The 59508-nt window shown below is 46.5% G+C and overlaps 1 long non-coding RNA gene across 1 annotated transcript; it reads left to right on the forward strand.

Annotated features, from left to right (window-relative positions):
• On the forward strand, positions 47698 to 55954 carry LOC110257469. Its single transcript, XR_002340092.1, has 3 exons — positions 47698 to 47910; positions 53259 to 53355; positions 54560 to 55954. It is a non-coding gene; the product is annotated as an uncharacterized LOC110257469 (long non-coding RNA).

Genomic DNA, 59508 nt, shown 5'->3' on the forward strand with positions numbered 1-59508 from the left:
TGTTATTCTATTTCAGGTATTTTTTGCAGCATAATAAGTCATTCCACATGAGTCACTAAAACCAATTTATTGTCAGTTCTGCTTCATGTGACCGAGGCATTGAGACCGCTAAAGGGTCCAAAAAAGCCTCACGACATGACTAGCAATTTGTGTTGGTTGTTAGCTGAGAGCTTGATTGAGGCTGTTGGTTGGGTGCTTTGGTTCTTTTCTACAGGTCCTTTCCATATTGTTGCTTGAACTTCCTCACAGTATGGAGGTTGGATGTCAACAGGAATATTCCAATAAAGCTATAGATGTCTTAAGGTCCAGCCTTGGAGGTTACCAGTATCACCTCTGCATTCTTTTGAACAAAACATCATAAAGCCAGCCCAGATTCAAGGGGTGGGAAAACAGACTGCATCTTGCCTGGTAGGAGTTCAAAAGAATTTGGGGTCATCTTTATTTTTGGTTAATCTAAAAACTGTTTTATGTTAAAGGCTACACTTGAATTTCATACTTGTATTTAACATTTCAGATTTCTAAAAAATCCAAAACTGGTGGAAAAAAAAAAATCTCAGAATGCATTACTTTCCTTCTGAATGTCCTCTTCCTAGCTCCTTTGTTATTGTTATTTAGTACTCTAGTTCCATCTTATTTATAAAATCTGAGTTTTTGGAGTTCCCGTTGTGGTGCAGCGGAAACAAATCCAACTAAGACCCATGAGGTTGCGAGTTTAATTCCTGACCTCGATCACTGGGTTTAGGATCTGGCATTGCCGTGAGCTGTCGTGTAGGTCACAGATGTGGCTCAGATCCTGCATGCTGTGGCTGTGGTGTAAGCCAGCACTGTAGCTCTGATTTGAGCCCTAGCCTGGGAACCTCCATATGCCACAGGAGCAGGCCTAAAAAGCAAAATAAATAAATAAATAAATAAAATCTGAGTTTTTAAGTATAATTTTTTTTTTTATAATAAAAACTTATTTAGGAGTTCCCTGGGCACCTAGTGGTAAAGGATCTAGCACTGTTACTGTTTTGGCTTGGGCCGTTGTGGCGTGGGTTTAATCATTGGCCTAGGAACTTCTGCAAGAACAAAAAACCAAAAGATAAAAAACAACTTATTTAGCTTTACCATAATGTTTTGTTTTGTTTTTTTTAGGGCTGCACCCGCAGCATATGGAGATTCCCAGGCTACACATAGCAGCGCAAGATCCGAGCAGCATCTGTGACCCACACCACTGCTCACAGCAATGCCAGATCCTTAGCCCACTGAGTGAGGCCAGGGATTGAACCTGTGTCCTCATGGATGCTAGTCAGATTTGTTAACTGCTGAGCCACAATGGGAAATCCAAGATTTGCCATCATGTTTTACCAAAAGCCTTGCTGACCATTGCTCCTTGCATCCCATTTCTCCCTATGGGTTCGTCTTCCTTCTTGCTGAAGTGCACCCTTTAATAACTTCCAGTGAGAGCCTGTGCGTGGTAAACTCTATTAATCTTGCGGGTCTGGAAACAGCTTTACTTTTGTCTCACTCTGTAAAGACAGTTTGAATAGGTATAAAATCTAGGTCAAGTATTTTCTCGCTGTATTCCTCTCTTTTCCTGTTCCTGTGGTTACTGATGATAATTCTACCTGTTCAATCATTTAATTGTTGTTTCTTGAGGGAATCTGTCTTTTCCCCTTTTCTGGAAGCTCTAAAGTTTTCCTTTTTATTTTTTGTCTTTTTAGGGCCACACCTGCAGCACATGGAGGTTCCCAGGCTAGGGGTCTAATCAGAGCTATAGCTGCTGCCCTACACCACAGCCACAGCAATGCCAGATCTGAGCTGTGTCTGAGACCTACACCACATCTCACGGCAACGCTGGATACTTAACCCACTGAGAGGGGCCAGAGGTCGAACCCGAAACCTCATGGTTCCTAGTCAGATTCGTTTCTGCTGCACCATGACGGGAACTCCTCCTTTTTATTCTTAATATTGTTCACTGCAATAAAGAGTGGATTTGTTTTTAATCAACCCACTTTGAATTCTATGAAGATTTTTTCCAGTTATGGAAAAAATTTTTTTTCTTCTTTTTTGGTCATACCTGTGGCATATGTAAATTGAGCTGCATCTACAACTTACACCACAGCTGGGGCAACAACGGATCCTTAACCCACTGTGCTGGGCATCAACACCATAGAGATAAGCTGGATCATTAATCTACTGTGCCACTGTGGGAACTCCTGGAAAATCCTTATGTGTTTTCTTATATTGCCCTTCCCATGTTCTCATTATTGTCTCTTAATGGAGTTCCTATTAGGTGCGTGATGGATTGTCTCATTTCATCCTCCATCTTAACTTATCATCACATCTCTTTATATCTCTGTGTTATATTCTGGGCAATGGCCTCAGAACACCTAAGTCTTCTAGGTAACAGCTATGCCCAGATTACTATCAAATCCATCTATTGAGTTTATTTTTATTTCAATTTACCTTAGATTGACTTTTCACCTTCCCTGCTCTAGGGTAGGAGATTTACTTCCCAGTTGTAGCGCAGGGTTATTGGGGAGTTTTTACTCCAGTCACCATTCAAGGGATAAATAGCTTGTTTTCAACTTCTACTTTATGGAGGGAGCCTAGTTCCAGGTCCTGGCCTCTCTCAGAGTCTAGAGCCTCATCTTCCATCCTCACAGAGGCATTAAATCCCCAACTCTTTCCAACCAAAGTCCAGATACGGCAGCCCTGGGCTGGTGCGGTGGCTCCATGAAGCTGCCAGGGACTCATCCACCTTCGATGTTTCTACTCCGCCACCCTCAGAGGATGGCATTCACCCGCTTGTTGCACTTTCAGGCAGCCCATCTTTGAAATGCCCCTTCGTCACCCTCAGAGGATGGCATTCACCCGCTTGTTGCACTTTCAGGCAGCCCATCTTTGAAATGCCCCCATGGCTTCTGTCTCCCCTCATTGTCCAGAATGGGGTCACAGGGGGGCCCCTACCTGCAAGGGATGCTCAGGGAATGAGTGTTTTGGTGGTGTCTTTCCTTCCCATCATGAAACAATTGCAGTTCTCTTGGGAAGGTAGTAGAGCTAGAGGGTATGGAGCTGCTAACTTGTAACGTCTGCCACATAGAATGTTATCCTTATTTAGGTGAGGAGATCACGGCTCAGAGAGGTATGGTGATTCACACAGCCCAGATTCACCTGCTCCGAGCTTGTGTTCTTTCTGCTGGCCCCTCTCCACTCTCAGCCTGCTCTGACCGAGGGATCCTGGCCTGGGTCTTAGCTGCTGGGCTTTCCCTGGTCACAGCGCACTTGTCGTGCATGAGGGATGCCTGGGCAGCCTCATGAAATGCAGGATTTTGTTTTGCTTTGTTTTGCTTTTGGTTCCCAAAGCCCACTGGAGCAGCAGGGCCTGGGGATCTGGGAGCAGGGAAGCTGAACGGGACCCCATCTGTCCTGTTCCCTCCTCCCCCGTTCTTTCTCAGGTAGGCATTTGTCACATGCAAGAGGGCAGCCTCAGTCGCTTCCTCTCTCAGCAATTAGGGAGCTGCACACAGGAAGAATAATGACTGGCTACGGGAGAGGCAGGGTGGGCTTATCAGGGGCCAGCATGGCTGGGTGAAGCTCAGGGTTTGACATTCCCGTCTCTTCTAAGAGGGCAGGAGCTAGCTGATACCTCCAGCCCCACAGTGGAGGCCTCAGCTCCACCTTCTGGTTTTTCTATCACCTATTCTTCCTCCACCCCCACCTCCCCGGGCCATCCCTCTCTGATTGTCCCTCCCGCTCCAGACTCCCCCCAGCTTCCTGGATCAGACTCTGCCCTGGAGCGGTGGCACTTTGCTTGGATAATCACATCTGCTTCATCAGCGCTGCTCTCCCAGCTCCGGTCTTGACCCATAAACCACCCACCCTCTGCTCGGGCCCTTACAAGTCTGGTCAAATCACGCTCTTTTATACCTCCCCTCTTTTACTCTGTTCTGTGGCTCCTTCCTCCCTGCGTAAAGCAGCTAACTCGGCCCTGCCTTACCTCTCTTTTCTCATCCTCTGTACCCTTGCTGGGTTTGCTATTCAAGTTTTTAGAATGGATTATTGTGATACTGTGACGTACACTAAGAAATACCTGTTGGGGGAGATCCCGTTGTGGCTCAGTGGAAATGAATCTGATTAGGAACCATGAGGTTGCGGGTTGGATCCCTGGCCTCGCTCAGTGAGTTAAGGATCCGGCGTTGCCGAGAGCAGTGAGGTAGTTCGAAGACACAGCTCAGAGCTGGCATTGCTGTGGCTCTGGCGTAGGCCAACAGCAATAGCTCTGATTAGACTCCTAGGCTGGGAATCTCCATATGCCATGGGTGCGGCCCTCAAAAGACAAAAGACAAAAAGAAAAAAAAAAAAAAAAAAAAGAAAAGAAATACCTATTGGGGAGTTCCCCAGTGGCACAGTGGGTTAAAGGTCCAGCAATGTCACTGCTGTGGCTCAGAATTTTCTAAGGGATAAGAGAAATAAAGATGTCTTATTAATCATGGAGAATTGCTGGGTGGTGTAGGATAAACATTCCAGAGTTATACAATTCTTTCCTTTTTTTTCTTTTTAGAAACCTAGTCGGGTTCGTTAACCACTGCACCACGACGGGAACTCCTGGGTATTGTTGATACTATGGTTCTTTTCAGTGCACTACAGACTGCAGATTCCTCTAGCATTGCTTTGTGTTTAGGGTGGGAGGGTTTTTCCCCCAGTGATCCTGCTCCACTCTCAGCTTTATTATTTTTATTTTTAAATTTCTTTTTTGCTTTTTATGGCCACACTTTCAGCATATGGAAGTTCCCAGCCTAGGGGTTGAATTGGAGCTACAGCTGCCAGCCTACATCACAGCCACAGCAAAGCAGGATCCAAGCTGCATCTGTGACCTACACCCGACCTACACCACAGCTCACGGTAACGCTGGATCCTTAACCGGCGTTAAGATTCGTTAACTGCTGGGCCATGAAGGGAACTCCCTATTTTTTAATTAAAAAAAAAAAAAATGGGGGGGGAGTTCCATTGTGGCTCAGTGGGTTAAGAACCTGACTAGTATCCATGAAGATGCAGTTTCGATCCCTGGCCTCATCAGTGGGTTAAGTATCCAGCATTGCCACAAGCTTTGGCATAGGTTGAAGATGCAGCTGGGATCTGGTGTTTCTGTGGCTGTGATGTAGGCCGGCAGCTATAGCTCCAATTCAGCCCCTAGCCTGGGAGCCTCCATATGCCACAGGTTCGGCCCTAAAAAAAAAAAAAAAAGTTTTGTTTTGGCTGTACCTGTGGCATGAGGAAGTTCCAGGCCAGGAGCAAACCTGCATCACAGCATTAACCAGAGCCACAGCAGTGACAATGCCAGGTCCTTAACCCACTGAGCCACCAGGGAACTCCACACCCTCAGCTTTAGATTTGCCTACAACCCTGCACCTCAAAGAGGTGCTCTTGGAGTTCCTGTCGTGGTGCAGCAGAAACGAATCCGATTAGGAACCATGAGGTTTCAGGTTTGATCCCTGGCCTCCCTCAGTGGGTTAAGCACCTTGCGTTGTGGTGAGCTGTGGTGTAGGTTGCAGACAAGGCTCGGATCCTGCGTTGCTGTGGCTGTGGTGCAGGGTGGCAGCTGTAGCTCCGACTTGACCCCTAGCCTGGGAACCTCCATATGCTTCGGGTGGGGCCCTAAAAAGCAAAAAAAAAAAAAAAAAACAAAAGAGGTGCTCTTGCCCCTCCTCCAGTTGAAGCCCACTGTTATGTTACTGGGTAATTGCTAGCCTTAGGGTAGAAGGTGTGTGTGGGAGATTGTCTTGGTACTGCTTCTGTTTTAGGCAGGCACTGTGTCCCTGGGTTTCTGGGTGGGGTCTTCTTAGTGATCCAGCCCATTCCTCAAATAGGAGTCTTTCTCTTCTTGCCCCAGCTGCAGTGGGCAATGAGGGAGACAGATCCTTCTTTCCCCAGTGGCTTAGGGCTTTTCTGCCAGCAGTGGCTGCTGTTCCCTCCTCTAAGCCTGTACCACCAGGCAGGCTCTGCCCTCTGCCCCTCCCCCCTACTCTTCCTCATAGCACCCAGTGCAGTCTGTAGAGAAGAGCCTGCGAATGGGGGCAAATGTCCCGTGTGCCTGCTGCTCCCAGGGATCCACACCCCCACGGTAGCCCACACTCAGCCTCGGCAGCTTTGTTTAGAATTTTATTTGAATTCTCACCAGTTTGTAAGACACCTGGTGTCTGCCCCAGGGAGGGGAGGGCTCACATCCCATCTTCCTTGGAGGTACCTTTGTTTCTTTAGATTTCAAGGCCGGTTGGTTGCCCTGTAATCTCAGCTCTCAAATAGGTTCAAGAAAAGTTATAGAATGTAGACTATCTGGCTTTTTTTTTTTTTTCTTCTGTAAAAATAGAAGTGATACTCCTTCCAGCTGTTTTTTGTTTGTTTGTTCTGTTTTGTTTTGTTGTCCCACGTCATGTGGAAATTCCCTGGCCAGGGATTGAACCTGCAGTGCCACAGCAGTGACCTGAGCCCCAGCAGTGAAAATGCCAGATCCTTAACCTGCTCTACAGCAAAGGAACTCCCTCTTTCCAGCTTTCTATATCCTAAGTGGAAACTAGAAGAAAAGTGGGGACAGGGAGTTCCCGTTGTGGCTCAGTGGTTAACGAATCTGACTAGGAACCAGGAGGTTGTGAGTTCGATCCCTGGCCTTGCTCAGTGGGTTAACGATCCGGTGTTGCCATGAGCTGTGGTGTAGGTCACAGATGCGGTTTGGATCCTGCGTTGCTGTGGCTCTCACGTAGGCCGGCGGCTTCAGCTTTGATTCAACCCTTAGCCTGGGAACCTCCATATGCTGCGGGAGTGGCCCAAGAAATGGCAAAAAAAAAAAAAAAAAAAAAGACAAAAAGAAAAGTGGGGGCAGTTTTAAACCATGTCGGTACATTCTTTGAAGGCAGTGGGACTGACTCTGCATTGGCTCCTGAGACTGTCTTAAAGGGAAGCTCACTTCACTCTGCTCACCCAAGGGCTTGCCCTGGAGTCCTGAACTGCCACGAGGAGATGGAGGTGCTGTGGGGAATCCTCAGCGCATAGGCATGGGGCTGCTTGTGAGGGGTCTCATTGAAGGTCCCAGGTAAGGGTTCGACCAGCTGCCAACAAGAACCTCCAGAGCCGTAAGTGATGACACCTCCTGTCTTCGCAGCTGAGCCATGGACATCATGGAACAAAGAAAAACCATGCCCACCATGCCCTACCTGAATTCCTGACTGACAGAATCTATGAGCCTAAACAAATAATTATAGGCCAGTAAGTTTGGGAGTAGTTTGCCACCCCGCAATAGTAAACAGAACAGCAACTCATCCTCACCAGCTTCTTTTTCCTTTTTTGACGGCCACACCTGTGGCATATGGAAGTTCCCAGGCTAGGGGCTGAATCAGAGCTGCAGCTGCAGGCCTATGCCACACCCACAGCATTACCAGATCCAAGCCACATCTGCGCCAACGGACGCCTCAGCTTGCATCAACACCGGATCCTTAACCCACTGAGCAAGGCCAGGGATCAAACTTGCATCCTCAAGGACAACCTGCTGAGCCGCAATGGGAACTCCTGTCACAGACTTCTTTATTTGTTGAAGAATGAGTGCCTGCTCCGGGCCTGATGCTGAGGATGCCGAGACAAAGGGGACACCAAGCCTCTTCCCTTCCAGGACTCATTGTCCACAGTCCACAGAGGTGAGGGTTGTGATGGGAGCATAGGGGGCTGCAGGGTCCAGCACCAAGGCCCTTGACTCAGCCGCACTGGGAGGAGAGAAGGCAAAGAAAAGCTTCCTGGACGAGGTGACTCCTAAGCTGAGACATGAATGATGAAGAAGAAAGGGCAGGAAAGAGAGTTCAGCCATGGGAATAGCTTGGGCTGGAAGGCCATAGGGCAAGGGATATAGCACTTTGGAGGGACCTGCCAGAAGCTCAATAAGGCTAAAGAAGAGGGTGAGTGTTTGAGAGGCAGAAGATGAGGCAGGGTTTCTGCCACGGCAAGCTAAAGAGGTGCTGAAAGGATGAAAATGCAACCTAACCCTCCCAGAACCCAGGAAGTTAATAAAAAGCTCTAAATGCCCCCGAATTCCAGACCCTGTTCCCTGCCAGTAAATAGGTAGAAGGTCACACTTCTTGCTGTTCCAGGGCCTGCTATCCTGGCCTAAGTAAGATAACAGGAAATGAGTTGACTAATCGCTTATCTGGATTCTGTAAAACTGACTAGCGCCATAGAAGAATTGATTACACATTGAAAGCCCTAGTGACGTATCTCAACTGCAATCTGTCACTCTGCCCAGGAGCCCGCGCAAATTCGGACCTCCGGAGCTGTTTTAAAATGATTGGTCCACGGAGCGCGGGCTCTCGATATTTTAAAATGATTGGTCCACGGAGCGCGGGCTCTCGATATTTTAAAATGATTGGTTTGCGAAGCGCGGGCTTTGTTGTGAACCCCATAAAAGCTGTCCCGATTCCGCACTCGGGGCCGCAGTCCTCTACCCCTGCGTGGCGTACGACTGTGGGCCCCAGCGCGCTTGGAATAAAAATCCTCTTGCTGTTTGCATCAAGACCACTTCTCGTGAGTGATTTGGGGTGTCACCTCTTCCGAGTCGGGACGAGGGGGATTTTACCTTCTACTGGCCTTTCAGTGCCAATTGAACACACTCATTTCACAGATGGAGGAATTGAGGCTGAGAGCAGTGACTTTCCCAAGGCCCCGAGAGGTGCAGCCGAGCTCGAATGTGAACCCAAGTTGTTCTGACTCTCATGCAGGCATGAGCCACCTCGTCACATGTCTAAGAGAGGCTGGGGGGATGGAGGCTCACATATGGAGATGTGCAATGGCTAAGCCTTGGCAGTGCCTTGCGTTTGCTACTTTATGACCCCCTATCTGAGTTGGGGGGGCGGTGGTCAGCAGAGAAGTGATGGAGGCAGATAACAGCTGGAAGGGACACCTAAAGGGCAAGGTGGGCCTTGCTACCACTCTGAATGTGCTCGATCAACTCTAACTAAATTGGTGCCTGCATGATTCTCATCTGTTGTATTGACACGTCTTGCCTTGGAGCCCAAATCAGCCCCTAATCAAATTGGATGCCTTATTTCTGGCCGTAAAGAAATCCAGGGAGATCAATAATAATAAGAGGGACATTTGGAGAAGTGCATTGCCTCTTTGGAAACATGGAGAGAGTTTCTTCTACCTCTGCCAGGGCTCAGCCAAGGACGGGCAGGTGAGCAAATGGACATAATGGCTTTGTTTGTTTAAGTGTCTTGGCACATCACACAGCCATTCAGATTCCCCAGTGCTTGGCTAAGGAACGGAGAACAGAAATACACTCAGATTGCTCTGCGGGGTCCAACTGCCATCGTTAGGGACAGCAGCCATCTAGTGTATTAAGTTGGCTCTTAACTAGTCGTTGACAGAGGATATTTGATGGGTACGATTTTTGTGGGCTGGAAGAAAAACTAGGGACTTGGCGAAATCCTGGAATCTTTGTCACAAATCATTTGGCCATCTGTTTACAAGGTCTTTGTAAAATATTGGTTCTTTTGGTGGATGCTAAGCAGATTGGGGAGTTCCTGTTGTGGCTCAGCAGGTTAAGAACCTGACATAAAGTCTATGGGGATGTGGGATTTATCCCTGGCCTCGGTCAGTGGGTTAACAATCTGGTGTTGCTGCCGGCGTAGTTCAAAGATGCAGCTCAGATCTGGTGTTTCTGTGGCTGTAGCTCTGATTAGACTCCTAGCCTGAAAAATAATGAAATAACAAAGTAGATTGGAACTAGAGGATCCCTCCCTATGATCTGTTGATTTAGGGTTTAAAGTTTATAATAATGGTTTTATTTCATGTAATAAATCTTATCCCATGGTAGTGTTGTGTTGAGAAGGATTCTGAGGTTCTTTCCAGGCTTAGGAGGAAAGAACATTATCACTGACAGAAGTGGCTGGGGTGGTACCTAAGAGCTGTGAGCCCAGGGCCCTAAGTTTGTAACTAGCAGGAGGCTTGGGCACAGGGAACCCTAATTCAAAGATCTTTAGGACAGAAATGCCAGAGTTCCTGCTGTGGTACAGTGGGTTAAGGATCTGGCGTTGCTGCAGCTGTGACTCAGATTCAATCCCAGGCCTGGGACCTTCCATATGTCGTGGTTGCAGATTAAAAAAAAAAAAAAACACAACACAACACATGGGAGTTCCTGCTGTGGCTCAGTGGTAACAAACCTGACTAGTATCTATTGGGATGAGGGTTCAATCCCTGGCCTTCCTCAGTGGGTCAAGGATCCTGCGTTGCTGTGGCTGTGGTGTAGGTCAGCATTTGTAGCTCCGATTTGACCCCTAGCCTGGGAACTTCCATATGCCATGAGTGCAGCTCTAAAAAAGACAAAAAACAAAACAAAACAAAACAGAAACCCCAAACCCCACAACACAGAAGAGCCAAGCACTCAGTTTTAAAATGCTTTTTGTTTTAGATGTTAACATCTCCACTATCGCAGAAACCCCGTCAGTAAAGGCTGGTTGCACGTCACTCTCTGTGTTTCAGGCGTTTTGGGGGAATGCGGGTGGCTGTGTTTGGTCATGGAGTAACACTGAGAAGAGGAAAATTTACCGCCAGGAGGAGGTGTGGTCCCTCTGGATGCCCTTGCAGTGTCCAGGCCACATTTTCAGGATTCCTATTAAAAAGCCCCACTTGAGAGTTCCCATTGTGGCTCATCTTAAACAAATCCAACTAGTATCCATAATGATTTGGGTTTGATCCCTGCCCTCACTCAGTGGGTCAGGGATCCTGCATTGCCTTGAGCTGTGGTGTAGGTCATGGACGCAGCTCGGATCTGATGTTGCTGTGACCGTGGTGTAGGCCGGCAGCTGTAACTTTGATGTGACCCCTAGCCTGGGAACCTCCATACTCGGAGAGTGCGGCTCAAAACAAAACAAAACAAAAAGGCCCACTTGACCCTGAAGAAAGTCTTTTATTTACTTATTTATTTTAGGGCCACACCCTCAGCATATGGAAGTTCCCAGGCAAGGGGTCATTTCCAGGCTGTAGCCGCAGGTCTACACCACAGCCATAGCAACTTGGGATCCGAGCCGTGTCCACGACCTATGCCACAGCTCACAGCAACGTTGGATCCTTAACCCACTTAGCAGGGCCAGGGATCAAACCTGCGTCCTCATGGTTACTAGTCAGGTTCGTTTCCACTGAGCCACATCGGGAAGATCCAAGGAGGTCTTTTAACAAGATGCATTTCCCTCTCATTTTTTTGTTGTTGTTTTTTTTCTGCCTGATCCTGTGGCATGTGGAAGTTCCTGGGCCAGGGATCAAACCCAAGCCACAACAGTGACCTGAGCCACAGCAGAGACAATACTGGATCCTTAACTGCTAGACCACCAGGGATCCCAGTTCTAGAATAAGAGAATGTCTTGCTTTCAAATGTTAAATCATTCTCAGGTGAACTATTGGAACCCATTAGTGATTCAAAGGTTTCAGCTCTGGGTAAAGGTGATGCTGGAAGTTACTCCAGCAGAAATCACCAGAGGGATGCATGTTTTACTATTTGAACTTTGCCCTGGGGCAGAGGTGGAGAGGAGAGGAAGGAAGGAAGCTGACACCTACTAAACACCTACTGTGTGCACCTACTGTGCTTTTATGCCAAGAGCTTTAGAATTCTACTCATCCTTACACCTACATGGCAGCTCTTAGTAATGCTGGATCCTCAATCCAGAGGGAGGTCAGGAATCAAACCCACATCTTTGCAGGGACTATGCTGGGCTCTTAACCCACTGCGCCACAATGGGAACTCCAAATTTCTATTTCTATTGTTTAAATCATTCAGTTTATGATATTTTGTTATGCTGGCCCAAGCTGAATAATATATGTATATATTTTACCATAAACTAAAAGGAAAAAAGACAGGAAAGAAGGAATGTCCCTAGTTTAAGAAGTAGGTGGCAGTGGAGTTCCCATTGTGGCTCATTGGCTTAAGAACCCAACTAGTGTCTGTGAGGATGCGAGTTTGATTCCTGACCTTGCTCAGCGGGTTAAGGATCAGGCATTGCCATGACCTGTGGTGTAGGTCTCAGCTGCAGCTCAGATCTGGTGTTGCTGTGGCTATGGCTGGCAGCTGCAGCTCTGATTTGACTCCTAGCCTGGGAACTTCCACATGCCACAAGTGCATCGCCCCCCCACCCCCACCCCCGCCGAAAATGATAGTAGCTCCAGATTTACAGCTCTGAGTTCTGTGGTTAACTGATTGTGTGACCTCAGAAAAATGGCCCAACTGCTCTGTTTCCTGTTATGGATGGGAGGCATGCTTACCTGTACTGGACACTGACTGTATGTTCAGTATTCCTACTTCTTTCTGGAATCTGCCCTCTTATTTTTCCAGGCAGCAGCTTGAGTTTCTGCTATGGCTCGGGTTCATTCCCTGGCCCTAGAACTTCTGTATGCCACGGGCACAGCCAAAAAAAAAAAAAAAAAAAAAAAAAAAAATAGGGATACTGTAGGATAATCAAATAGTTCAGAAATCCCACTAGGAGTGAAATGGAGTTTTAACTAAAGAACAACCCCCCCTTGGCTAGGAAGGCAGCTGCAAGCCTTTCCAGCTATGCTCATCACTATACCACCCTTCTTGTAATAATCTAACAACTGTGTGCCCCTCTGTCCAAGCCAGCAGCCCTGCTAATCAGGTACCCAGCATTGCTTATCAGTTCTGCTTCTGTAACCTTGCTTGCTCAGTCTCTTAGGGAGGAACACTGCTTGGGGATGGGGAGGTCCGGGATGCTTACATGGGAAAATCAAGACCTTGTGGTGTGTAAAAGTTACTGAGAACAAAGACCTGGTGCTCAGACTCTGGAGGTGACTCCTCTGAGCCCGCACCGGTGCTGAATAAACCTTGCTTTTCCATATCTCCGAGTGCTGTTTGTCTCCTTCCGTTGCCATGGTTTTTGCAGTTTCCGCAACAGGAGGAGACCTCAGTGTGGTGAGATGGGATTGGTGATGTCTCTCGTGCTTTGGGATGCAGGTTCAAGCCCTGGCCCAGAAGTGGGTTAAGGATCTGGCATTGCCTCAACTGCAGCAGAGGTCGCAACTGCTCCTCAGATCTGATCCCTGGCCCGGGAACCCTTTGTGCCACAGGGCAGCCAAAAGAGAAAAGAGAAAAAAAAGAAAAGAAATCCCACAAGGGGATTGTAGACAGGGAGGGAATTTTTTTAGAGGGCTTTGGGGGACCACAGTAAGTTAATGATCACTCAAGAGCACAATGGGAAAATCCTGAGACAATGTCGGCTGGCTTGACTTGTAAAGCAGAGCAAGTTGCTTGCTTAATGGCAAAGCCAGACAGGCTTGCCTAACAACCAAAGCTTAGCAACACAATCATGCAATGGAGGCACGAGTCATGCCTCAAGACAATAAAACAATAGTGAAAAATAAGGTCTACATCCTGCCCAGTGATGTGAACAAGTTAATGACCCCAGGACATGCTCTCTGCACACATGACAAACAATGATTCAGGGAAAGGTGATAAAGTGAAAGACCTTCATTACACTAAAGCCTGAAATAATTTTTCCATAGTTCCATGATCGTCCTGGATGGGCCACATAGGGTCAAAACTCCCCCACCTGACATACAGGAGGCACTGGACGTTAATGATGGAGTTGATGAAGGTAGAACAAGGAAAAAGGTGGTCTTTCCCCCTCCCCTCTTTCCCTTTGTTTATAAAAACAAACAAACTTAACCTACTAAGTACAGCACAGTGCCTGCCTGCCCTCGTGTAAGCCTCACAAGCATCCTATTCTAATAAATCGCTTATCTATCACTCAGCCTCTCTCTGCATTCTTTCTGAGCTGAGACATAAGGAAACGGGGCTCCTCAGAGTCCCTCCTAGATGCCACCAAGTTTCATAGCTTTGTGGATCTAGCTGGAGCCTCATGTTTTTATATAGTTTATCCCCTTGGCCACAGCTGAGTGACCCGATCACTGGGGGCATCGGATCCAAGTTGGACCAGTCAGAGTCCTTTAACCAGTATTGGAATGAGATGGCTTCTCTCTTTGGTGTGAGAAGAGAGGGGATGTTTGGGACCATGGTGGTGTCTGAAGTGAGAAGCAATCCTGGTGGCCTTCAGTTCCAGGTACCAGGTACTGGGACTGGTATGTCCCGCCTCAGTCTAAGGTCTGATTAGTCACTCACTCTGGCGTTGCATTCCATGAGCCGATCAGTCCCCCCCACCTCTTTTTTCAAGTTTCTCCCCTACCTTTCTCTTTGGTAGCCATAATTCTGTTTTCTTAGTTCCTCTGAAACTGCCAGCACTTATGACTTGAACCCAGCTTAGACCCAGACTGGGAGCTGAACCCATGGTTTTCAAATTGGAATCACTCACCTGGTGTCTGGAATTACTGAGGTTCAGGTTCTTTGTGCCTTAGCGCAGAAGGAATTCAGTGAGATACAAAGTGATAGGCAAGAAATAGATTTATTGGGAGTTCCCATGTGGAGCAGCAGAAATGAATGGACTAGTATCCATGAGGATGTGGATTCCACCCCTGGCCTCACTGATTGGGCTAAAGATCCAGTGTTACCATGAGCTGCGTGTGGTGTAGATCACAGACTTGGTTTGGATCCTGTGTTGCTGTGGATGTGGTGTAGGCCAGTAGCTCTAGCTCCAATTCGACTCCTAGCCTGGGAACTTCCATATGTCGCAGGTGAGGCCCTAAAAAGCAAAAATAATTAATTAATTATGATAGGATGCTTGTGTGAGATGCGAGCAGGCAGACAAGAAGGCTTTGCCCCAAGATTAGGTGGGCTACAGTTTTATATTCCAAGGGGAGTGGGGGTGGGAAAAGACTGCCTCTTCCTCTTTCTCTGGGTAGAAGCTCCTCCTTGGTATTTGGGAGGAGAGTATTTGACACTGTAAGGTCAAACTAGGACTGTCAAGGAGTTTATTCAAATCAGCAGAGGGGTGGTCCTTAAACTCCTGCCCTGGGTCTGAACCTGGATGCAGGCCTCACGTCCTTCCCCCACCCAACGACCTGAGGCATATATCTAATGCCTCCACTAGTCTAGCAAGTCTGCCTCGTTTTGGTGGCCCTCTTGAGACATTATTAATTTATAGTGGTCTCCCAAAGTCCCCTAGGTTTCCCTCTCTATCGTCCCTTATTGGGACTTCTACAGTTGTCTGTGTAACTAGCCTATTCTATCCCTCTCACCTCTTTTCTTTTTTTTAAATTTTGTGGCTGTACCCGTGGCATATGTAAGTTCCCCGGGCCAGGGATTGAATCTGAGCCACAGCTGTGACCTACACCACACCTGGGGCAACTCCAGAGCCTTTAGCCCACTGTGCTGAGCAGGGATCAAACCCACACCTCTGCAGGGACTCAAGTCGCTGCAGTCGGATTTGTTGTAGTCTCTGCATGTGGGTGGAAAAAGAATTTTCCAGATTTAAACCAAGATGTAGAAAAAAAGTTTATTGAGGCAAGAGACACTGTTAACACAGTGGGCAGACATCCTGATAATCTGGGAGAGCCGACGACTCTGGGCGCATGGTCGTGTCTGTTTTTATAGCCCAAAGACAAAGGGGCGCGAGGAGTGGCCCTGCCATACACCTACCCGACCTGCTGATTGGATGGAGAAGAATGGGGGTCTTTGGATACGCTTGCTGGTTGGATGAGGAAGGCTGGGTTCTTTGGATACACTTGCTGGTTGGTTGGGGGCATATGTTGCCCATATAGGGGCAGGGTGAGGAGTGGGCCACACACTTTCCTAGTAGGGGGTGGGAAGGAGTAGGCCAAGTTGCTGGGTCCTTAGGAACATTGTAACAATTACAGTGAGGCAGGTGGGATGATAAGGGTCTGGCAATTCTTGTGTCAGCCCAAGGCTCTTTGAGTTTTATTTCCTTGGAGAAGCCTTGCAGTCCCACAGGATTCTTCCTTTCTTTTTTTTCTAATTTTTTAATTTTTTTCCTTCTAGTCCACAGGATTTTTAACCCACAGCACCATGGGGCAACTCCTCAGTCCCTCTTTCTCCTAAGGTGGTAGGGTTCTTCAGATCTATAGAATAAATAGAATATCTATAAATAGATATTGGGAGGAATTGGGAGAGCTGGTGTTGCATTTCAGTCTGAATCAGACGCCCTGAGAACTGAGGGGTGGGTGAATGCCTGAGAACCAGGGGAGGGGATGTGTGAGGGCAGGTCTCAGCTCCAGCAGAGAAAGGGTAAATTTAGCCCCCCTCTCCCTTTAGTTCTATCCTGGCCCTCCACAGGCTGGGTGTCCCCCACCACGCTGGAAGGGGCCATTGCTTTACTCAGTTCACTAATTCAAATGCTAATCACTCCCTGAAACACCCTTCCTGACACACCCAGAAACAGTTTTATCAGCTATCTGGGCTTCCCCTAATCCAGCAAAGTTGACACCTAAAACTGACTGTCAAAGCCAGTGTGGCCTGGGCTTCCGTGGCTTATTTTGGATGATATACTTACAGTTCCTTGAAAAACTGGGTTTGCCTCTTGGTGGGTGTCGAGCCAAAAGACACAGCAAAGGCAAAGAGAGGCAGAAGGAAGGACTTATTACTTGCTGCAAGAAAAGAGAACACTGGGGATCTTTCCCAAAGGAGTGTCTTCCTGAAAAGCAAAATTAGGGAAGGTTTTTTGTTTTGTTTTGTTTTGTTTTGTTTTGTTTTTGTCTTCTGAGGTTCCCAGGCTAGGGGTCGAATCAGAGCTGCAGCTACTGGCCTATGCCTCAGCCATAGCAACACCAGATCCAAGCCTCGTCTGCAGTTTTCATCACTGCTCATAGTAAGGATGGATCCTTAACCCACTGAGTGAGGCGTGGGGTCAAACCCTCATCCTCATGGATACTAGTTGGATTTGTTTCCAATGAGCCGAGATGAGGAACTCCCCAGTTTGGGAGAGTTTTAGGTTAAGGGTACATGCATATTCACGAAGGGGCTTGCGCAGAGGGGGATTATGCATAGAATTGTGGTCAAGGTCGAGAGTCCAAGCTTTAGCTGACTGAAGTCGAGGGTCTGCACCATCCTTACTTCCTCCACCTGCACAGGGGGCCTTCGTGTCTGCAGAACTCAGAGACTGTATCGGACTGTTAGGTATATCCCTGAGGAGGAGCTAGGACTGTTTTATCCCTGAACTATTGTTTCTTGACTGTTTTTCCTTTGTTCCTGCATTCCCTCATTTCCCTTAAGATCATTAACTACTGAGGCCTGTTCAAGGGCATGTGGTGTGGCCAGGCTTAACTCACAAAATGGCTTAGGCCAAAATGGCTTCCTATATGTCTTTTTGTCACTTCTTGGGCCGCCCTTGGCATATGGAGGTTCTCAGGCTAGGGGTCTAATTGGAGCTGTAGCCGCCAGCCTACGCCAGAGCCACAGCAACGTGGGATCTGAGCCGTGTCTGCGACCTACACCACAGCTCACGGCAACTCCGGATCCCTAACCCACTGAGCAAGGCCAGGGATTGAACCCACAACTTCATGGTTCCTAGTCGGATTCGTTAACCTCTGATGGCTTCTCTTATATTAACAAAGTCAAGCCCTGGAGTTCATGCTGTGGTGCAGTGGGTTAAGAATCCCGACTGCAGGGGCTCAGGTTGCTGTGGGGGCGTGGGTTCGATCCCTGGCCCGGGAACTTCCATATGTTGCAGGTGTGGCCGTTAAAAAAAAAAAAAGAAGAAAGGCCTACCTGGTTCTCTTTCTCCAGGGACCCTCTACCCTATTTGCTTTCATTACTGGCTATGGGTGAGGGAAAATATCAAGTCCCAGGGCGGGAATGATGGGGAAGGGCTGGGTAAACTGTAGGGTGCTATGACTGTTTGCTGCAAACTTCTTTGCTCCTTTGGAGCTCAGACACATAGCTGTACTGATAGGGATGGAGTAGGCACAGGGAGCTGTAGAAGTCCCAATAAGGGACCATAGATAGGGAAACCCAGGGGACTTTGGGTAATCACTGTAAGTTAATAACTGCTCAAGAAAGCCATCAGAGGTAGGCTTGCTCATGGGGGCATGAGATATGCCTCAGGTCATTGGGTGGGGAATGCAGTGAGGCCTGCACTTGGGTTCAGACCAAGGGCAGGAGTTTAATCTACAGATTTGAATAAGCACCTTAACCAGATACCAAGGAGGAGCTACCACTCAAAGAAAGAGGAAGAGGCAGTTTTTTTCCGACCCCCACTCCCCTTGGATTCTAAAACCATAGTCCAGCTGATCCTCAGCAGAGCCTCCTTGCCTGCCCTCTTGCATCTCTCACAAGTATCCTATCTTAATAAATCTATTTCTTGCCTATCACTTTGTCTCTGGCTGAATTCCTTCTGTGAGGAGGCATAAAGAACATGAACCTCAGTAACTCCAGACTCCAGGTGAGTGAACCTATTTTTTTCTTTCTTTCTTTTTCTTTTTTGTCTTTTTAGGGCTGCACCTGAGGCATATGGAGGTTCCCAGGCTAGGGGTCGAATCAGAGCTGCAGCTGCCAGCCTACACCACAGCCACAGCAAGGCCGGATCCTTAACCCACTGAGCAAGGCCACGTATCGAACTTGTGTCCTCATGGATGCCAGTCAGATTCATTTCTGCTGAACCATGACGGGAATTCCTGGACCCATGTTTTAAATTAGAATCACAGAGTTTCCATTGTGGCTCAGTGTGTTAAAGATCTGGCTTTGCTGTGGCTGTGGTGTGGGCCTGCGGCTATAGTTCTGTTTTGACTCCAGCCTGGGAACCTCCATATGCCGTGGGTGCGGTCCTAAAAAGACCAAAAAAAAAAGTGGGTTCAAGTCCCAATCTGGGTTCTGGCTAGGTTCAGGCCATTAAAGCTTCCAGTTTCAGCACCCACCCTGTCCCAAGGCCCCGGCTTCAGATGAACCCTCTGCACAGGGGGAGGTTGAAGCAGAGTCATGCCGCTCACCCTCAGAAATACCTGCTGTGAAAACTGCCCAGCCAAGCAGCCTTTGAGGTGGAGGTTTTGGAATGATGAAGAGTGGAAGGAGTAACAAGAAATAAATTCCATCAGCCTCTTTCCCAAACCTGGTAGACCTCCAGGATATGCTTGTGGTGTGAAACAGAATGTCATTCCCAGAGACCGTCCTCTCCAGGGACTAAGGTCATTTGTTTGGACAAGTATCCATTTCTTACACTTGATAAAACTGATCCAATGGCACTGAGAGAAATAAAATGAAGAAAAACACCAGGATGGTTCATGGCAGGGCTGCAAACCCAGGTAAGCAGTGGAGGAACCGGATGTCTGAGCTCTGCTAGACTGCCGGGAGATTCCCCAGAAGCAGGAGCAGCAGTGGATGAAGTCTTGGTTTTAGAGCAGGGTGAGTCTTGAGGAGTCTACTTTGTCATTTAGTGTCAGGTGGTCTATTTTTCAAGGCCACTTCATCTTTTGGCACATATCTCTTTGGGTTTCCCAATGTACATCCTCTGTCAGGCTGATATTGCTTATTCCCGCCAAGGACTTTGATTTGTGGTACATTCCCAACCCTCTTGGAATGCTCTTCATCATTCTGACCCAGCCATCTTAGCTGGGCTCAGCGGAACATGTATAAGACCACCAATCACAGCTGCTCAGGATGGGCACTGCACAACCCCCAGGGCATCTTTCATAGTCCAGTGTTCAGTTTGTGCAGTAACACTCGGCAGATTATCCTGCCAGAGATTTAGAGCCAGGCTTTGAATTTAGATGGACCCAGGTTGGTCCATCATTCTGCCTTTTTTTTTTTTTTTTTTTTTTTTTAGGGCTGCACCTATGGCATATGAAATTTCCCAGGCTAGGGGTTGAATTGGAGCTGCAGCTGGTGGCCTATGCCACAGCCACAGCAATGCCAAATCCAAGCTGCATCTGTGACCTACACCACAGGTCATGTCAGTGCCAGATCCTTAACCCACTGAGCAGGGCCAGGGATCAAACCCACATCTTCAAGACACTAGTCAGTTTCATTACCACTGAGCCACAATGGGAACTCCTCTCATTCTTCTTCTTCTTCTTCTTTTTTTTTTTTTTGGTCTTTTTGTTATTTCTTTGGGCCGCTCCCGCGGCATATGGAGGTTCCCAGGCTAGGGGTCGAATCAGAGCTGTAGCTGCCAGCCTATGCCAGAGCCACAGCAACGCGGGATCCGAGCCGCGTCTGCAACCTACACCACAGCTCACAGCAACGCCGGATCCTTAACCCACTGAGCAAGGGCAGGGACCGAACCTGCAACCTCATGGTTCCTAGTTGGATTCGTTAACCACTGCGCCACTACGGGAACTCCTCGTTCTTCTTCTTACTAGCTACGTATAGGGGCAAAGTGTTAACTCTTGTTACCTTGGTGTTTTCATTTGCAAAATGTGAATATATCATATTTTATTGATTCTAAGATGCACAGTGTTTCACATTTCCCATCTCTGAAATTAGACTCTATTTCACAGCTGATGGTATGCCATATTTTTAAACAATAGAATTTTTTTTCTTTCTTGGTGATAACAAAATAATGGTATATGATATGATTCATGCCATTGTAGACTTGTTGAAATACAGAAATAGTATCTATCTCATAGGAAGATGAATAAGGTTTAACATGTCAAGTACAGGATCTAGTTTGGATCCGTGTCTTGCCCATATCCCCTCAGCCCACCCCGATGGTTCCTTGAAGCTTCAGAGAACAATGCCTGGACACTGTATAAATGGGGCAAGTCATTTCTCCCCTCTTTCCCCTGTTTCCTTGTCTGTAAAATGGGTAAATAATAGCACTACCTCCTAGAATTTTATAAGGGCAAAATGAGCTTGGACATTGGAGTGTATTTGTTCCCGTGGCAAGTGTTAGAGCCTGGGCTAAGCGCGGAAATGGCAGCATGGTCACTGTCGTCTGCTTGGCTTTGAGCTGCCTCTGGCTGTTGGAAGACTCGGGTAAGGTGGGAGTTGTCTCATCATCCTAGATAGGCAGGCAAACCTGGATCAGAGTCCTTGATCCATTGCCACCTTTTTGAGCTCCCTTGTCTTCCTCACCTGTAATACTGGTCCTTTGGGGGGTTTTGGGGACTGAAAAGAGATAATGATGGTAAAGTGCTTGGCACACGATAAAAACTTAATTTTTGTCCTTTTTTAGGGTTGCACCTGCGGCATATAGAAGTTCCTAGTCTAGGGGTCAAATCGGAGCTGCATCTACTGGCCTATGCTACTGCCATAGCCACAGCCACGAAGATCTCTGACCTATGCCACAACTTGCAGCAATGTGGGATCCTTAACCCACTGACTGAGGCCAAGGATTGAACCCACGTCCTCATGGATACTAGTTGGGTTCTTTTTTTGTGTGTGGATGTGTCTTTTTAGGGCCGCATCCGCAGCATATGGAAGTTCCCAGGCTAGGGGTCGAATCGGAGTTGAAGCTGCCAGCTTCCACCACAGCTCACAGCAGTTCCGGATCCTTAACCCACTGAGCAAGGCCAGGGATTGAACCTGCCTCTTCATGGATGCTAGTCAGATTCGTTTCCTCTGAGCCACGCTGGGAACTCCACTAGTTGGGTTCTTAACCCACTGAGCCACAACAGGAACTCCAGTTGAAGCTACTTTATTATTATTATTTTTTTTAGAAGCTTAATTTTAAAAGAGAACTGCTTGGCCAGGGGGAAGAGGGCAGGACGTAGCACTTAAAGAATGACATAGTCCTTGAGGATACAATAGAAACTGATCAGAACCAACTAGGTCCAAGATGGCAGATGATTTGACTTCTGTAGACTCTGAGCCTCACTGTGCTCTTACTATAACACAGTAGCTTGCTGAATGACACGGGCCCGCAGGTGCCATGACAGTTCCGAGGCCAACCATAAAGGCCCCAAACTGGCCCAATTCCTGGAAACACCTGTCCGAAATATTTGGAGTAATCCTCCCACTCATTAGCCTATGAAATTACCTAGTCCCAGTCTGGGTCTTGGCCAGGTTAGAGTCCCAGCCTGTGGGTTCAAGTCCCAATCTGAGCTGTGTCAAAAGAACAAGGCAGGTGGGGGGCTGACCTGGAGGATTATTTCGCCAGGGCTCCGGCAGCACCTCCACTTTCAAAGGTGGTGAAGGTAGCATAAGTTTAAGAGTTCACACTCAGAGCCTCTCCCGAGCCAGCTGAGGTTCCAGGACAGAAAGCCTAAAGCACCCTGGGCATCCCAGGTCATTCCTGCTCCCATGATGGAAGGACCCTGATTCTCCAATCAAGTTTCCTTCTCTGGGCAAAAACATCTCGGCTACCTTGCACCACTGACCAAGATTCTACCTGTCACTTAGATTTGCCCAGCTTCTCAGGCTGGAATGTTCCTCATCTGTTCTAATCCTCCTTAAACCTCTTCTATGACACCTCTGAAAAGGAATTGTCCAGTCTCTGCTCGAATACCCCTAGCCACGAGGGGCTCCCTCCCTCCTGGAACAGCCTGCTCCCCCAGAGGACAACTCTTCCTCTCTGAGGTTCCCCTTTACATTCACTCAGCTGTCATCTGCCCACCCTCAGTCCTGGGTCTGTCCCCTGGGTTATCCAGAGATGATCTGCTCCTCCCACGACTCCACTCCCACAGGGATAAATTGCTCATTTCTTTTTTTTTTTTTTTTTTTAATTCTCTTTTTGGAGTTCCCATTGTGGCCCAGTGGAAACAAATCCATGAGGACACAAGTTCTTTCCCCGGCCTCACTCAGTGGGTTAAGGATCCTGTGTTGCCAGGAGTTGTGGTGTAGATCACAGACGCTGCTCAGATCCCGAATTGCTGTGGTTGTGGCGTAGGCCAGCATCTACAGCTCCGATTCGACCCCTAGCCTGGGAACCACCATGTGCCGGGTACAGCCCTAAAAAAGATGAAAAGAAAATTAAATTATTTTTTATTTTTTGGTCGTCCCCCAGGCATATGGAGCTCCTCAGCCAGGGATCAGATCTGAGCTGTAGTCACGACATAAACTGCAGGTGCAGCAATGTCAGATCCTTAGCCCACTGTGCTGGGCTGGGGATTGAACCTATGTCCCAGTGCTCCCAAGATGTTGCCAATCCCATTGTGCCACAGTAGGAACTCCTAAATCCTCTTTTTAAAAATATGCCTTTTTTAGAGAAGTAATCCATGTGCATTTTAGAAGGATAAGGAAATGTATAACGAAGTAGAAAGAAGATAAAAATTACCTGTAATTCCACTTCCTAGAAACAACCACTATTAATTTTTACTTCTGTCTTTCCTACTCATTTTTTCTATAATTAAGTGCATAGTGAATATACAATACCCCCATACTATTAAAAGCTCCTGCAAACATGATTTTTACTCTTAATGATTGTGTAAGGTACCATTGTCCAAGTGATTTACTGATCATTCCCAATTGTTTTACATTCGAATTGTTTTAAATTTTTTACTATGACATCACAACGCTGTGATTAAAGCAAACCCTGTGTATAAAGTCTTTTTACTGTATTTCAAATTATTTCCTCAGACTTATATCCTACAAGTGCAACAACTGGATCCAAGGGTTGTAAACATTTTAGAAACGATAGCTCCCATTTTCTGACTAATATTTTTGATGAAATGATAAATGCAGATCGAGAAACATATTGACCTCAGTATGTCAAACTGATAGGCAGACTATACACATGTATGCAGTGTTCTTTGATAAATTTTTATCATTTGTTTTCAGCGTTTTACAAGGAGTTGTTACCATAATGTCGCTTATGTCCTACCATTCACATAATATCAGGAGAGATCCTAAGGGTGGCATCTAGGACTAAAGTGCCCCAAGAAGAACAGAGAAGGCAGAAAAATCTTCTACAACAGGCTGGTAAGAGAAATCCCCCCCGCTCTTTTTTTAAAAATTTTATGGCTGCACCTGTGGTATAGGGAAGTTCTGCAGCCAGGATTAAATCTAAGCTGCGGCTACAACCCTCAACCTGCTGGATCATTTCACCCCACTTCTCCAGGCCAGGAATTGAACCCACACCTCTGCAGCAACCTGAGCCACTGCAGTCAGAGTCTTAATCCACTGTGCCACAATGGGAACTCCAAGCAATCCATTATTTATTATTTTTTTTTTAGGGCCTCACCCGAGGCAAATGGAAGTTCCCAGGATAGGGGTCAAATCAGAGCTGCAGCTGCTGGCCTATGCTGCAACCACAGCAATTCCAGTTCCAAGCCTTGTCTGTGACCTACAACACAGCTCATGGCAACACCAGATCCTTAACCCACTGAGTGGGGCCAGGGAATGAACCAGAGTCCTCCTGGATACTAGTTGGTTTCATTTCTGCTGAGCCACAACTCGAACTCCTGAAGTATTCCATTTGATAAATACACCACAATTTCTTTATCCATTCTGCTGATGACAGACCTGATGGTTATTCCTGATTTGGAGCTATCAAATAATGCTTCTATGAACATTTTAATGCATGTCCTTTGGCAGATCTGTACTCATTTCTCTTGGGTTATGCCTGGGAGTGGAATGGCCAGATCTAGGGTAGGCATATGGTTATCAGCTATTTAGTCTTTTACTTGTTTGTATTATTTTTCTCCCGTTAGACTCCAAGTTCTGCGAAGGTAGGAAACAAGCCTGTCTGTTGACCATTGTATTCCCATCAGGTAGCATGGTGCCTGGCACATCATAGTTGCTCCATAAATAGCTGTTGAATCAATGAAAGAACACACCTTAGCTACTATTAGTTCAAAGTAAGTTATGGTGGGAGTTCCCATCGTGGCACAGTGGAAACGAATCCGACTGGAACCACGAGGTTGCAGGTTTGATTCCTGGCCTTGCTCAGTGGGTTGCCATGGTCTGAGGTGTAGGTCGCAGATGCGACTCAGATCCCGAGTTGCTGTGGCTGTGGTGTAGGCTGGCAGCTACAGCTTTGATTAGACCCCTGGCCTGGGAACCTCCATATGCCTCGGGTGCAGCCCTCAAAAAGACAAAAAAACAAAAAACAAACAAAAAAAAAAACCCCATCAAAGTAAGCTATGGTGAAGCCAGGACTAGATTCAAATCCTTCCCTCTTCCACAGGCTGAGATTCGGGAGCCCAGCTGACTCTGAAGGAGCCAGACCTGCAGGTGCTGGGTTGATTTTAGCACCCCGTTATCCTTTGAAGAAAAAGTGCCCCCCCCAGCCTGCATTGTCACAGCTTGAAATATTCTTTTGATTATGAGAACATTTCCCATTAAGTGTGCGTCTCCAGCTTCCCCCCCCAGTATTTATGAGCTCATAACTCTAGGGTCTGTCACAATCAGTGTTGCAAAAGTGTATCCGAATGTACTGAAATAATTCGGTGAGAAACATGGCAAGGAGACAGTCGGAGTTTTCTCTCGCCTTACAAACTGTCTCCTGGGGGGATGGGTGTATATAAATCAGCTCCTCCCTTAATTAAGTAAAACATTTTAAGGAAAAAACAAATTAATTACCACTTCATGGCACCACCCCAGCCAATTACCCAAACGGTTCACGTTCCATAAACCTCGCCTGAATTTAGAACTAATTATCGCCCTTTTGGTTTGTTTATACTTCCCCAATACGGTGAAGATCTGTATTAAAAGCAGGTGGTGTGGGATAGTTTTTTCCCTCAACTTTCAAGATGATGTGTCATAAGAATCAGGAAGGTTTTTTTTTTTTTTTTTTTCTTTTAAGCTGAAAACACAGGATATATAGAAGGTAGAGCACCCAGAGGGGCAAATAGAAATGACCTTGGGATATTGCTGGGGTAGTGGGGAGAAGTCCATAGGGTACAAAATGTGTAGGGTCTTAGCCTGGATCAGTCCCTGATTTGCTGTGTAAACTTGGATAGACACTGCACATCTCTGGTTTTTATCTGGGCTGGCCAAGCATCTTCCATTGAGCCACCTGTTCCCCCTTGCCTCCTGGAATGTGGCCCCAATAGAAGAGGAGAATCCTGTTATCTCTAAGCTATTATCCAACCTGACCTGATGTCCTTCCTTTTGCTCATGCTTCCTGGCTCTAGCCTTACTGTTGTCCACTGGTCCTGACCCATTCTTATCTTTAATCCAGACAGGTCCCTGTGGCCAGAGCTTCTGTTGACTAATGCTTCACCTATTCATATCCAAAAATGACTGTGCCTTGGCCTGGCCTTCTGTATTTGGCTATCTTCTGATTGGTCCAGTCACCTGATGGAGCAGGATGCCGGGGCCTGGTCTTGGCTGTTTACGGGTGTGTGTGGAAGTGGGGGTCTCACTGGCATCGAGCACAATTGGTCCTGGGTAGCCCCCTCTAGCTGTGAGTCTTGTTCTAAGTCCAAAGCCACATGCCAGCTCCTTTGGGGGTAGAAAACCAAGCCCTAATCTTCCTTTGCTGCTGTCACTTTTCTCATATGCGTGGCTGTGTACACTGTAGGCATTCAATCCGTGCTGAGTCACCACCTGAATTTTAGTGAAACACATGGACAACCAGAAAAAACAACAACCTAATTCTTCTATTAAAGTCTGAGTTACACACAGCAAGGTGCATACATTATGAATGTATAGCCCGATGAATCTCTACTTTGTGTACACCCACATAACCCCCTTCCAAGCCAAGACACAGGGTATTTCCAGTCCCCCAGAAGTTTCCTTCTCAGTCAGTACCTTTCAAAAATTACCGTTATCCTGATTTCTATCATCATAGATTAATTTTGTCTTGAATTTCATATAAATGCAATCACCTGATAGCAAGTTTTTTTGTCTGGCCTCTTTCACCCATCTGCTTGGTCAATGAGATATATCCTTTGGGCATATAGCAGTATTCTTAAGCTCTTTTAAATCTTTTAGATTAAAAAATTTTTAAGCGATTCCTCCAGTGATTACTGGTCGTTGGTATCTAGTTTGATAATATGCTGTCCTTTTAGAAAATAACCAGGAGTTCCTCTTGTGGCTCAGCGGTAATGAGCCCAACTAGTATTCATGAGGATGCAGGTTCTATCCCTGGCCCTGCTCAGTGGGTTAAGGGCTCCAATTGGACCCCTAGCCTGGGAACCTCCATATGCCACAGGTGTGGCCCTAAAAAGACAGAAAAAAAAAAAGAGGAGTAATATTTTGTTCTTAAGAGTGGTCAATGGAGTTCCCGTCGTGGAGCAGTGGTTAATGAATCCGACTAGGAACCATGAGGTTGTGGGTTCGGTCCCTGCCCTTGCTCAGTGGGTTAACGATCCGGCGTTGCCGTGAGCTGTGGTGTAGGTTGCAGAAGCGGCTCGGATCCCACGTTGCTGTGGCTCTGGCGTAGGCCAGTGGCTACAGCTCTGATTGGACCCCTAGCCTGGGAACCTCCATATGCCATGGGAGCGGCCCAAAGAAATAGCAAAAAGACAAAAAAAAAAAAAAAAGAGTGGTCAAGTACATGCAAGTCCCAAATGGATAAGAATAGGAATAAGTCTGTTTGGAAGGTGTCTGACCACATTTCTCCCCTCTTGAGAACCCTTCAAAGCATGAATCTTCTTGTTGTTTTAATTCTCATTTCCTGGGTTACTAAAGAGGGTGCATCTCTTTTCTTAGGATCATTTGTCATTTGCGTTCCCTTACATCCTGCAAGGTCCCTCTCTGAAGAATGGGGGGAGTAAGGAGGTTGGAGGCTGTCCCCTCCAGGTCATATGTGAAGGGGTGGGAATGACCTGGACACCCCTCTGGGGTAGTCCCCAAAGGAGCCCCTCACCCCCTGAGCCAAGGAAAATCAGTGCTCAGGGAAGGTTTCCGAGAGTCAGCCTCCACTCTCAGGCCAGACTCTGCATCTGTTTTAACCCCCACCTTTAGCCCCAAGAGGTCTTAGCAATTGATGCCTGGAGCCACACTGGAGGCTCTGGTCCAGAAAATCTGGGTGGGTCCGGAATCTAATATTTTATTTATTTACTTATTTATTCTTGTTGCTCATCTTTGCAGAGCCCTTTATATGTTAATGAGCTGAGTGACTTCCCAGGAGGGGGAGGGGAAACGTGATACACAGCACATCCCTCCCAGTGCTTTAAAGCTCTTCAACCCACTTCCTGTGCTTATCTCCTACTGCAATCAATGTGTGTGTTCCTGCACATCCTACTCTCCTAATGTTGCTCCTCCTATCTATCTATCTATCTATCTATCTATCTATCTATCTATCTATCTATCTATCTATCTATCTATCTATTTACTTTTGGCTGCACCCACAGCATACAGAAGTTCCCAGGCCAGGGATTGAACCCATTAGACAGCAGTGACTCGAGCCCCAGCAGTGACAAAGCCAGATTCTTTACCGGCTGAACCCCAAGGGAACTCCAGGAATCTGATATTTTAAAGCTCCCAAGTGATTCTGATTGACCGTGTGTCACTGGAATATCTGAATTTGAGCTTCAGCTCTGTCTGTTATCCCTGTGGCCTCAGGCGGCTTGCCTTAATTTCCTTCTCTGTACAAAGAGGACAACAGCAGTGTTGGGAGAATAAAATGCATTAATGCACTAATGCATGTAAAGTACTTAGAAGAGTGCCTGGCACAGAGTAAGCCCTCAAAAAGAGTTGGCACCACTGCCACAGCCCCCACCATCACCACCGTCATCATCATTTACAGCAGCGCTAATGCTTTACCAACGCTTCACACATGGGAAAACTGAGTACCAGAGAGGGGCCTTATTCAAGGTCACACAGTGAGTCACAGGTGGTGACAGGGATCAGAAGGCCCGTGCTCTCTCCCCTTGGGGCTGTGTTCTCTCACCTGCCCATGTGGCTGGTGCACTGCCTTGCTAATGTCCCAGTCACACTGGAGGGTGGGGGTGGTGGCTGTGGTCTGCAGGGTGGGAGCTTTCTGAAGGTGTACAGAACTGGAGTAGGCATTTGCCTTCCACCCACCGCAGCATCCACTGTCCTCCTCACCCTTGAAGGGGACCAGTTTTCCCTCCTCTTTTGGGGGAGGGCTGATAGGACCCAATCACCTCTGGATTTCTAAAGTTACACCATATGTCTTGTTACCATTCTTAAATCTCTCCAATTTCACCTCTAGGACGTCTCTGGAATCCAAGTCCTCAGCCATGCCTAAGGCATGGCCACCATCCTCTGGTGCCTGGACATCTGCACCACCCCGTCCCCGGTCTCCTTGCCACCATTGGCCCCCTCCTCGCCATTCTAGAACCACACTGCCCCTCCCTCTGTGTGATTGTCCTAAATTGGGTCACACTCTTGCTTAAAATCCTCCAAGACATGCATAAATCAAGAAAATGCAGTATTGGAGTTCCCACTGTGGCTCAGTGGTTAATGAATCCTACGAGGAACCATGAGGTTGCGGGTTCGATCCCTGGCCTTGCTCAGTGGGTTAAAGATCCGGCGTTGCCATGAGCTGTGGTGTAGGTTGCAGATGCAGCTCAGATCCCACATGGCTGTGGCTGTGGAGTAGGCTTGGCAGCTACAGCTCTGATTAGACCCCTGGCCTGGGAACCTCCTTATGCTGCAGGTGTGGCCCTAGAAAAGGCAAAAAAAAAAAAAAAAAGAAGCGGTATATACATATAGTGGAATAGTATTCAGCCTTAAAAAGGAAGGGAAATCTGACCCATGATAGAACATGGATGAAGCTTGAGGACATGAAACTGAGTGAAATAAGCCAGGCATCAAAGGACAAAGTCTGGGTGATTCCACTTATATGAGGGCGCTCAAGTAGTCAGACTCAGAAACAGAGTAAAGTGGGGGTTTCCCCGAAATTGGGAGAGGGGAAAATGGGGTGTTGTTGATGCCTTGTAGAGTTTTAGTTTCGCAAGGTGGAAATGTTTTAGAGATTTTTTTGCTCAACAACGTGCGTATACTTAACACTGTAAAATGTATACTTCAAAGAGGTTAAGAGAGTTCCCTGGTGGCCTAGCAGTTAAAGACTCGGCATCGTCGCTGTTCTGGCTCCAGTTCAATCCCTGGCCTTGGAACCTCTGCATGTTGCAGGCTCAGCCAAAAAAAAAAAAAAAAGAGAGGATAAGTTTAAAAAATGGGTAAGATGGTAAGTTTAATGTTTTATGAGGTTTTCATTTTTCTACCACAATTAAAATAACAAGTTCAACTTCAAGTCTCCCCATATACTTTAAGGTGAACCTGGACCCCTTTGCTTGGCGTCCTAGGCCCTCTGCACCATCATCATAACCTCCTGCCACCTGTCCCCACCATGTTTTCTGGCCCCACCAAGCTCTTCAGCTTTCCCCAAAGCTCACACCTGCTTACCAACTGGCTTTTCCCTGGCTAGGCTGGCCTTCTCCTCAGCCTGTCTACCTTTGAAATTCTAATTATCCTTCCAGAACCAGCTTAAATGTGTCCTCCCCGAGAAAGCTTCTTTTAACCCCTCTCCTCCAGGAAGAATGGGTTTCCAGAATATGTGCCCTTAACACTTTTTTTTGGTCTTTTTTCTTAGGGCCACACCTGCCACATATGGAGGTTCCCAGGCCAGGGTTTGAATGGGTCCTAAACTGCTGCCCTACACCACAGCCACAGCAATGCCAGATCCAAGCCGCACCTGTGACCTGCACCACAGCTCTGGGCAACGCCGGATCCTTAACCCACTGAGCGAGGCCAGGGATCGAACCTGGGTCCTCGTGGATACTAGTGGATACTAGTCAGATTTGCTTCTGTGAGCCACAATGGGAAATCCCGCCCCTAGCACATTCCACATCACCACCACCAATTTAGCTACTAAATGAGTGCTTTGTGTGTGCTGAGCATGGGGCCAAACAAGCTATATGCATCAGTATCTCAGTTAAGCTTCATGACAACCCTCTACCACCCCCATTTTACAGATGAGGAAACTGAGGCTCAGAGAGGGAAAGTATCATGCCTAATATCACATAGTAAGTTGTGGCACTGAGACTTAAACCTTCCTAATTCCAGAGAAAAGCTTTTAACCACTCAAATCTACTCCCCAGGTACACCCAAATTATTGCACTGTCAATATACTGTATATTTTTCTGCTTCCCCAATTAGGGGAGGGTTTTTCCTTTGTCATTCTGCCTCCCCTGCACCAGGTCTGGCCCAGGGCCTGGCACAGACGGGGAGCTCATTTCATGGGAGTTTTGTTGCACACCCTTGAGTAAGTCAGTGTCGATGCTGGTTCCCCTAATTCCACACTTCTGTTTCCCCTCCAGGAATTGGCAGATTGGCCATGGCAAAAGAAACATCCCCAGCCAATCAATAAATAATAATGTTGGAGAATTTAAAATAAGAATCTAGATTATTAAAGTTACAAATCTTTGGTCTTTATACCTTTAATAAAACATGCATCTATTAATAATGGATACTGGTTCTGGCCTGCTTGTGCTGAAAAGGGGAAAAAAATGACCAGTCGAAAGATGCTAATATTTTTTCTCCTTACCCGGCTTGGCTGCCAAGTACTTCCCTGACAAATGGCTCATCATTTAAAAATTTTAACAGCACAAAAGGGAAATTGAAGATAGGATGCTCGGCCTTGGGGGCCCTCAATGAGAGATCATTGCTTCTGGAGCCATCGCTTTCCTGGGCTTTGTGGACCCACTTCTGCTGGATCCTCACTTAGTCCTCTGGCTGCCCCTTCTCAGGCTCACTTTTTTTTTTTTTTTTTTGGGGGGGTCTTTTTAGGGCCATACTCATGGCACGTGGAAGTTCCCAGGCTAGGAGTCAAATCTGAGCTGTAGCTGCTGGCCTAGGATAGAGCCAAAGCAACTCAAGATCCAAACCAAGTCTGAGACATACACTGCAGCTCTCGGCAATGTGGGATCCTTAACCCACTGAGCAAGGCCAGGGTTCAAACCCGCATCCTCATGGATACTAGTCAGATTCATTTCTGCTGAGCCACAATGTGCACTCCTCAGGCTCACTTTTTTCCTCCAACCTCTTCCCAGGGTCTGCTTCCTCCCTCTCCCCATCCCCAATCTTCTCTGTTCTTTTCTCTCTCTCTCTCTCTTTCTCCCTTTTTTTTTTTTTTTCTATTTAGGGCCACATCACATCACATGGAGGTTCCCAGGCTAGGGGTTGAATTGGAGCTATAGCCGCTGGCCTACACCACAGCCACAGCAACGCGGGATCCGAGCGGAGTCTGCAACCTACACTACAGCTCTGGGCAACACCAGATCCTTAACCCACTGAGTGAGACCAGGGATCGAACCCACATCCTCATGGATACTAGTTGGAACTCCTCTCTTCTCTCTTAACTCCCATACCCTGAGTGACCTCACCCACTCCTGTGACCACTAGGTATCATCCTTGCATGAAGGGCAGTCGCTCCATAGGAGGGACAGGCAAAGGGGTAACAGGGGGACAGACTGTGCAGGGCCTTTGTAAGATCACGTAGGCCATGTGAGTACTTTGGTTTTTACCCCAAGCATGATGGTGTCAAAGGCAGGAGCAGAGGACTTATGGCTTGAAAGAAATATCTTTGGAGGTTAAATAGACTGGAGGGTGATAAGGGCAGAAGCAGGAAAACCATTTAGGAGAATATTGTCATAATCCAGGCAAGAGATGAGGGTAGTTTGGAACAGAGTAGAAGCAGTGAGGAGTTGAGAAGTGATTGGGTTCAGGATATATTTTAAAGGTAGAGGTGATAAGATTTGCCGATGGGTTAGAGAAGGGTGTGAGAAATAGAGAAAGAACCAGCTAAAATGTGGGAGTAAATCATTTTCTTTTTCATTTTTTAAAAAATGGCTGCACCTGTGGGATACGGGAGTTCCTGGGGCCAGGGCTTGAATCCAAGCCACAGCTGCAACCTACATCACATCTGCAGCAACGTCCCATCCTTTAACCCACTGCACCAGTCTGGGGTGGAACTCATACCTTCACAGTGATCTGAGCCATTGCTGTTGAATCCTTAACCCACTGCACCACAGCGGGAATGCCATTAAACAATAAAAATTTATGGCTGCACCTGAAGCATATGGATGTTCTTAGGTCTGGAATTGAATCTGAGCCACAGCTGCAGCAATGCCAGAGACTTTAACCAACCGTGCCAGGTGGGGGATGGAACCCGTGTCTCCACACAGCAAATGGAGCCACGGCAGTTGGGTCCCCAACTCAATGTGCCATGGCGGGAACTCTTAAGTTTTCATTTCCTGAGATAAGAAAGGCTGAGGGTAGAGCAGGCTTGGGGACAACAAATTTAGTCTCAAATGTGTTTAGTTTGAGATGCCTGTTGGATATAATATTATGGACTGAATGGTGTCCCTTTCAAATCCATATGTTGAAGCCCTAACCCCTCAGTGTGACTGTATTGGAGTTAGGACTTTAAGGAGGTAATTAGGGTAAATGAGGTTAAAAAAAAAAAAAAAAAAAAAGAGGAGTTCCCTTTGTGGAAGGGAGAAAACCAATCTGACCAGTATCCATGAGGACTTGGGTTCAATCTCGGGCTCTGCTCAGTGGGTTAAGGATCCAGCATAGTGTAGGTGGCAGATGAGGCTCAGACCCCACGTTGCTATGGCTGTGGTGTAGGCCGGCAGCTGTAGCTCCAATTTGACCCCTAGCCTGGGAACTTCCATATGTCCGTATGTTTTTAGGTGTGGCCCTAAAAAGCAAAAGAAATAAAAAATAAATCAGGTAGGAGTTCCCGTCGTGGCGCAGTGGTTAACGAATCCGACTAGGAACCATGAGGTTGCGGGTTCGGTCCCTGCCCTTGCTCAGTGGGTCAAGGTTCCGGCGTTGCTGTGAGTTGTGGTGTAGGTCGCAGACGCGGCTCGGATCCTGCGTTGCTGTGGCTCTGGCGTAGGCTGGCAGCTACAGCTCCGATTAGACCCCTAGCCTGGGAACCTCCATATGCCGCGGGAGCGGCCCAAGAAATAGCAAAAAGACAAAAAAATAAATAAATAAATAAATCAGGTAAAGAAAGATGAGGCCCTTGAGTTCCCGTGTGGCCCAGCAAGTTAGATATCTGGTGTTGACACTGCGGTGGCTTGAGTTACTGCGGTGGCACCACTTCGGACCCTGGGCTAGTAACTTCTGTGTGCCACAGGCAAAGCCAAAAAAAAAAAAAGATGACGCCCTAATCTGAGATATGGGTGTCCTTATGGGAAGAAACACCCAGAGCTCTCTCTCTAGGAACACACAGACATGAGGACACAGTGAGAAGGTGACTATCTACAAACCAAGAAGAAAGGTCTCATCAGAAACCAACCCTGCTGGAACCTTGATCTTGGACTTCCAGCCTTCAGAACTGTAAGAAAATCAATGTCTGTTGTTTTAGCCACTCAGTCTGAGTCATGTTGTTATGGCAGCCTGAGATGCCTATTATGGATGTCTACAAAGAGATGTGATGGGCAGTTGGACACATGGGTCCAAAGTTCAAGGAGAAAGTTGCAGGCTTCAGATATAAATTTGGGCATCATCATCAGAGAGAATGGGTTTTTTTTGTTTTTGTCTTTTTGCCATTTCTTGGGCCACTCCCACGGCATATGGAGGTTCCCAGGCTAGGGGTCTAATCGGAGCTGTAGCTGCTGGCCACAGCCACAGCCACAGCAATGCGGGATCCAAGCCACATCTGCAACCTACACCACAGCTCTCGGCAATGCCAGATCGTTAACCCACTGAGCAAGGGCAGGGATGGATCCCGCAACCTCATGGTTCCTAGTCGGATTTGTTAACCACTGCGCCACGACGGGAACTCCCCATGAGAGAATGCTTTTAAAGTCATGAGGCTAGAGTTCCCGTTGTGGCTAAGTGGTAACGATCCCATGAGGACGCGGGTTCAATCCCTGGCCTCACTCAGTGGGTCGAGGATCCGGCGCTGCTGCCGTGAGCAGTGGTGTAGGTCACAGTTTTGGCTGGGATCTGGCATTGCTGCGGCTGTGGTCTAGGCCAGCAGCTACAGCTCCAATTTAACCCCTAGCCTGGGAACTTCCATATGCCGTGGGTGCAGCCCTAAAAAGCAAAAAAATAAAAATAAAATAAAGTCATGAGGCTATCTGAGATTGCCAGTGGAGGTAGTGTGACAGAGATGAGAACATGACAAAGGACCAAACCCCATGACCTTTCTATGTTTAGAGGTCAGGGAGATGAGGAGCAATCAGCAAAAGAAGACTAAGGAGTGGCCAGTGAGAGAAGAGAAAACCAAGAGAGTCAAAGTTCTGGAAGCTAGATGAAGAAAGGATTTTAAGGAGAGAGTGCTCATCTATGTCCAGCGCTACTAACAGGATAAAAAAGGTGAGAACCAAGGACGACCATTTGATTTAGCAACATGGAGGTCACTGTGACCTTGACAACAGCATTAGACTTCGCTTTGGGTGCCCCGGGGTGAAAGCCAAAAGGAAGCTCAATGGATTCAACAACTCTCATTACCTTCCAGAAAGAAATCTACCAATTGTTTAAGGCACCCTAACTTTTTCTGGGAATTTTTTATGCGAATTCTTACAAGGGGGAGCATTAGGTAATATAATAAATCTTGTTAACGACCGTGGAAGGTGTTTTCTTCTCTCCCTTCTGACAGTGTGATCCGGGTACAAGGGACAGCCTTATGTATCCATTCACACCCACATGGAGGGTTTCAGGGTGAAAGGTATATGGGGAAACCTCACATGTCACCCCACCACAGGGGAAGGAGTAATGTGGAGATGTCACTAAGTTGGGCTTTGAGAAGATAGGTAGGAATCCTCAAAGGAAAAAAGAGGACAAATGACATTTAATGCACAGGGAACAGCATGTACTAATTCTAGCACGTACTTTCCCTAAAAAAATCATTTCTTGGAGTTCCCGTCGTGGCGCAGTGGTTAACAAATCCGACTAGGAACCATGAGGTTGCAGGTTCGATCCCTGCCCTTGCTCAGTGGGTTAACCATCCAGCGTTGCCGTGAGCTATGGTGTAGGTTACAGATGCAGCTCAGATCCTGTGTTGCTGTGGCTCTGGCGTAGGCCGGTGGCTACAGCTCCCATTAGACCCCTACCCTGGGAACCTCCATATGCCGAGGGAGCGGCTCAAGAAATGGCAAAAAGACAAAAAAATAAAAAATAAAAAAATCATTTCTTGTTTTTCTCTGTTTTTAAGACGTTCTCTCTCTCTTTTTCTCTCACACCCGTATATTCATAAACACACCATGTAACTGTTAGAACTCTTGTCTGTGAGTGACAGGAAACGCTCCTCAAAATGGCTTAAACAAATAAAGGAAACCTTTTGGTTCTTGTACTTGAAAAGCCTAAGGGTAAATTTAAGACATCGCAAAACTTAGGGGTCCAAACAGTGGTACTCATACTTGGTCTCTCTCCATCATTTGGCTCAGCCTTGCTCCATGCTGGATAAGCGTTTACACTGAACCTGGTGCCAAGATAGCTGCCAAAAATCCGGGCGCCTAAATCAGCCCAATGGAGTTGAATGGAGAGTCTCTCTCTCTCTCTCCATTGTGTCTTATTGGAGTTCCCGTCGTGGCGCAGTGGTTAATGAATCCGACTAGGAACCAGGAGGTTGCGGGTTCGATCCCTGCCCTTGCTCAGTGGGTTAACGATCCGGTGTTACTGTGAGCTGTGGTGTAGGTTGTAGACGCAGCTCGGATCCCACGTTGCTGTGGCTGTGGCATAGGCCGGTGGCTACAGCTCCGATTGGACCCCTAGCCTGGGAACCTCCATATGCCGTGGGAGTGGCCCAGGAAATAGCAAAAAGACAAAAAAAAAAAAAAAAAAAAAAATCCATTGCGTCTTATTGTCTCTGACTGGGTCAAGTGATCATCCCTGAATAAATCACTGGTTGAGGAAGGGATGCTCTGATTGCTGTAGCTGAGACACAGACCCTCTCCTAGCACCAAAGAAGCAACTCTGTTGCAAGTACAGAGACTGAGAACTGGGAGGGAGTGTCTCCTAAAACAAAAACTTGTTGCTGGAGTTCCCGTGGTGGCGCAGCGGAAACGAATTTGACTAGGAACCATGAGGTTGTGGGTTTGATCCCTTGGCCTCGCTCAGCGGGTTGAGGATCCGGCGTTGCCATGAGCTGTGGTGTAGGTCAAAGACACAGCTCGTATCTGGCATTGCTGTGGCTCTGGCGTAGGATGGTAGCAACAGCTCTGATTATACCCCTAGCCTGGGAACCTCCATATGCCACGGGTGAGGCCCTCAAAAAGACAAAAGAAAAAAAACCAAAAAACAAAAAACTTGTTGCTGAAGAAGGTTGAATGGACCTGTAGCCATGAAAGATTTGTATGTCCATATCCAGTAGTGGGATGCCTAGGGTCTCCCTAGGATGCTAGAATCCTAGATGTTGTGGGGATACTTAGGCCTTGAAAGTTTTTTTGTTTGGTTTTGGTTTTGTTTTGTATTTTTAGGGCTACACCTGCGGCATAATGAAGTTCCCAGGCTTGGGGTCTAAACGGAGCTGCAGCTGCCAGCCTACCCGACAGCCACAGCGCCGTGGGATCCAAGCCATGTCTGCTACCTACACCACAGCTCATGGCAATGCTGGATCCTTTAAGCCACTGAGCGAGGTCAGGGATTGAACCTGTGTCTTCATGGATACTAGTCAGGTTTGTTACCACTGAGCCACAACGGGAATTCCCAGGCCTTGACCGTTGAATAGCCCTCACTGCACAGGTTACTGCAGGAGAACTGAGCTCTGAGGCACAAGAAAGGGAGAAGCTGGAATTCCCTTGCAGTCCAGCAGGTTAAAAATCCAGCATTGTCATTGTAGTGGCCAGGGAACTTTCATGTGCTGTGAAAAAAGGAAGGGAGAATTTGAGAAATGTAGCAGGTCTGGGGCTTAGAGATTATCTAGCCTTCTCACTGGGCAGAGGGGAATAGGAGACCAGAGAGGGTGAGAAACTTGTCTGAGACCACAGCAAATTGAAACAGAGCTGGGATTCAAAGCCAGCTGATATGAAGGCCAGAACCAGGCTCTGTCTGTGTGTCTGGCAGCTGTCGCATTGATTAGCTTTCTGACATCTCCTTGTTTCCTTGTGTATTTTTACAAGGTTGTTAATTACCAGCCATAAAGCTCGGCAAACATTTTGATAGGCTTTAAAAGCTCATGAAAACAACATTACATTTTAAGGCATGGTTTCCTAATTAATCTAATTAACTGTCAGCCTTACATCCTGCTGGTTTCCAGACAAGGCGAACTGTGCCTCTTTGCTTCCAATTCAGCCCCAGTGGATGGGGCTCTGGGCTTTCACAGTCCCAATCTCCAAACCAGGAAACTAGCCAACATGTGGCCTGAGGTTTGGGTTGTCTGGAGCAGTGTCTAGATGCCCAGCATTATGCGACTTATTTTCCCCAATGATCTATTTCTTGGACAGATCAGTGATTTTGAAGATGCCCCAGATTAAAGCAAGTACATGGATGACTACCCCCTCTCCCCCAGTTTAGGACCATCCCAGAAGGCCAAGATACAGACACATTTAGTGCCTTCCCAAATGAGGCTCCCTTTCTCACTCACAGTCCTGACCATGTGGCACTGCTTCCCCCCCAAGAGCTGAGTGGACTGAGATGGACCCCTGACCCAAAGATGGTGCAGTTACTTCTGACCCACGCCCTGGCACCAAGAGATGAACTGGGCCAACTAGAGGCAACACTGCAGGTGGAGAAACAGAACCAGGGAAGGGGGTATTACTTTACTATGGCTGCCATAACAAAGTACCACAGACTGGGTGGCTTAAACAACAGAAGGTTAAGGTTCTGGTGGATCAAGGTGCTGGCAGGGTTGGTTCCTCCTGAGGCTCTCTTCTTTCTCCTTGGCTTCGGATAATTGCCTTCTCTCTGTGTCTTCACGTGGTCTTTTCTCTGTGTAAGCGGCCCTGGAGTCCAGATGTGTCCAATTTATCCTCTTCTAATAAGGATACCAGTCAAATTGGAATAGAGCTCACACCTACAGCCTCATTTTACCTTAATCACCTCTTTAAAGATCCTTTCTCCAAATATAGTCACTCTCAGAGGTACTAGGGAATAGGGTTCAACATTTGAATTTGGGGCGGACATCATTCAGCCCATGACAAAGGGCAAGAACTAGTGATGAAAATCCTCATAGCACTTGAGCTGGGGCAAGGAGGCAGCCATGGCCAGTGCACTGCCTGTAAATGTGAGGGCCCCTGCTGGACACTCTGAACACTGTTTAGTACAAACACCTGGGACCTGCCCCTTTCCACTTAAGGGCTTTTAACTGGCTGCTTTCTGCTGAGGGCACAGTCACCTGCATGCAAGGAAAGCTAGAGTGCCAGAGGGTTAATGCCCTGGGAGCAGCATTAGGGAAGTGACTTATGGAAGTCGATGAATACCCCAGCTCCCTAACTGCTTGGGTGGGGTAACTCTGACCTATGTTCTGCACCGGGTCCAGAGCTCTCTGGTAGGTTCAGCGGTAACTGGCTGATGAGGCACCTTTCCTTTCTTTGGTCTGTCCTGCTCTCTGACCAGTATTTCCCAGGGTGACCTCCCAAGTAAACTGCTTGCATTTGAATCTTTGCCTCAAGGTCTGCTTCTGGGTAAACCCAAACAAAGGTAGGTGGCATGCAGACATGATATGGGAATAGAAGCAAGGGAAGCTGGCCAGAGAGAAGGATTGGACCCCAAGAGAAGGAAAGTGTTTCTGTTTTTTTTTTTTTTTTTTTTTTTTTTGTCTTTTGTTGTTGTTGTTGTTATTTCTTGGGCCGCTCCCGCGGCATATGGAGGTTCCCAGGCTAGGGGTTGAATCGGAGCTGTAGCCACCGGCCTACGCCAGAGCAACAGCAACGCGGGATCCGAGCCGCGTCTGCAACCTACACCACAGCTCACGGCAACGCCAGATCGTTAACCCACTGAGCAAGGGCAGGGACCGAACCCGCAACCTCATGGTTCCTAGTCGGATTCGTTAACCACTGCGCCACGACGGGAACTCCGAGTGTTTCTGTTTTCTCGAGGCTCTAGTTCTGGTCCTTGTGAACACTGCCCTGTATTTCTCCCTGCTGGCTCCCCAAGTAGCCTTATAAATTGCGGTGTTAGATATTCTGGAATGTAAAATGATTTAGCTGCCTCTTAGCCAGGTGCAGCAGATTCTCTTGGATTCTTCCAGAAACTTCCCTCTGAAATATGCAATTATATGGCGAGTTGATACCTCTTGCTCCGGGGAGAGGTACCACAAAGAACATCCTGTGGCTCCATGAATATACCCCTCAAAATAGACCCTTGATTTTTAGAGCTGAACCCCGGGGAAGAGTTGGGCAAATTTGCATACAGGCCAGAAGTTACCTGGGAGGTCAGGAATCAAGACTCCCACACATTTTCCTTTTGAGATAAAACATGAAAACATGACCACAACTTTTCTGGTTGATTGGAATGAATCCAACTGAGAGTCCTAGAAAAAAGGACATAAAGCCCAGGGAAAATGACTGTAAACGTAAAGGGAATCTTCGCTAGTGACCAGTGTTCAACACAAGCCTTTGGTATTTCTCAGTGCTGAGTTGTGAGAACAAGTGTGAGGAGAGTGTTTAGTTTAATTTTCTAACTCTTTAAGTGAGAGAAGTCTTGTTTTGGTCTTCTATGTTTTCTCTTACTGTGGAGGTTTTTTTTTAGGTTTCTCAACATTGTGGGGTGAGTATGTGGTGTGGTATATAAGCTAGTAGGGGCGGAGTTTGGAAGAAGAAAGGAGTGGGTGGGAGCTGCTGGTTTCTGGGTTAGAGATGTTTTCAATACACTGTCACACACCATGTGTGCCCAGGTGATGAGGGAAGTCTCAAAAGCAGGATCCAGTCTATGGCTTCAGGGATAGCATGATAAATATTATATGACATTGATAGTGGACAGGATAATTGTCATAATATTTGTCTACAGATGAGAAAACTTCACCACTCTCAGCAGGGCTGAGTGTCAGGGCCAAAGGGTAACAGACCCTGAGAAATGTTATTCAATTGGCAGAAAGTAGGATGATGGGGAACAGATTGGAAAACAGTCCTATTTGGATCAGGATGAGCTGTTCAGGACCAAAGCTGTGAACACTTTGAGGATGTCAGAAGCCAGCTTGGGAGAGGGGCTAGCTCTTAAGAAAGGGCTAGTTCTGGAGTTCCCGTGGTGGCGCAGTGGTTAACGAATCCGACTAGGAACCATGAGGTTGTGGGTTCGGTCCCTGCCCTTGCTCAGTGGGTTAAGGATCCGGCGTTGCCGTGAGCTGTGGTGTAGGTTGCAGACGCAGCTCGGATCCCGAGTTGCTGTGGCTCTGGTGTAGGCCAGTGGCTACAGCTCTGATTCGACCCCTAGCCTGGGAACCTCCATATGCCGCGGGAGCGGCCCAAGAAATAGCAAAAAAAAAAGAAAGAAAAAAAAAAAAAGAAAGGGCTAGTTCTGGTGGCCTGAGGCCCAACAGGACCGAATAGGATCTTCCTTCTTGTGGTTTCCGTCCTTTATCCTCCGGCAGTCTCTGGCCCCCACCATGTTTGACACTCCCTAGATGGATTTAAATGACACCATCAAAACGGCAAAACTAGGGCTGGTTCTCCCTTCTGTCCGCTCACCTTCAAGAATTTAATGAGCTTGTCTAGGTTAAAATGTTTTATTCAAGCCCAGTGCCAGTGGTAAAACTGAGGAAGTAAATCCTAAACTAATAGAAGTTGAGTGTAATGTAAAATACCAATTAATCTCTGTAGCAGAGAGTAAGAAAAATTAACAGACCTCTGTTCAAATATTTATTAGCAGGAGAGACTGGACCTATATCTTTATTCTATGATGGGGTGGTGGCAGGGGGCAATTGAAACTCAAGGAGTTATCTTGTCCTTACATGGGGAAGTTGGGTTTAGAAATTATTTCAGGGGGCCAGAGCCATCCACTGGCTGGGAGGGGAGGGGAGCCTATGGCCCGTCAGAATAGGGGACAATGTCTCCAGATGCTTCTTCTCCCTTCTCCCCACTAAAATCAGATTTTGGGAGTTCTTGTTGTGGTGAAGTGGGTTGAGAATCTGACTGCAGTGGCTCGGGTCACAGCAGAGACACAGTTTTGTTCCCCAGTGCATTGCAATGTGGGTCACAGCTTCGGCTCAAATCCAATCCCTGGCCCCAGAACTTCCATATGCCTCAGGTGTGGCCATTAAGGGAAAAAAATGATGTTGTTAAAAAAAAATCAGATCGTGGATGTTGATCCTGACATGATGGCACCAGTTCCCCTCTGATACATGTAGGGAGGTTCCCCTCTGCCATCCAGGGGGCTCAGTGCTGAACCTCAGCTGTGCCTCTATATTCCCTTCAATTACTCCCTCTTTTTTCTTTTTATGGCTGCACCTGATGCATATGGAGGTTCCTGGGCTAGGAGTTGAATTGGAGCTGCAGCTCCAGGCCTATGCAGCAGGGCCTCAATGCCGGATCCAAGCTTCATCTGCAACCTACACTGCAGCTTGTAGCAACATGGGATCCTTAACCCACTGAGCGAGGTCAGGGGTCAAACCTGCATCCTCAAGGAGACTAGTTGGGTTCTTAACCTACTGAGCCACAATGGGAACTCCATCTGGAAATTTTCAAAGCACACAGGTACCTAATCCCCACCCTCAGATATATATATATATATATATATATATATATATATGTGGGCTTTTTGTCTTTTTAGGGCTGCACCTGCAGCATATGGAAGTTCCCAGACTAGGGGTCCAATTGGAGCTACAGCTGCCAGCCTACACCACAGCCACAGCAACACGGGATCTGAGCCACATCTGTGTCCTACACCACAGCTCACGGCAACGCCGGATCCTTAACCCGCTGAGTGAGGCCTGGGATTGTACCTGAAACCTCATGGTTGCTAGTCAGATTCGTTTCCACTGTACCACGACGAGGACTCCTGGGAAGGTGAGATGTATTCTTCAAGAAGAAAATTATGCTATGAAATAAATAACCGCCAGTAATAATTTAATAAATTTTAAAGCCAGTGTTTCCCAGACTCAGGTGTTTGGGAGCTGCCTTCATATTTGCTATATGTGCGTATCATCATTGCTAATTTACCTAGTATTTTACTTTAAATCAATTCCCATTTTATAAACCTAAAAACTTTTATTATAAAAGATAAGTGTATATCATCACTAAAATGAAAACCAAAAATACATGTGATAAACACATAACTATTAAAAATAAAACATGGTTATTTTTTGTCCTACCTAAAATGATTTCATATACTGTCATAGATATGTATACTGTATTTTGGGATAGAGTTACAAATATTAAAAAGCATTAAAGTATAATGGGAAGTTCCCATTGTGGCTCAGAGGTAACAAGCCCAGCTAGTATCCATGAGGATGCTGATTTTGTCCCTGGCCTTTCTCAGTGGGTTAAGGATCCCACGTTGCTGTGGCTGTGGTGTAGACCAACAGTTGTAGCTCCGATTTGACCCCTAGTCAGGGAACTTCTATAAGCTTCAGGTACAGCCCTAAAAAGCAAAAAAAAAAAAAAAGTATAATCGATTTACAATATTGTGCCAATTTCTGCTGTACAGCAAAGTCATTCAATTTTATGTATATACATATGTGTGTATATATATATATATTCTTTTCCATCATGGTCTATCCCAGGAGATTGAGTTCCCTGTGCTATAGAGTAGGACCTTGTTGTTCATCCTTTCTAAGTGTAATAGTTTGCATCTGCTGACCCCCAACTCCCAGTCCATTCCTCTCATTTCTCCCCCCTCATTGGCAACTACAGTTCTGTTCTCCGTGTCTGTGAGTCTGTTTCTGTTCTGTAGATAGGTTCATCTGTGCCATATTTTAGATTCTACATATAAGTGATATCATATGGTATTTTACTTTTTCTTTCTGACTTACTTCACTTAGTACAATAATCTCTCCTTGCATCCATGTGGCTGCAAATGGCATTATTTCATTGAAAGAGTTATAAAATATTAAATTTAAAAGATTAAAACTTTTGCATGAACTCTTAATGAATCTCTCACCTGGATTATTGCATCTCCTACTTGGATTATTGCAATATCCTCCTATCCTTCCTGTGTCCAGCCTTGCCGCCCCCAACCTCCATCCGTTTTCCTCCTATGTTAATGTTAATCGGTGGCACAACATTGTAAGTCAAATGTACCTTAATTTTTAAAAAAAGGTAATCAGGAGTTCCTGTCGTGGCTCAGTGGTTAACAAATCTGACTAGGAACCATGAGGTTGCGGGTTCGATTCCTGGCCTCACTCAGTGGGTTAATGGTCCGGCGTTGCTGTGAGCTGTGGTGTAGGTTGCAGACGCGGCTCGGATCCCATGTTGCTGTGGCTCTGGCGTAGGCTGGCAGCTACAGCTCCAATTAGACCCCTAGCCTGGGAACCTCCATATGCCTTGGGAGCAGCCCTAGAAAAGGCAAAAAGACAAAAAAAAAAAAAAAAAAAAAAAAAAAAAAAGTTAATCAGATCTTGTCATTTATCCACTCAAACACCTCCAGTGGCTTTCATCTCAGAGTAAAAGTCATAGAACTCACTAGTTTGCAACACAAAGTGTGGTCCATGGACCAGCACCTGGGAGCTGGTTAGAAATGCAGACTCTCAGACCCCACTCTAGATCTGCTGAATCTGCTTTTTAACAAGATCCTGAGGTGATTCATATGCGTGTCGAAGTTTGAGAGGGTTTGGCCTGAGTGATCCTGTAAAATCTCCCTTCACCCAAAACTGGATGGAGCTCTCAGAAGTCACTGAATTTACTAGTTTTTAAACTTATTTCAAATGAAATCTGACACAGAAGTCCTATGTATATCTGTGTTCAGAAAAAAGGGAACAACATCTGAGGTCTCTGTGCAGACATCCTGAGGTCCCTCCTCCTTGTGTTGTTCTTGTGTGTTTTTCCAACACCACCAAGCATTTCTCCAATTCTCAGTGGACACTAACCCATGTCCTACAGATTTAGCTCAATTCTGACACTATCTTCCTGGAGATAGTGAAAGATCACACAGGTTAAAGGGCTCAGCCTCACAAGACTGCCCCATACCCTCGATTCAGATGCCAATCAAAAGACCAGGTTGTCACCTGGAGATTTTAACTAACTGGCTATAAATTGGAGGTTTCCATGACCCCCTCCTCAGATTTAATTAATTTGCTAGAGCCTCTCGCAGAACTCAGGAAACCAGTTTACTTAGATTACCGGTTTATTACAAAGGATTTTATTTTATTTTATCTTTATTTTTTTTTGTCTTTTTGCTATTTCTTGGGCCGCTCCCGCGGCATATGGAGGTTCCCAGGCTAGGGGTCGAATAGGAGCTGTAGTTGCCAGCCTACACCAGAGCCACAGCAACGCGGGATCCGAGCCGCGTCTGCAACCTACACCACAGCTCACAGCAACGCCGGATCGTCAACCCACTGAGTAAGGGCAGGGACCGAACCCGCAACCTCATGGTTCCTAGTCGGATTCGTTAACCACTGCGCCACGACAGGAACTCCTACAAAGGATTTTAAAAGATACGCTTGAACATTCAAATGGAAGAGAGGAGCAGGGCAAGGTATGTGGGGAAGGGGATTGGAGCTTCTATGGTCTCTCTAAGTGAGCCACTCTCCCAGCTCCTCCACGTGTTCACCAACTAAGAAGTTCATTGAACCCCATCTTTTTGGGTTTTGAGGAAGGCTTAAGTACATGGGTACAATTGATTGAATCATTGTTCATCGCTAGTCCTTCTCCCCTCCCAGGGAAGTGGGGTTGAAAGTTTCAATCCTCTAATCAGGTTTGTTCTCCAGGCAACCAGCCTCCATCCTAGGGGTGATCCAAAAGTCACCACGCTCATTAGCATAAATTCAGGTGTGGTTGAAAGGGGCTTGTTAGGAACATCAGAAAATGCTCCTTTCTTTTTTTTTTTTTTTTTTTTTTTTTTTGTCTTTTGTCTTTTTGTCTTTTGTTGTTGTTGTTGTTGCTACTTCTTGGGCCGCTCCCACGGCATATGGAGGTTCCCAGGCTAGGGGTTGAATCGGAGCTGTAGCCACCGGCCTACGCCAGAGGCACAGCAACGCAGGATCCGAGCCGCGTCTGCAACCTACACCACAGCTCACGGCAACACCGGATCGTTAACCCACTGAGCAAGGGCAGGGACCGAACCCGCAACCTCATGGTTCCTAGTCGGATTCGTTAACCACTGCGCCACGACGGGAACTCCAGAAAATGCTCCTTTCACCTTTATATTCTGATTTATTACTTAGGAAATTCCGAAGGTTTTGGGAGCTGTTTGTCAGAAATAGGGATGAAGACCAAATATATGTCTTAGGAAGAACAATATCACAGTTAGTGGCAGAAAAACTGAGCCCAGAGAGGGGATGTCTGTTTGTCACAAGACCCTACAGTGACATATATCTGCTAGGGTTGTTTTTCTTTTTGGAACAACTTAAAGGCCTAAAGAGAAAACCTGGATGGGCATAGCCTAACTGAATGTTTCCAGGATGGAGAACTTTCCTGGTTGCTGCAGAATCCCTTCCTGAACCATAAGCCAGGGAAGCCCAAGTTCTCCTTCTGATCAGATTCACAGGAAACCACAGGGGTTCATTTTGAGGTTTTCAGGTGCTGGGAGAAACCTTATTATATTTTATAAGCAGTCTTTGCTTACTGCTCTCTACAAACAGATATTAGACTTCTTCCTTGAGAGAGAATTGCTCTTTTATTTGGGAAAGTATTTCAAGAGACCTGCTGATTATGCAAAGGACACCTGCAGGGTCCAGCCTTGCTGTTCTGCGGTTAGTGATTAAGCAACAGGGATTTTCAGTTTTGTCTGAGTATTGTCTTTTGTATTTGCCTCCTATATCTTTGCCTTATTTTCAACCTTTATTTAGCACTTTGTTTTAATGGCCTTTTGTACCTAATGTATAGAGGGAAGAGGGGAAAGAGAATTTAGCAACAGGCCAGGGCAAAAGGTGTGGGGTACCCAGTAAGATGTGCTCAGATGGGGAACATTGGTCGCAGGCATGTCTAATGCTCACTTTAAACATATTGTTCATTCTGTGATGATGTCTCCTTTTCTTTGTTCTATTAAAAACAAAACTAGGCCCAAGATGGAGTCGCTTATGCTAAGCCCTTGGTCTCCAAACCAAGAGTCAACTTACTTAATTACAGTTTTGCCTCTCCCAGAGATGGAATTTAAACCCAGTCAATCAAGAATTGCCTAATCAGAGTTGCCATCATGGCTCAGTGGTTAACGAATCCAACTAGGAACCATGAGGTTGCAGGTTCAATCCCTGGCCTTGCTCGGTGGGTTAAGGATCCAGCATTGCCATGAGCTGTGGTGTAGGTCACAGACGCGGCTCAGATCCCACGTTGCTGTGGCTCTGGTGTAGGCCGGTGGCTACAGCTTCGATTAGATCCCTATCCTGGGAATTTCCATATGCCACAGGAGCGGCCCTAGAAAAAGAAAAAGACAAAAAAAAAAAAAAAAGAATTGCCTAATCAACACTAGTTAGGTAACCTGCCTGATAGACTCTATCTCCTTAAGGAAACTGAGCTGGCTATAACAACTCACTTTTTTTTTTTTTTTTTTTTAATGGCCACACCTGTGGCACATGGATGTTCCCAGTCCAGGGATTGAATCTGGGCTGCATTTGTGACCTCCACTGCAGCCGCAGCAATGCCAGATCCCAATGCACTGGGCTGGGGAATCAAACCCGTGCTTCCAAAGTAACCAAAGCCACTGCAGTTGGATTCTCAACTCACTGAGCCACAACAGGAAGTCCCAACCCGTGTTCTGCCTGGTATAACTTCCTTTTTCCTGCTCCCTTCTGCCTATAAAGTTCTTTCATTTTGTACAGCTCCTTGGAGCTCCTTTCTATCTAGATTGGATGGTGCTGAATTCATGAATCACTGAATCAAGCCAATAATATTTTCAAAATTTACTCAGTTGAATTGTGTTTTTTAACAGTTCCCAAATCTTCAGGATCAGTTGTTACCCCAGCAGTGGGTTGACTTGTGGCTTCCCTAAAAAGATGTGTTCACATCCTAATCCACAGAACCTGTGAATGTGACCTAATGGAAAAGAGCTTTTGCAGGTGTAACTAAGTTAAGGATTTTGAGATGAGATCCGTCTGGCTCGTTTGAGGCAAGCCCTAAATTCACTGATCTTTATAAGAAACAGAAGAGAAAACATAGAGGTGAAGGTGAGAAGATGGAGCTAGAGATAAAGGTGGGGGCAGAGACTGGAGTGATGTGGCCACAAGCCAGGAATGCCTGGAGCACCGGAAAATGGAAGAGGTAAGAGAGGGCCCTCCCTTACAGGTGTGGAAGGACAAAGGCCCAATGACACCTTGATTTTGGACTTCTGGGCTTCTAGAACTGTGAGAGAAGAAAGCACCAAGGGTGTGGTGATTTGCTATAGCAACCCTAGGGAGGAAATACAACCTCCAATGGCCTTGAGCTGGTGGGGCTTTGGGAACCCAGGAGCTTTGGGAATGCATAGGACATTAATGAGAAAGATGTTTTACTGAAGATTTCGTGGGAGACAGAGAAGGAGGGTGCCTCTCAAGTCACACAGCAGGCGCCAGTTAGAATTCCTGCTCTGTTCCCTCCCACACTGCGCCCCTGTCTTTCCTTCTCTTCTCCTTGAATAATGCCCTGAAATTTCCCCATTTTGCAAACAATTCAGCCCTGTCCTCGGCTTGCTTTCTCTCCTTAGCTGAGCAGGAGTGCCATAGTTTTCTGACTAGCGATTGTTTCTGCCTCCTGGCGTGAGTTCTCGGAAGTCTCATTTTTTTGAGTTGCTTTTTCCTTCTTCTAACCATTGCAGCCTTTACTAGGCATGAGGTGTAAGAGGAATCAGAGAAGAAGGAGGATAGAAAGAGAATTGTCTTCACTGACAATCTCCAGTCTTGGCTGAGCTTCTCTCTGTCGCCACACTCCCCGCCCTCCACCCAGTATCTCTGTCTAGAAATTAAGGCAGTATAGACAAATGCCTGGAATATACAGACTAGACCTCCGTGTTTCCTGTTATTTAATATTTATTGGAATGGAATGAGAGAGTGGATGCAGTGAAGTGTAAACAGGCCCCTGGATGCACGGGGCTGCTCTCCATTTCGGGCAATCTGGAACCTAGTGGAAAGAAGTGGAGCAATGCCATGCAACCAGGGGGCAATTGCTTTGGCAGCACCTCAATATGCAATGCACCGTGGCCTCACAGATCTCGGATTTGCCCCTACCCAGTGCCTGGCACTTAGCAGTGATCAGAAAGTATGTCAAGCTGAACTGTGAATCTGGCTTCCACACATCACTATCTCCCGCCCAGTATTTTCCAGGCAAGTGGGGTCGCCTGCTCCATGTTCTGGGGCCCTGCGTTTTGGAGTGCCTTCTTCAGAAGAAGTCTCCTGGTATCTGAGACCAGGTGGGGCTGGCCATAGTATTCAGGTCTGATGCCCTAAGCCCAGACCTGGTTCTGTGTTAAATTCTGGTTGCCAGAAACGCACGTGAAAGTTTTCAAGAACGCTTCTGGAGGCCAGGACTGGCTAGGCTCCGAGTGGGCTCTCTGAGCTGGGTTCTGCATGGTTTCCTGTTCCTACTTCTCCCCTGCAACGTGGTCTCTAACCCTCTACCCTGCTTGTGGAGTTGACCAGATGACCTGAGGAGCTCTAGGATGGTATCTGTGGGGTGGTCGCAGGCTTACGGTGGGACCTGCTTCTGGAAGGTGGTATAGGGGCAGATCACTCCCTCTAGCTGCTGTGGTATTTCTTTCGTGGTATCACATGAGATTGAGTTTCTAGAATGATGCTGACACAGATTTTGGGTGACACACATTGGACACAGTAGGGGTTTGGATCTCTGGGCTATTAATGGCCTACCACTGACCCTTGGGTTTGATCCACATGTATGAGCCTGTGCAGCAGCTGTCACCCATGTGTGTCCAGGCTATAGCACCACCTTTGGTCTGTAGCATTATGGCAGACAAGTATCCTTACCTGTGCACTTCTGCTATTGGACCTGGATGTCTGCAGGCCTTGGGCCAGTTGTCAGACAATCCTCTGGGTATGGCTGTGCCTACTCATTGTTCTGCTGTGCCCACGGGCCTGTCAGAATTCTTTCTTGCCTCTGATTGATAAAGCAAGTCCTCCTTTCTGGGTTGGCCTTAAGCTATGCTGGATGAGGACAATATTCTTTGCATGGATGGAACTGTTTTTGCTTTGCCCATGGGCTCCTCATCTATGGTCCCCACTGGTAGTGGTGTGTAGTACGCAGGAGTGAGGTCAACCCTGAAATAGATCCCATTTTAGGAATGCAGTGATGGGGGCTCAAAGAGTTAAAGAGGAGACATAGTTAGAAGATGTGTCATTCTATAATTACACTAAAAATTTCAAACGGTAATTTTTTTTTTTTTTTTAGGGCTGCACCTGTGGCATATGGAAATTCTCAGGCTAGGGGATGAATGGGAGCTACAGCTGCTGGCCTACACCACAGCCACAGCAGCACTGGATCCTTAACCCACTGAGCAAGGCCAGGGACCAAACCCACATCCTCATGGTTCCTAGTTGGGTTTGTTACCGCTGAGCCACAACAGGAACTTCTCGAAATGGTAAATTTGACATGACCGGAAGTTGAATTAGCATTCACAGATTCTCTGTACTCTGGGCGAGACTTCTGTCAGTGGTCACGAGTGAAGCATGACCTTTGAGAATCAATGGAAACTAGTATTCACTGGCAGCACAATGGCTGATGCAGCCCCATAAGTAATGGTGCGACCAGCATTAAATAAACAGTATTAGGGAAATGCAGGGACAAGAAGATCTAGATTGTTTTTTGTATAAACAGAGTCTGACGAACGTGGCATTGTAAGCAATAACAGTGTTACTGCCTTTTTATTGTAGTGGGAGATATGACATTAGCCCAGCACAGCGCATTTGGCGGTAAACTACAGGAAGCAATGGGTACCACAAAGAACATTCGTGTGTGCTGACTGAGCGAGGCCAGGGATTGAATCTGAAACCTCATGGTTCCTAGCACACATTTACCTCTTCTGCACTCATTACTCCCAATCTTCTCAATCACTATACTTCACATGGGCCTGGGGGATTTTATAATTTTACTCTAATTTTTCAGAAAGGCAGGGCTCCCCAACGTATTTGTCAAAGGTCCCATGCACCTTAGAGACAGACCTGTTCTTGCTGCCAGAAACAGTGTCTTCCTGGAGCTCACATAGGGACCTCACATCCGTTCATCCTTCGAGTATTTACACCCCCAGCTTTCCTCTGAGAAAATGCTGTCTGCCCCATGAGCAGTCTACACGGAATCTGACAAAACTAAATTCACCCACCACTCTAGGGTGAGGCTCCTCATGCGGCACATCTCATTTCTCTGGCCCCAACAATGGTTCATGGATGGGTATGTGACCCAGTCAAAGCCAATGAGATACATGAGACTTTTACTTGGGATGCTGGAAAAGCGGCCCTCTCTTTCCTGCAGTACATGCAACCTGAAAGTGCCTGAGAGCTGGTACTGCTATTACCATCTCATTACCACATAAAGCCTGGGACTCAAGCCAGTAAGGGAAGAAGTAACAAGGAAAGAGTGGAGGGAACTAGGATCTGGTGAGCGCATCTGATGTCCTGATCAAACTGTACCTAAAGCCAGGACACCCTCAAACATGAGCCAATAACCTTCTCTTTCTCATAAGTCATTTTAGCTGGATTTCCTATTATTTGCAGCCAGATTAAGCCCACCTGATTAGCACATCTGAGGGACGTTGCCTTTATTACCCATATGCCAATGCCTCTTCAATTCCTTTTTTTTGGCTACCTAACAAAGAATGGTATCAGGAGATATCCATCAATCTCTGCCCATTTCCTACTCCTGCCTCCTCTCTGCTCTACAGCTGAGCCCTCCTTCTCCAATTACCAAGGAAAATCCTGCCCTAAATTGGAGGGGCCAATAATTCTAGCCCGGTATTGGCTTGATTGAGCCATTCTTTCCCATCCCATGGCCTGTCCAGCTTTTTCAGTTTATCCCTAGATTCCCCACTCCCCAGGCTCTAGGGTCTCAATAAAAGTCATGTGCCTAGAATTTTTAAACTGAAATAATCAGAATGACCCACTTTATCAGATTGAGGGCACAAATATGGCCACTTTTTCTTGATTTTTTTTTTTTTTTCACTCATTCAAGACCTCACATGCCCATATTTGTAGAAGGACCCAAATCTCACTTTTCTTTTTTGCTTTTTAGGGCCACACCCTCGGCATATGGAAGTTCCCAGGCTAGGGGTCTAATTGGAGCTACAGCTGCCAGCCTATACCACAGCAACATCAGATCTGAGCCTCGTTTTCCACCTATACAACAGCCCATGGCAACGCCTAATCCTTAACCCACTGAGCAAGGCCAGGGGTCGAACCTGAAACCTCATGGTTCCTAGTCGGATTTGTTTCCACTGTGTCATGACGGGAACTCCCAAATCTCAAATCTCACTTTTTATGCCTCCCTTGATCCCTGAATTTTCAAAGCCTATGGGATAATCTGGGCTTGAGACATCAGTACAGTTCCAATGCCACCTATGGAGAGAACTAGAAAGAAGTCTGATCTGTTCACTATAACCATTGCTCCTCACTGCCACGTGGTGTGGCTACTAAAGACTGGTTCTGGGAGTTCCCGTTGTGGCTCAGTGGTTAACGAATCCGACTAGGAACCACGAGGTTGTGGGTTCGTTCCCTGGCTTTGCTCAGTGGGTTAAGGATCTGGCATTGCTGTGAGCTGTGGTGTAGGTTGCAGACGTGGCTTGGATCCCAAGTTGCTGTGGCTCTGGTGTAGGCCAGTGGCTACAGCTCTGATTAGACCCCTAGACTGGGAACCTCCATATGCCGTGGGAGTGGCCCAAGAAATGGCAAAAAAAAAAAAAAAGACTGGTTTTGTGTAGTCCGCTGGATGCTTGTCCATTGCTGATGGATGTCTTTGCTGGTTACAGTAATACCCCTTCAGCCTCCTCCATAGCATTTATCACATTTTAATTACATATTTGTTTATCTGGTTATTGACTCTCCCATCTTAGGTACATTCCATGGGGTGCAGATTCCATATCTGCTTTATTTATCATTACTGTATTTGGGGCAGAATAGGTGCTTAATAAATATTGTTTAAATCAATGTAAGAATGAAGAAATGCATGCATGAATAAATGAAGTTTCTGAGCAATGGAGAGATGAGACAGAAGGTGGTTTCAGAGACAATTTGGATGCGCCCCTTGAGAGGATAAATGGCAAATACTTGGCCCATATGCTTCTACCCCCGTTCCTTTGTCCATGGAGTCACTAATCAATCACGTCTTCTTTCTTTCTACTGAAGCTAAAGACAGTTTCTGAATCCTTATTGCAATAGACCAGCCATCTTCCATAATGAATGGAGAGGCAGACAAAACTTTTTGCCGTGCTTTTCCTATGGGAATGGGATGCAAGGGAAAGTTCTCACTCTGGCAGTTTTAACTATAGCCCCCAAATTCTTTGATACTCTTCCTATGAATGCTGGTTTCTATGTCCCCTTCCCTTGTGACTGGGTTCTGTGAATGCCTGACCAATGAATATAAAATGATGTTGTACTGCCTTAGGTACCTGGCAGTGTCCATTATCTGTTTCTTAGAAATCTCACCACCATGCTGTGAGGAAGCCCAAGCAGCCTTGAGACGAGTCCTCCATGGAGAAGAACGGCAGACAGCACCCACATGCCAGTCATGCAGGTAAGGCATCTCAGAAATGGATCCACCAGTCTCAGTGGAGCTGTCCCAGCTGATGTTACCTAAACAAAGATGAGCTCAGGATCCTTCCAGAACCCTGCCCAAACTGTAGGCTTTTAAGTTTCGAGTGTTATGTTATTCATAAATAGTAACAGTGACACTCATGAAACTTCAGCCTCAACTCCTCACCTATGTTTCAGTCCCTGTAATCGAGTTCAACTCAGTGACCTTATTCCACATGCCAAATCCCCTTTTGGGCCTGCATTCTTTTTTTTTTTTTTTTTTTTTTTTGTCTTTTTAGGGCTACACCTGTGGCATATGGAGGTTTCCCAGGCTAGGGGTCAAATTGGAGCTGTAGCTGCTGGCCTCCACCACAGCCACAGCATTGCCGGATCTGAGCTGCATCTGTGACCTATAACACAGCTCAACACAACACCAGATCCTTAACCCACTGAGCAAGGCCAGGGATTGAACCTGTGTCCTCATGGATACTAGTCAGATTTGTTTCCACTGAGCCACAATGGGAACTCCTGGGCCTGCATTCTTGATTTTTAAAAAATTTTTTTAGCTGTACCTGCAACACATGGAAATTCCCAGGGTAGGGGTCAAATCTGAGCTGCAGCTGCCCAGCCTACAGCCACAGTCAGAGCAACACTGGATCCAGGCTGCATCTTCAAACAATGCTGCAGCTTGTAGCAATGCCAGATCCTTAACCCACTGAGCGAGGCCAGGGATCGAACCTGCATCCTCACAGAGACTATGTTGTGTTCTTAACCCACTGAACCACAATGGGAATTCCATTTTTTTTTTTTTGGTTTCTTTTTTTGGGGGGGGGGTGAGGGACTGCATTCTTTAGGGGCAACTTCATTCTATCCCATCCATGCATGGTTGGGGGGGTTCTTACTCTGCTCCCTAGGTCTCCCGTCCTATAGGATGATTGCTTAGCTTGTGGCTCACCTGGCCTCTCTGGCATCCCATGCCGAGACCTTGAATGTTTCATGACAAGCTGTGGATTTTGAACTTAGGAATAAAATGTGGGTGTCATTTCAAGCCAGTTCCCAGCCCTTTAATTCCCACGGCTGTATTTGTCAACACTAGAGCAGAGAACTTGGAAGAATTTAGCAGAGGTTGTTTGTCGGTTAGGGGAACTGTGTGCCATGTCCAGTTTACTGCTTCCCTGTCATGCCCTGTCACTTTGTGGATGCAGATGCCAGACTTGGGGGAATCATCTCTGAAGCCTCTATCAAGTGGTTCTGAAACATGTTTAGATGCTGTTTAGCCGCTTGGATGAGCCAGTGACTGCCTCATTAATCTGACAAACTGTTGGAAACAACTTGCTCGCTTCCTTCCTCCTGGCATTGGGCACCAGCAGCCTCCTCACCTTGAAGATGCTTTGAGTTTTAGGAGGTCATGGGAGCTTGGCTTTGGAGCTAGACAGATGTGAATTCAAATTCCAGCTTCGTGACATGAATCTCTCTCATTCCTATGAACTTGCGCAAAGGATGTCACTTCCTTGATCCTGGGTTTTCATATCTGTTCATGGGGATAATGACGGCCTTAGAAGGTAGCTATGAGGAGTCAGTGAGATAAGGCACACAACCTAAATTTCAGCTGTGCACTAGCCAGCCCCTTGAGATGGACCCAACATGGGTTCAAATCTCCACCTTGTCCTTCTGTGCAAGGGCTTAGAACAGTACCTGTTGGAAAGTGCTAGAGTAAGTCCTATGAATTTTATGGGCTACTTTTGTTCACTTCTGACTCCAGGCTTCTGGCATATTTGTGTAGAAAGGTGGTGGGGTTTAGTGGCTAAGAGTATAGAAGCAATCCCTGGCCTGGGAACTTTTGCATGCTGTGGGTAAGGCAAAAAAAAAAAAAAAAAGAAAGAAGAGTGTGGACTCCAGGCACAAACTCTCTGGGTTTGAATCTTGGCTCTGACACTTACTCTAAGTGTGATCTTGGGCTAGTTAACCTCTTTGAGCCTCAGTTTCCTCATCTGTAAAATGGAGAGATTTAAGAACACCTACCTTTCAAGGTCGTTATAAAATGGATGTACATAAAGTACCCAGAACAGACAGCACCATATAAGAGTTAGCAATTTTGATTTTGCACTATGTTCATCAAATGTAAGATCTTACCCCTTCCTTAATTGCCGCACATAAACTCTTGCTCAAAAATTTTTGTATGAGTATTACAGAGCTTACAAAAATTGGGGCGGGGGATACCATAGGTGAAGGAGGCCTTTATTGCTTGTTACAGAATAACTTCAAGTCAGCTTTAGACATGGCAATTCCTAAGCTTCAGCCATGCCTCCCATGTCAACTTATCATGTCACCTCAATGGTCTCTACCCTCTCACCTTCTCTGGCTCCTTGCTTCTCTCCCTCCAACTACCTCCATCTCTTCTTCTCAACCTTAAACCTTGGATCGCCTTCGTTACCTTTGTCCAAATTCTTTTCCCTCTTCATTGTATGTAATGACTCTGCTCTCCCCAGGCCTTACTTCTGGCATAAGCACTTCCAACACCCGCTAGGTGTTCAGCAGAACATAAAGGGGGCCTTCCATTTAACTAGCACCCTCCTTGGAAGGTAGTTTGATTCATGAAAAGAAATGCTATGTCAGAGTTCCCATCATGGTGCAGCAGAAACAAATCTGACTAGGAACCATGAGGTTGTAGGTTCGATCTCTGGCCTTGCTCAGTGGGTTAAGGATCCAGCATTGCTGTGAGCTGTGGTGTAGGTTGCAGATGAGGCTCGGACCCTGCATTGCTGTGGCTCTGGTGTAGGCCGGCAGCTACAGCTCCGATTTGACCCTAGCCTGGGAACCTCCATATGCCATGGGTGCAGCCCTAAAAAGACCAAAAAAAAAAAAAAAAAAAAAAGAGAAATACTATGTCTTGATGTAAAGATGTGAAGACTATGATAGACACAACTTCCCATGTGGCTCACGACATAAATCACACAGTTTCAAACTTTCTTTTTTTCCTTTTTTGGCCACCCTGTGGCATATGGAGCTCCCGGGCCAGTGATCAGATCTTAGCCGCAGTAGTGACTGAAGCCCCTAAGCCACAGTTGCAGCAATGCCGGATCGTTAACACACTGAGTGAGGCCAGCGATCAATCCTGCATCCTCATGGATACTAGTCGGGTTCATTACTGCTGAGCCACAACAAGAACTCCATTTTTATTTATTTATTTTTTAGTTTGGGGGCCAGGGATCGAATCCAAGCCACAGCAGTGACAACGCTGGATCCTTAACCTGCTGAGCCACCAAGGAATTCCAAGAGAACTCTGATTTTGACTATGTCCACCAAGTTTAGGTGGACCCTTGCTTCAGCTACAAACACAGAGAAATGCTGAATAGAAATCTTAAAACATATCTTTTAAATGTATAGCTGAGTTTAGGAGGGGAGATCCTTAAGTGCCTGGAAATGAGTGATATTAAAGTGAAAGAAAGAAACTCTCAGCCGATGTTGCAGCAGCACCCAGGGCACATCCATGGACTTCAAGGAAGCTTCATGGAAGCTTTAACATCCATGCAGATCAGTAGATGTAACCGGGGGCTCTGTGAAACAGTAATCTGAAGCTAAGATTCTTTCAAATCCAAGTTGGAGCCTGGAAGGACTGTCCTCCCTGTGAAAAGGGGATCAGAAGTTCTCCAGTTCAAAACCAGAATAACAAGCTTGGGGCCAGGACCAGGATGGGAATCTAGACACAGTGGGGGAAGAGCACGACCCCATTTGTCAGTTTGTAATAGGATAGGGGAAAATTGATGCTGGGTCTCAGAGTACATGATTTGAAGAATACATAGAAAAACAATGGCCATTAACTTAGCACCTGCTGTGTTCTCCACACTTCACATTTAATTCTTGCAACAACTTGATGAGTTAGGTACTACTAATGCTGCCATGGGAAGGCTGAGTTTTTGGATTTGGGCAATGTCAGGGTTGTGTACTGGCTTTGGCATGGACAGGGCTTCTGCAGGATAGTTGAGGGGCATTCTGGAGATAATTTCTCAACCCAGTGTGTGTTTTTTGTTTGTTTTTGTTTTGTTTTTCTTTCTTTCTTTTTAGGGCCACACCCATGGCATATGGAAGTCCCCAGGCTAGGGGTTGAATTGGAGCCATAACCGCCAGCCTACACCACAGCCACAGCAAGGCCAGATCTGAGCGACATCTTCCACCTACACCATAGCTCAGAGCAATGCTGGATCCTTAACCTGCTGAGTGAGGCCAGAGACGGAACCCACATCCTCATGGATACTAGTTGGGTTCTTAACCCAATGAGCACAACAGGAACTCCTCAACCCAGAGGTTTTTTAAACTGTGCCTGGTGGAATTTCAGAGGCTGCCTTAGGCAGCAAGGGGAGGGTTTTTCTCTGTGAGGCTTTGTCACACCCATCCCTCCTTCAACCAAAGCAGTTCCACTGATAACTCCTTTACCTATATGGGATTTGCTTTAGTGAAAGGATTTTTTAGCAAATAATAATAATAATAATCGCAATAAAATAAGAGAAAATCAAGAAGAGGAACAATCATACGGGGTGTGTAATTACTACCACACAGCGATTCCTCACCCTCACAGAATCCCATGATGCTAATACTATAGTTAGCCCTTGTTTTGCTGCTGCTGGACCATAAGCTTGCAGGGACTTTGTTCTCTGTGGTTTCCCCAAGCATCTGGCCAGAGGAGATCCTCACAGATGTGGAAGAAGGAATCCTGCCAGGGTTTCCACTCTCCTGGCAGACACAGGAAACCTGTCTGGCAGAGACTTAGAAGAGAGCCTTCGTCCCTAGGCTGGAGGCTGCTTTTTGTCCCTGGGAGCCCCTCCCATAGCAAAAGAAGAATAAGGTCCGTTTCCTGATCATTATATTTACCGCAAAGGGAAAACAGGCTCTGCCTCCGGAAACCCTTAATTGCAGCTTTATGAAGAGCCTCCACATGCAGAAAAGGGGGGAAATTAATTGGTCTTCGGGGAGCAGCTGAACTGAGGTCTGGTAATTGAATTTCACATTGGATGCCTCCCTCTGGGTGGCCCGTGTGTGCTCTGGAATGGATATTTGAAGTTTTTCTCATGTAAATGGTTTGGACTCCTCAAGGTTTACGTTTTTGGGTGGGTATCACTCATGTACACTTTCGTCTCAGACAAGGTGAAGGGAAATTGACATCATTTTACAAACTCTAAAATGACAGAAGAGAAAGTGGAAGGGGTAGAGGAAACTGTCTTCCTCCTGAGATGCTTTGGCATATCCTTTGCAAAGGTTAGAAGAGCCTATTCAGAGAATAAATTATTACTTGAAGGCAAGCTGTCTCAGAGCAAAGCTGCAGACCCAGCTGGGAGGTACCAGAGTTGGGGGCTTTGCTCCCAAATGAATAATGGTAGGTGAGACGTGGGGAGGCAAGGAACACACCAGGTCACAATGATAATCAATACTTTGAACTTAGATATACACTTAGATGTCCCTCTGCAGATTTAACTAGCACAGTGAGCTGGTGAGTTGTGTGTTTTCTGTCTCAACAAAACAGTTACCAGCAAATCACCGTGTCCATGGGAAGGATTTACAAGGTAACCCCTAACCACCACCTAGGTCAGCACTAGAAATATAAAATAGATTTCTAGAAATTTATAAAATAAACAGAAATATAATATGAACCACAAATGCAAGCCACATATGTAATTTAAAATTTTCTAGTAGCCACATTAAAAAATACAAAGAAATAAGTGGCATTAATTTAATTACATTTTATTTGACCCAACACATCAAAAATATAATTTCAACATGTTATCAGTATAACATTATTAGTGAGAAAATAATGTAATGTAGGGGAGTTTTATCATAGTGCAGCAGCTTAAGGATCCAGTGCTGTTGCTGCAGCAGCTTGGGTTACTGCTGTGGCATGTGTTTGATCCCTGTGGGCACAACCAAAAAGAAAAAAAAAAAGAAATGAGCTCTTGAAGTAAAGAAACTTTATTTGGTTTTCCACAGTTCCTTTAGTTTCTCTCCAGTTCCTTTTTCTCCTAGTAAATTTTAATAAAATAAATGTAATATTTCAAAATTACAAATTGAATCTACAATATAATTGCATTTTAATAAAATATTTCTATCTCATCTTCCTAATTTTGCATTGCTATAGAAAGATGTTTCCAATAATATTCATTTC

Source organism: Sus scrofa, chromosome 17 (assembly GCF_000003025.6).
Source record: "Sus scrofa isolate TJ Tabasco breed Duroc chromosome 17, Sscrofa11.1, whole genome shotgun sequence".
Lineage (NCBI taxonomy): Eukaryota > Metazoa > Chordata > Mammalia > Artiodactyla > Suidae > Sus > Sus scrofa.